This window comes from Protomyctophum bolini (genome assembly GCF_963924005.1).
Source record: "Protomyctophum bolini genome assembly, chromosome: 16".
Taxonomy (NCBI): Eukaryota; Metazoa; Chordata; class Actinopteri; order Myctophiformes; family Myctophidae; genus Protomyctophum; species Protomyctophum bolini.
This window is the reverse complement of record NC_137877.1, coordinates 25,744,461-25,816,549: the sequence shown is the minus strand read 5'-3', so window position 1 is coordinate 25,816,549 and position 72,089 is coordinate 25,744,461. Positions and strand designations below refer to the sequence as shown.

The 72,089-nt window shown below is 41.3% G+C and overlaps 2 protein-coding genes across 3 annotated transcripts; one reads left to right on the top strand and one right to left on the bottom strand.

The window, feature by feature from the left end:
• Window positions 1–33,841: 33,841 nt before the first annotated feature.
• gjc4b (gap junction protein gamma 4b) lies at window positions 33,842–43,558 on the top strand. Of its 2 annotated transcripts, none has more exons than XM_080786614.1 (3): window positions 33,842–34,007; window positions 39,412–40,591; window positions 41,508–43,558. In XM_080786614.1, the coding sequence occupies exons 2-3, from the start codon at window positions 39,448–39,450 to the stop codon at window positions 41,519–41,521; spliced, it is 1,158 nt and encodes a 385-aa protein (XP_080642740.1). In that variant the 5' UTR covers window positions 33,842–34,007; window positions 39,412–39,447; the 3' UTR covers window positions 41,522–43,558. The 2 variants fall into 2 exon arrangements, with proteins under 2 accessions (XP_080642740.1, XP_080642741.1); XM_080786615.1 differs by having other exon boundaries at window positions 39,409–40,591.
• A 1,104-nt stretch (window positions 43,559–44,662) lies between these two features.
• On the bottom strand, window positions 44,663–59,578 carry LOC308330885 (lactase/phlorizin hydrolase-like; the record flags this gene model as incomplete). Its single annotated transcript, XM_080785959.1, has 16 exons — window positions 44,663–44,671; window positions 47,259–47,370; window positions 47,541–47,559; window positions 47,834–48,070; window positions 48,359–48,582; window positions 48,884–49,015; window positions 49,145–49,251; window positions 50,253–50,455; window positions 51,234–51,432; window positions 51,542–51,832; window positions 51,991–52,259; window positions 52,351–53,892; window positions 53,997–54,642; window positions 54,728–55,406; window positions 57,849–57,933; window positions 58,957–59,578. 16 exons carry the CDS (start codon window positions 59,576–59,578, stop codon window positions 44,663–44,665), a joined length of 5,376 nt encoding a protein of 1,791 aa, XP_080642085.1.
• Between the last annotated feature and the right edge of the window lie 12,511 nt (window positions 59,579–72,089).

The following is a 72,089-nucleotide window of genomic DNA, read 5'->3' as shown; positions in this document are numbered from 1 at the left end:
TTCCTAAGCCAATGGTTTCCGTATAAGGAGACTTCGCAACTCTCCTGTCGGATCAAATAAATGCAAGGCTTCATGGGGTGTGTAATTGATAGAAAATAATATTTTTGGGGAGTGAACTACTACATTTTTAACCACAAAAGCTTTGTTCATTTTTAAATGAATGTTTGTCAGGTCATTACACAACTCTAATGCCCTGCTGGTACAGAACGTTGTTGGCTTGGTACCTGCTCTCATAAACAGCAGATGTCACTGACTGAACAGGCCTGAGTCCGTATTATTATTGTCTATTAAGTTCAGTGCTGTGAAAAGGAATTTTAATAAAGTCTAAAAGGTGACTATTGGCTTGAATAAAGCATATACTAGTGTACATGGGAGGTTTCATTTAGCGTAATTCAATCAGACATCTGCAAAGGACAGCACATTTAATCATTTGAAATTATACGTGCATTGAATATTCCAATTAGACTTTAGCACATACTGTAAGCCATTCTCCTAGTTTAATTCTACAGAAGTTTACTACAATCTAGTGCATTAGTAAAGGAAAGGCTCGGTCGGCACAAAGGAGTATGTTTGTTTTCTTTACTGTCTGTTTGAAGTGGACCACCCTGACCCGCAATCCAGCCTGCAGTGTTTGCTTTTGCTTTTGTCTGTCCGATGGCTGGGGATTAGCTTGTAGATATACCACAGGCCAGGGATCTACAAGGCAGTTCCTTGGGTGTCCAGTTTGATGAGCAAACAGTAGCCAAAGTACGCAGCACACTTCTGGTTCTCAGTAGGCCTATCTGTGCGGCCACAGACAAAAGTCTAATTGTCTGTAATTGTCTCCACGGACACACGTCCGTCCGTCCGTCTGCGTACAGCTAATCTCTGGCACCGTTGGCCCGGCCGATGCCAACAACGAAACTCTGCCCCGATTTTTCCACATCGGCCTGTTATAGCGCCACCAAGAGGCATTTCTGTACATTACTCATCCACATTTCATCCATACATCTCGCAAATTGATATACACTATCTCCATAGTCATGTGACCTGTCCGTGACCTGTCCGCTTCCCCATATTCCACCCCCATTGACTAAGATCGCCTTCCAAAGTTTGCAGGATTGGTCCGTTTTGAACAAAATGCCTCATGAACACAGCATGCAATTTCCGTGAAATTATGCACGCACATTCCCACTAGGCAGAGGAACAAATGCCACTTAAAGAAAATCTAAACTTAAACGCCCCGAGGGGCACTTTTTCTAGTTTAAACTTGGTTTTGTCTGTGTGATGCTTGTCATCTGTCAGTTGAAAATCTGTTATTCTCTGTTGTTTACAGTCAAAGACCTTAAGACCGGTCTGTCTTTTTTTATTTTATATATATATATATATTTTTTTTTATCCCACGATTTTGTAACCCATTTTTCACCCCTGTGTCAATCATCTAATGTGATCCTGGGCTCTACACACCCTCCGCCAACCTGGGGAGAGCAACGGACTTAACTCATGCTTCCTTCATGCTTTAGTGTCCAAGTTGCTCCTTTACACCTGACAGGGGGGAGTTTCCCTGGTTGGACGTAGCACGTGGAAGGAACACGTTATTCCAACCAGTTCCTTTCCCCTCCATCAGGCGCCCCGGCTGGCCAGGGGGAGGCAGTTTAGAGACCAGGATTACTGCATGTTTTTGTGAGGGGACACGGGGAGAACATGCAAACTCCACACAGAAAGGCCCTTTCGCCAACCCCACCTTCGGGTATGGGCACTGATGACGCGGAGGAGGAAACACGCCGCCAGCACCCACAGCGCCCAGAGCGGGAATCGAACCCAGGACCTTCTAGCAGTAGACCTGTCTGTCTTTATAACCGTAGCGTAGGCGATGTCTGTATATGTCCCCACAATAATAGACAAATTACATTGAACCAAAGCTCAGCTAATGCGGCTATGCCAGTCACACATCATTGGTGCTCTGTTCACAAACTGACACATTAACTTTCTGTACATATCTACAGACTGCTAGCAGGGATGCCAAATCGTTATTGTCTCCACCAGGCCGAAGACATGGAATGAGTATTTGCACTCCGTCAGTGTGTCCGTCTGTCCGTCCGTCCTTCGGTCTGTAAACAGCTAGCTAATCTCTGCCACCATTTGCTTGATCGCAGCCAAACTGTGCGCACACACTCCCTGGATGCCACACCTGAACCAATTTTCTCACGCCACCATTAGGCCGATTTTTACGAATCACATTTTTAGACAACTTCACAGAACTACAGGTATACATTTTTCTTACAACTGATTTCTTTTTCCTTTTTTTTTCACAACCTCAGCTGTATACTTTCACAGGATATATAAATGATACACTCATACACACAAACAACTTCACATACATTTACAAGTATTCACAAACAAAAAAACAAAACAGAACGACAAGGGAATAAAATACAGGTATATAGCGAGACAAAAACGACAGAGCGACGGCAACAATGGGAGGTAAACAATACTGGGAACAGACATTCTGGAGATGGAGGAAGGCGTATGAGTACACCAGAAGGTCTGAAGAGAAGTGTATTTGGTTACTCAAGATTCCGAAAGCCTCATCAGTAGAGGTAGTACAGGACTCCACCTTTTACTAAATATGTTTGGTTGAAGCCTCAGGGCATAAGTAATTTGTTCCATCTGGTAGATGTCCCATATTTTTTCCACCCACATATTATATGTTGGTGGGGCTGGTTTTAGCCATTTAATTGTAATACATTTGATGGCCGCTGTAAGCAGCACATACGAATCACATTTTTTGACAGACAACTACAAATTTGTCCAAAAAACTGAAGGACGGATGGACGGGCACACCGCACACGGACAGACGGACGGAGTGCAAAACATACTCTACCCATGCCTTTGGCGTGGTGGAGACAATTATTTGTGAACTTAAATGTCAACTTAAATTTGTAATTGTGACAGTCCTATTGTGCAGTACATTTACACATTCACACGCTGACAATGGAGGAAACCTGCATAAACTGCTCATCAGGAGCTGTTATCTTGCTCAAGGACACTTCGACACTATGCCAGGAGAAGCTAGGGGATCAAACGTTCCACCGTTTTACGTATATGCGTATTTGAGTCTTGCAAGAGCAAATGCCAGATTCTTGGTGCCAGAGAGGTGACCGTCCGACATACTAAAGTTACACAATATTCTTTTAAAGTTTCCGGAAACAAAGGACAGTCTATAAAAAAGTACACAATTAACCAATGTCTGTGTAAATGGACAAAACGTAACATTATCTTAAATTAAGTAAATGTTAGCTCAGGTTGAAAGAAAAGATAGCAGCTTAGTAACTCCCTTGTACAATACATTAACATAGGCTTGTCTTTTACACACACTGTTGCTGTCTTTAACAGGAAAGACAGAAATAGCTTATAGGTTAACATTATGAAATCCACTTTTCCAAGAATGACAACATTCCTGACAAAACATTCATAGTTAACCTTTGGCATTAGATTATTTGAGTCAACAATCCAACCAAAAATAACAAATTAAGGGTCATCAAACACATTACTCCACAGCTAAATACCACATCATGTGCTACAATGCAAGAGTGTTTTGGGATAGATTACAGAAAGACAGTTGGCCAGCGGGGAGGCCAGAGTTTCCTGTCTCAGATACCAGAAACCAAGACACCATGCAACTGTGTCTTAAGTCAACCCATGACCTGAACACTGTCTCAACCACTTGGCAGTCACGACCAAACTGTCAGAGCAGTGCTCAGTGAAGCAGATAAATCCTCAGCATTGCCTCACATTGTTGTTTTCAAGTGTGTGTGTGTGTGTGTGTGTGTGTGTGTGTGTGTGTGTGTGTGTGTGTGTGTGTGTGGTGTGTGTGTGGGGGGGGGGTATATCTATTCTATGTCCGAGCAGCGTATATCTATTCCACGTCCGAGCATAGACATGGTAACGCCCCCCCTGCCTCTGATTGGCCTACCGACACTGCCCTTCTGGCCCGTCTAGCCCCCATGGTCTCACCAGACTGTCCTCCGATATGCGAGGTTACTCCGTGGTGGGAAATAATACAAGTACAAGAGAATGGCAGCTTTTTGACATGTGTGACAGTAACTTGTAACTTAAATTTTTGTAGAAGAGGCAAACTAAACTAACGTTTTCTTTGATTGAATGTACTGTGGTTGGATTTGGCTGTGTTCTAAATTAAAGTGTTAGTGTTAAACTAAATACTATTATACTAAAAAAGACAAAGATCGGGGGAAAAGATAACTTTTTACAGTACAATAATGTTTCAAGTTTACACATATACAAATAAACAGGCCAACGGCATAAACAATTAGTTTTCCCTGTCTTCTACATAAAGGTTACTGTCGCGTGTGCCAAGCTGTCATTCTCTTGTATTATATCGTACTTGTATTATAATCATATAATTTACTCTAGACCTACATTTTCACCACTTCTTTGGTAAATGGTGCATTTATATAGCGCCTTTATCCAAGGCGCTTTACATAGTTTGTGCATTACATTCACCCATTCACACACACATTCATACACAGATGGCGGCGGAAACCATGCAAGGCACCAACCAGCACATCAGGAGAAAGGGGTTCAGTGTCTTGCTCAAGGACACTTCGACACTAACTCTGGGGGAGCCCGGGTTCGAACTGGCAACCTTGCGGTTACCATCCAGCCACTCAGCCACTCTACCCCTGAGCCTCCGCTACTGTGTGCGTGCATGTGTGTGACGTATGTGCGTGCTTGAGGCCTTGCGTGCGCACCTGTGTCTGCGTGTGTGCGTGCAATTATAAACTTAACGTGAATGACATGGGATATGGACAAGAAAGTGATAACAAATCATGTTAACAAGTTTCCAGTAATCATAATATTATGTCCGCCTCCCCTGAAGCGACCTGCTCCTGCATGTTGTAATGAGTTCTACTGTCAGATACATGCTGACTCACGTTGTATCAGTGTGTTTGGCCCAGCCCCGTTGTACAGGCACTAGGATTTTTCCGTAGTGGTGGAAGCTCTACTCACATTTGTACAGTATGTGTCAATACTGCGATGTAGAAATACTCTGTTACTCTGTAAATAAAGGTTCGGCGTTCACATTACAATTTACTTGAATAACAGTACAAATATGTATGGGCATCAAAATATACAGTACCAAAAGAAAAGTACTCATGCAGAATGATGAGATGAAGTAAAAAGGAAAAAAAGTAGGTACTTAAGTACAGTACTTGAGTACTTGGAGGTTCCCAACCACTGGTACTAGTACCACTGGTGGTGCTTGAGCCCCCCTCTGGTGGTATAGATAGAGGAGCATTGGAATGAAATATTTATATTACTACAGGTAGTTCTTCTGACCAAGCAATTGGTTGAAATAGGCTATCCATGGTGTCACGGTGTGTTTGGCCCAGCCCAGTCGGTACAGTCACTGGGGTTGAACTGGGATTAAAAGCTCTCTTCTAGCTCCTTTCCACAATAGTTATGGTGTAATATGTTATGTTAGTTACTATGTTGCCTTTTAGATTGGATCTCTGGTCAGATGTGTGGGTTTACCAAAGCAAGGTTATGATTTATCATTTATGGATTTTCTCTATAGTTGTTGTTTATTACTTTCTTTAACGTTAATTTGTTTTGTATAGAAAATCCTTTGGTTTCATATAATTTACTCTAGGCCTACATTTTCACCACTTCTTTGGGAACAGCTATAGCATATAAAACGCTTAAACCATTGTCTCTGATCAGAGCTTGTCACATCTATTGTGTCCTAAGAATTTTGCTCACGCTTGTTTTCCATTTAACCCCTTAGGCACTTTCTGATCTCTGTTTGGGGTCAGGCCTATAGCCTATACTCTCAACACCTATGATTTGTTTTACCACCCAAATTAGTCCCCATCTTCCCACGGCTATATAATATTAACTCATTAACTCAAATTGTAGCCATAATGTTAAAGCATACATCTCAACCTTTGTTGGTGACACACCAACACCGACATACCAGTTTCCATTGTTTGAATTCTGAAATTGTTTTGCATGGACAAGTTTGGCAAGCTAAGTATACAAGCTATTTTCTAATGTATTTGTTGTTAGATAATTTCCTGACAGCCAGTGTCAGTGAGTGAGAAAAGTTGAGAAGATATCACCTGTGAAGCTGTTCTGATACTGTATCACCTTTTACAGCAAGACTTGCCCCAACCAATTTAATGAACTACAGCAACAGTCTGCGACTGCGATGTCTGAGACAGTGGGCCTCCCTTGAGCTAAGGGTCAAACATGCCTACCGTCTTACTTTTCTGTGTATTTAAATGGAATACATGCCAAAAAAGTAATACATGTCAAACTAAAATGCAAGACGCTAGTTAAGCAGTAAGTTAACATCAGTCTAAACATATTAATTAACTAGAACTGCACTCTGTCGAGTGCCTACTTGCTTGTTGCACATCAATCAGTGCCAAGAAAATGAATGGCACTGATTTTGAGTCCAGAGAGAGAGAGAGAGAGAGAGAGAGAGGCAGGCAGGCAGGCAGGCAGGCAATGTTACAGAGTAATACATGCACATGAATAATCTGTGGACACAGCCTAAACTAACCACAGTAGGGTTAGTTTAGGCTAAATTATCTCAGTATCAGAGTGTCACGGTACATACCATGACACAGAAGGAATGTGGACCTGCCGACCATGTCGACTCGTTTAAAATGATGGCATTGAAAATCAGGACTATAGCTGAGTGAGTACCCACACCAAGTGGTGTGATGGCCATACTGTCGACTCAGTGCAGACTGAGTCAGTCGCATACCGATACAGTATAGGAATCAATTATAATCTATTTGGAAATTCCACAGTTTCCACATGAAGTCGAAATGGTGAGGGAAAGGGTGCCCTGTGGGTTAGCATGTGGTTCCTGCCCGAGCAGAAAAAATATGCCTAGAGCATGATGGCCTAGAGCCCTAGACAAAAGTGCCCCTCAGGGCACAGGTCTCTATCTGGTAAGGTGAGGTTATTGTGGCCTCCTGGTGGCGCTATAATAGGCCAATGTGAAAATGGTGCCATTTCTTCTTACACCTTTGATGGCAAGTGGAGGATTTGAGGCATTTTGTTCCAATGGCCTCTAGGGAGTGTGCATGCAACCTTTCACACAGATCGGTGCAGTTACAGGTACAAATGTGTAAATCTGCCTCATGGTGGCGCTATAACAGGCCGCTCTGGAAATATTGGGGCAGAGGTTCGTCGTTAGCTGTTAACGGACAGACGGACACGCGGACGGAGTGCAAAACATACTCTCCCCCCGTGCCTTCGGCCTGGTGGAGACAACAATAGGGCTGAGGGAACATGGGGTTGAAGGAAGATAGGGTTGTTGGAAGTGGAACACAGGGCTGAGGGGACACAGACAGCCTTTTGTTCTATCTTGCTTTTATGTGGCGTCTCAGGTTTATTTGGAAGGAGTGAAGCAAAATGCAGATGATTATATCTTCATGAAGCTGACATTTAATTTAAAATACTTTTTAGGCCTCAAGTGCTATAATCAGGCTTGTGTCCGCACTGTCTTTGGGAGCATTATAGGACCCCTTCTTCTATCTTAAAGAAGAAATCCAGACCAAAACACATCCTGGCCCATGGGTTCTGTATGATCACTGATCAGCAGCTCGAGGGTGACAAACGGTGCATGCGTGAATAACAGCACATGCATTCGTTTAGAATGAAGACAACCAGCTTTCTACCATTCTAGCTGCATTTTACTGTCGGAGGGTGGGGAAAATGGACATCAGGGGGCATCTATGAAACAATTGAAGGCCAACATGTACCGGTATGTTGGAAGGATAGGCTCATACAGGGCATGTGTTTTGGTCTGGATTTCTCCTTTAAATTGTTGTGGCACAATGGCACACCCTATTCAAAGTTTGTGAATTCATTTGAAAGCTTCTCTATTGGTCATTGCATGAGGAGCCAGAGCCATTTGGTTTAACTTCAAGGTTCCCATTACATAAGATTCCCAAAAACTCAAACCACAGTGAGTGAGTACAGTCCAAAACCAAGTCCCTATGACCGAAAAGGGTAGATTTAGTCAAGGTTTACCACACTGCCAGTTAAACATATTTTTAAACATCTAAAGTAAAGTCTAAAATCACATGCTTGCTTTTTTTTGCCAGCTGCTTGAAAAGCGGCTGGACAACATGTCCACTTATAGTATTTCCCCCGGACTGGATACAATATTTTTTGACCAATTTTTGTTTCATTCACGCAGAATGTAAACAAATTATAAAGCATCAGGGTAATTTACTTCAGCAGTACTTCCACTAAAATCTTGCTACTTCCGCCAAAATCCTGCTACTTTAACGACTCAACTAGCTAGGTCTTGCCCAGCGTGTACCTCTACTAGCGACCGTAGTATAGCGACCTAGTGGAACCTTTTTCATAATAGGCTGAGTCTAAGCCAATAGGAGATTTACCTATAAAACCCATAGTCTGAACGGCATAAAACCTAATTCGGAATGCACTCTGACGCCATAATTGGCAGAGGCTGTGGCATACAAACTAATAGATGTTCATAGACGAGAGCTTGCTGGAGCTGGCATTTATGACAGAGTCATTCTTGTTTCCTCATAGAACAGGAGGGAGCCATTGAAAGACTCTCACAGTAGAGGTGAACGTTTCGCCCACACAGAGGGGTAGCTGTGTGGCTGAGAAAGGCACAGGTTTCTTTAACACACAGTCACCCTTTGCTTGGAATGTGAACTCTGTTTCTGCTACGGTCCCTCCTCCACTTCACTGGGCCCATTCACAACAGTCAATAGCATGGAATAGGGTCCATTTGGGTCAATTTTGACACTCAGGATTTGTGTATACATAGCCTGGCTCCAGCCCTGAATTGCTAGCCACGCCCGTCGCCCATTACAAAAAATATGTTCTGGCGATTCAAGTGAAACCAAATGAAATTTCAGTGTCAAGCTAGTGTATACACAGTACACACCCTTGAAATACTTCTAGCCACTCCCAGTGCTCCATGCCCATGCAAACATGGGGTAAGTGTGTCTTATGTGACAATATACCACTAGTCCATCTATACGTTCATGATAACGTTGTAATGTTACATTACAACTGGCCTTTTTCTGCAATAACAAATATTTCTCAATTAACTTGTACCATTTTCATTTCACCAGGTGTTGCCTCATCTCTCAAATGATGTGAAGAGTTTTAAGACAAGTTACAATACAATTAAGCTACCAATTGTATACGATGTTGTGAAAGACTACTAGGATTATAGAGGCATGGCACAGGATTTGCACAAGTTTTCAATAGACAAATGTATTTTTGTTTGTCATTTGGTTTGAGGATTTGATGTGGCTAGTGGGTTTAGTGGAGTGAGGTGTGTTGTTGACAGCCCTGTGGCCCGGGCAGTAAGTATCATGAAACACGGATACATGTTGAACACTGTCCGAAATCTTCAATTACCACTAAGAACTCAAGATCTAGACAAAATATAACATTTCAGAATGGAACTGTGAACCATGCACAATTGCACATTACAAAATACACATCACTAAAGGTGTGTCCTCTAATAGATTAAAACATTCACTATACGGGAAATCTAGACACTGCTACTGCGGTTGCTTAACTCAACTCATTTTACATGGGATTTACAGGGGATTTCTGGCTGTGTTGCACCAGAGCTGCTCCCTTTTGTCTCATGCTAAGGCCTTCAGATCACTCCTATATCAGGTTCAGCAAACAACGGTAAAACAGGTTTGGCCCTTACTGTAGCAAGATGATGCATTAAACTTCATGTCTCAGGTGTCGGGAAAGTAACTCACACTTTTACACAACTACTCAAAACAGCTAGGCGAGACTTTGTGTGAGGGGTGAAGTCTCGTTCTAGGTAAGGTGCTTATTTCCCCCTGGGAACAATTCAGGACAGGTGGAATGAGATTGAGAAGGTGTAATCCACCCTGAGCATCAACATTTCCTCAACATTCCTCAACTGAACTTCATTGTGTTATACAGTAGGTGGCTTCGTGCAAATCTGATGCCTCAGTCTCAGTGTACGCAACTACGCATGTGCATCAATTTGAAAATAGCCTTATTATTACAAATAATATTAGGCCAATGTCCCACTTACAGTAAATGCAACAAAATTAAATGTTTTTTTTTAAGCATTTATTTGATCAGGTTTTGCAAGTGACATTTTCCTTCAAGAGCATATTTTTTGCTTCTATGACACATTACTCTACTATTTGCACGTGAATGCACCATTCTGCTAAACGTTGTAAAATACTGCTCTTTTCAGTATGGGTTCTCTCATGGATCATGCTGGTTTCCATCTCAGTCCCTTTTACCACACTGTGACAGAAGTGGAAAAATCTCTCTAATGACTATGTGCCTTTGACCTTACGCTATATCTCTCCTACCACTGGTATGATGACACGAAGACAAAGGCCTCCATTGTTACAGAATCATTCCCCCCTCCAGCTGTCAAAATCACTTTCTCTCGTTTCTCAGGCTGCCCTTTAAAACACTTCACCCACCTCCCCTTATTACCCCTTTAACCGAAACTGTATCCTAAAGTTTCAGCATATTTTGAAAAGATGACAAAATTATAAGGGTGGGTACCGTGGGGCAGTAGTCAAAGACATAATGTTCCGTAATGATGGTGACATTGAAAGAAGACAATATTTGCATGGTGGCATTGGGTTGAGTTTAGTCATTCTTTCTCAAAAGGTAGGCCATGGCATGCACGTAATATCTGAGCAGTATTACTGCCTGAGGAGATGGAGAAACAACTAGAAAGAAACGGCCCACACAACAAAGAACTATGGGATTCAGTCAATAACATATCGGGTTCCTTGTGGCTCATTGAGCGTGGCTCATTCCCTTCATAAATACACATATTGGCCACATCCTGCAGGATTCTGAATTGCTTTAACCACTTAAACCCATATGTATTTTTTTGTATTTAAAAAACATTGTCTTTTTTTACATACTTTATTTCGATGTTCTGTCAAATACAAGACACAACACAACAGTACAAGACATCAAATGACAGAAAAGTAAGCTTAACACTACATACTGCACAAGAGACACACACGCACACAAAAAACAAAACAAAAACAAGGGGATGTATGGTTGGGATCGATGACCATCAGAGAGCAGGGATAACTTTGAGTCTAATAGTGAAAGATGCACGGTTGCACCATAGCAGCCAGATATTGACATACAGTATACTCAACTATTGTCAAGTACTGCAAGGAATGGCATCCACATTTTTGGGAACTTAGCTTGTGTATTCTGTCCGTCATGACGAGTTTGTTCCAGTTTAGCAATGGAGAGCATCTCGTTGAGCCATCTTTTGAAACATGGAGAAGTTGGAGACTTCCAGTTTATCAGTATACAGTACATGTTTTCTGCAGCAACCGTACCTGCCTTAAGGATCTGTCTTTGGTGGGAAGGAAGGGCCCTTGTCTCAACAGAACATTGCTAAACAGTAATCTGGCTGAATATCCTTTGGGTGTTATGATTATTATCATTCTTATTATTCTTATTAATATCTGTCTACCGAGCAATCTTCGTTCCTACTCTCACCTATGGTCATGACCAAAAGAATAAGGTTGCGAAATTAGTTTTCTTTGACAGATGGCTAAGTTCAGTCACACGAGAGCGATTCGGAGTAGAGTGGCTGCATCTTCGCCTGGAAAGGAGCCATTTTAGGTGGTTCAGGCATGGTTAGGATGCCTCTCGGGCAGTGGCGTGCACAGACATTTAGAGGGGCAGGTGCTCAAGTGAAAATGGAGGTTGTATGTATATTATCTGGTTGTCTTGTTGCACTATGAGCTGACCACCATGTTTCTCCAGTCAAAGGGTGTTTTGGTGACACCAAGGTACATTTAACAAGTTAGCAGTTTCATCTCCATTAAGCCATGGTTTCTACAAAGCAAAGGAATAGAACAATGTTAACATCTGACATTTAGACCATAAATGGACAATATAAGTAAATCAAATATAACTCAGATCAACATATGGCAACAGAATTAAACAGGTACAAATTACCACTGGGCATTTAGACACAAGAACATTGTAGTACTGTAGTACTCAACATATTATGGCTAAGTAATCAACATATTGAACCAAAGCACAATACAATCAAGACAGAACAAAGTACGCATGGATGGAGTTGTAGAGTAGACTCAGTGAGAGCTGCATGCGGCCTGAGTGAGGGCTGGAAACGTGAGTGAGGACTGTCTTCTTCATGGGGTTTTATGGCGGTTGGCAAGAGTGAGGATGTGGATAGTGTGGACTGTGGAGTGAGTGACTGGTTATGCAGTATGAGTCATTACACAAAACCGTTACAATTTGCAGTCCCTCTGACCTTTTCAGGTGTAATTTATCGATTCAGTCACCTCAATCGTTTGCAGTGTCGTCGAGATACAACATAATACAACATTTACAACATAATACAACATTTCAAAGCAATAAACAAAAACAGAACAGAACAGCAACATTTCCTCATTGCGTGATGTTTAAAAACAGTTACAGACACTTGGGGGTAAGTCTGCAATCAAAGATTTAAATTGACCGTATGTAATGGGAGAACAGATCTTTAATTTAAGCTGTAGGTCATTCCACGTGGTTGGGGCACTAAAACAAAAGGCTGTTTTCCCCAACTCCCCAACATTTGGGACCTTTAGTGTGAGCCAGTGACTGGAGCGTGTCCTAGTATATGTTACAGGATTCCAATCCACCAGCAGAGCTTTAATATACAACGGTAAACAGATACCAATACCAATGTTTATTTCGCCTGTCGGCCAAGGAGGGCCAACCCACTCATATAGGTCATATAGGATGCAGTGATGAGTTCTGTAAAGTTCACCAGATATAAATCGCAAAGCAGAATGATGAACTTCATCCAAGGGCTTGAGGACAGAAGGAGCAGCTTTTCCATAGATGACATATAGTCCAACACAGAAAGACTGCCTCAATAACCCTTTTCCTACATGGAGTTGGGAAACTAGCTCTGTTCCGGTGAAAAGATTTGAAAATTTGCCTTAGTTATACAGACAAGATTGTCTATATGGTATTTAAATGTAAATTTGCCATCAAGCCATATTCCAAGGTACTTGTATTCAGCAACCCTTTCTATGTTAGATCCATTCGAGGTAGTAATATAAAACTTATTAAAATCAATTCCCCTGGACCTAGAGAACAGCAGGAATTTAGTTTTTCCAGCATTTAGAACAGTATATTAAATTAATGCTGCAAGTTGTCTAATTGCAAGCTGGACAGAATCAGCAATGCAATAAATAATGGTGTCATCTGCACCAGGATCGATTCTTGTGGGACATTTACAATTAAGGTAGTGGCTGTGATTGTGCTCTAAAACCAGACTGAAGTGGGGTTAATACAGAGTGAGTTAATAGGAAGATTTTGAGCTGATTATTTACCAATGACTCCAGTGTTTTCGCCAGACAGGACAGTCAGTGAATGGAAGAGTCACTCAAAGTTGCCTGCAGGTCACACATTGGTGACTCATCAACCATTTGGTTGCAATTCTGATGTCTCAATGTATTCAGCTGGAGACTGTTGACGTGTGGTGTATAGCCTATGTGTATTTCATAGCCACCTATTCACTTCGTGTCATGGTTAGAGGCATTACAATCGGAAATTGTTGCACACAATACCGATGTCTTTGTCTCTCAATTAAAGGCCTTAATTGGATGCGGTGTACACCACTGCACAAAGAATAGTAGCCTAACCTTGCCATTTCTCCCTGCTGCTCTCTGTCTATCTCTCCTACATGCACACATGCACACCACAGACACACAAAAAGACAGGGGTATCCATATCCCGCACCCCAAAACAAAAACAAATTGTTGTGAAATCACTTGAAGCTGCTATTACATAACCCAGGGTAAATTCCGTGACAGGGTGTACTAAAATCCAGATTGCAAAATGGAGGTATAAAGCCAGACGGAACATTCCAGAAAGGCATCGTTACTTTATAGCAGTGATTCTCAAACTTTTTAATTTCAAAGACCCTCATAACACAGAGAATGTAAAGTTGGAGCCGGGTCCATTTGGTTCCATCTGTACACTGGAGTTACAGAGCTGTATGTGGGTCCATTTGGCACCACCTCAAAGAACCGCTGAGGGTCCCTGGACCCCACTTTGAGAAATGAGAACCACTGCTTTCTATGATGTATCCCAGATATCTGTTCACTGTTGGATCAATGCACTGTATCACTGTTTATAGCTGTTGTCAGTTCCCGACTAGCCTCTGAGTTCCCGACTATGAAGACTTGGGATGGCCACCACAGATCACAAGGGACACGTGAGGTCTTGTCTGTTAGATTAGCTGTAGTAGATGTTAGAGAAGCACTTTACATTTTTTACATCCAATGAAGGATATTCTCATGTACAGCAAGTAACGTTTTTTCAGATGACAGTTCTGAGTGAGATGTTTGTTATACATGTCATGCCCATGGCTAGTACATCCATGACCCTTGTTCACCATTTAAGATCTCTCTCCTCCAACATGGGATGATCGATGGGAGCACTTGGAAACATGTTTGGCAAACTGTTAAGTGTGAGAGTGAGAATAGTTGCGAGGCTGTCTCTTTAAATAGGAGATGAATGGAGTCACTATGAGTCACATAATTATAGAGGCAGTTCATTCTAGAATAGAGTTCTTTTTTCCTGCATATGTCCTGGATTATGCTTCTTTATTCCCATCTTTGGTTCACTTGGAAGAATGAAGGTTCTTGAAAGTTCCAATTCTCTTCTCCAAGAATTGATTATAAAATACTACTGTTGGTTAATAAAGCATATGGTTTAGGGACAAAATCTATTTCTGATCTTGTGATATCCTCATGAACCATCAACCTCTCAGGTTGTCTCAAGTCTGCTTCGTTTGTTTTATTGCAACTCTCTTGATGCCGTTTATACTTGTGTACAATGTTTTATGTAAAGCACATTGAATTGCATTGTTGTTTAAATGTGCTATTATACAAATAAAGGGACAAACTGAAGGGGGGAGGAGGCTGTGAGTGTGACCGTGACAACTTGCCTTGTCTTCTCAATTGTGATTTCCATTGGAGAGACATGACTTTTAATCAGAGGTTACCGGTTTGCCTGCTGGCGAAGTGTCTGTGAGCAAGACACCCCTAACTTCCATTTATACAGTGACACTTTCAACCTAGTGTCAATATTTTGGGCATGTTCATTATAGGCAAAATATTTAAAACATTTTAAGAGACTTGCAAATTGCAAGCTTACATTGTGTGGCATGTGAGCTTATAGACATAAGTTATTATTATTAGGTTTATAAGTTATTATAACATTTATTATGAAAACAATTATATTGATTGGTTATGCTTTTATTTTTTATTTATTTACTTACTGCAGAAAGAGGCCTGATATACAGCAAATTACTCTATTTGCCCATAGAGAATATGTGAATTTAAGGGCTGATGATTTTGGGGGGAAGGGAAACAGCTGTTTCTGTTAATCTCGCATCATCGCTGAATCAAACGTGAAACTGCATTTTTTTCTTTAGTCTCTTAAGTCTGTAAGATTTTGCTATAATCAACGTTAAAAGCTTTTCTATTGTATCTCTATTGTTATTGTATTGTATATATTTGTATTTGTATGTTATCACCACAACCAAAACAATATTTTCGGGTACAATGCATGCCAACGGTGTCATGGTGCAGTATCTTTAATTTCTTGCGCAAGCAGAGCGCGCAAGTACTAGTTTCGCCCAGGATGATAGTAAAACCCTCAAAATAAATGATGATAAAAATAAAAAATAAATTATAATAATTTTGTCCATTCTGAAAAATACATGTAACAGGGTATCTGCACTGCAGGCTTAGGCAAGTCGGATTTAACTTAAATACCTGCCACCGAAGCCCATTATAAATAAAATAATTTTTTTAATTTGTAATTATATTGTGCATGTAATGTGCATATCATCACCTGAACACCAGATTAGAGGAATTTTCGAAATCTGGATGAAATAAAAAAAAAAAAAAAAGAAAGAAAAAATATTATATATATTTAAAAAAAAGGCTTCATCAGGCGCCAGTGGCAACGAGGGCGTCACGGGAAAGTCGTCCAAGTGCGTCATGTGGCATTGAAGGAGTTTTTAAAGACAGACCGATTAATCAGACCTATTAATTAGTCGTTCTGATTGATTAATCGAACCGATGCCGATTAATCTAAAAACAACTACCGATGTGTTTGCCGATTAATCTCCCATGTCTACCATGAACCACTAGTAGTCCATGGACCATTTGTTGAGAAACGATGGGATAGACATGGGATGCATAGCAAATTACCAAGTGTTACCAACAGTGGTCCCCAAGTTGATTATTATAGTCAGGCTGGTGGTCCCTGGTTCACAATCAGTTGAAAACCCCTGAGCTCACATACAGGGTCCACTGTGTTCATGTCTCCTCATGTGAGGTGCACGGCTTCCTGTTTGGACAGTTGGAGCTCTTGAGGAACTGGCTCCACAGCTGTGTCATCCTTCACTTTCCTTCCATTCGCCAAAACAAGCCTCCATGAGTAAACAGACAGATGTGATGTAGGAAGAACAACAACTCATTTTCAGCAGTTGTTCTCGCGTCAACAGACAGAGGTGATAATATTAATAATTAATAATACATTTTATTTATAACGCACTTTACATTTGAAACAAATCTCAAAGTGCTACAAAGAAATAAGAAAAATAAGAATAAAAACAATTGAAGCATTCGGTGATCACCTAAACATGTGATGTAGGAAGAACAACTCATTTTCAGCAGTTCTCGTGTCATTCGTTCTACACTGCATATTAACATAATCCACAAGGCTGATTTATTCAATTCAATTCAATTTAATTAAAGTGTCAAATCACAACAAGTTGTCTCAAGACACTACATGTAAAGCGGAGACCCGACAGAGATTCCACCCTGAGCAAGCAATTTTGCGACAATGCATCAAGCTAATCACATCATTATTATCAATAATTATTCATATTAACGAATCTTTCAAATGATCTTCTGAACATCAAACATTATTGAGCATTAGAAGGATGGATAATGGTTTTGTTTGTTGGCACTCTATGTATGCATGTTTAGTCTTGTCTGCTGTTGCATTATTGTAAATTCCTATATTATCTGCTAAATTGGATCATTCGATCTGGAGTGTGTGACAGACACATTGAATTTATACTATTGCAGTTAGGTTTTGGAATAGTGCTGGATTGGAATTATGGGAGGTGGGAATATTGAGAGGTCGGAATAATGACATGGCACCTGTACCGATTTACAAGCTCTCAATGTATTGTGATGCGCCACAGAGAGACACCAAATTTCTCTTTTGTGTCTGAATCTGAAAAGGCTTGGTAACCCCTGATATTGTACGTCTCCACTGGACTTAACATTAATTTAGTTGAAGTGCAAGGTGTTGCCTGAACCCAAGTGCAAGAAGAAGGCTGCAAGCTGTATTGTATTTATGTGTATGTTTATTGACCGATTACAAGGAAGTAGAATAACAAACATTAAAGCCAACAGTTCTTCTAAACTTGCCTTGAAAACTGGCCTCCTCACAAACCACAGGGAAAACAACTACAACCAAACTAAAGAGACTATGGCTGAACTTAAGAATACTGACAGCTGACAGTATCTGACAGCTTGAGTAAACTAAGATGACTGAATGATAACTCAAAGACTTTGACTGGCGTGAACCCTTGGCAAGTGCAACATAAACAGAAAGGATTGGCCAATATGGAAGCACTGTGGGTGCCTTGGAAAAATACCATGGGGCCAGCCGGGCCCCATGGTATCAGAAAGTCGGACTGCACCTTGTCATGAAGAAAAGAGACTATCTCCCATTGACTCCAGCCGCAGTTGTGTGTAATGTCATGTCAAAACAATTCCAGCTGACCAGCAGTAGGCTACCTCTGAGAACACCTTCGTGGGCAATCCTGGCAAATCGGGTTAATGCAAAATTGCCTTTTCATGCCTTGTGATAGACAATAAATCTGCTTTGCACACCAACTGTCTGTGCTGAGAGTTTGGTGTCCTATCGGGTCCAAAGATATGCACCCAGATAAGAGAACATGCTCCAGGTCCAGGTAAACAAGGAACCCTTGTATACAGCATTCACACAGGACATTCCATTGACCCCACTGGCGCCCCACCAAGATGTATGGCTTTCGACAGATGCTCATGCAGCCACGTACATTTTAAAAGTTGTCCAGATGGTTTTGATTGTCTTGGTCCAAGGCCTTTTTACTGTGAGATCCTGTTGAACCTTGTGTATTCACAAGGCAGATCACGTTGTTATGGTAAACGTTAGATGTTAGTTCTGAAACATTGTCCACAAAAGGTGGAGGTAATACGTCAGTCCTCAATGGGGCGACATAGAGCTAATCAGAGCATTTCTATGACCACAGTAGTAAACAAACCATTTCAAGCCATTTCATTCGTTGCATTTTAAATTGTATTCCTGTCAGAATGAAGACGTGATTACTCATAAATATGAAATACATACAACCATGTTCAGCTATGAGCTTTGTCAAAATGGTCAGCTAGGTTGTTTTGAGCAGAAGTGAACCCAATCATTCTCATTCACACTGTTTCTCACACTGTTGCGGCTCAAATGAGATGCGAATGCGTGTGTATTCGCATCTCATTTGCGAATAAGCGGTTGAAACAAGGCATAACAAAGTACACCGGCAAATTATAGGGGGCTAGGGGCCATTAACGTGGCTTTTAGTCTTGTTCATCAATAGACACCCTACCCTAACCTGACAGTGACACTACCGCACGTGGAAGTCACGGGTGAGTCTTAGGCTATGGGACTGTTCTCTTTCCTGGCTCACATGAAACGCAGACCAGCCTCTCCTCTGTAGCTTAAGTATTAAGAACGCTTTACCTATACTCACCAATACAAAGGCGGCTTGTGTAATTAGAAAGCCTACTTTCCTTAGTGGATGCCAGAGCCATAGAGTAAGACAGAGTTACGCAAACTTTACGTTTACTTCATGCAGGGGCCAGTCCAATGGTGGCTCTTCTACATAGACTTATATCGTTTTTTCCCTATTTGAAGGCTTCAAATAGGGACAACCGGAAGTTTTCGGAATGCATTGAAGTCTATGGGCTTGCGCGAGTACACAGTTTTCTGCCCCCTCAATATCTCAACTATTCTATTAGATGGCTCTGGTGCCCTCTGAGACCCCCACCACACGAATAAATGTACTTTTTGGCAGAAATGGATTTTTTTTCCACGGAAAAAAAATAAAATACTTTTAGTTACTCCACTGCGCCCTCTACCGATATTGCCAAGAGAAAACCTTCATAGGGAAGATTTTTCCTCCGGTGAAAACAAATCCTTTTCTGGCCAAAACTTTTATACGTGTGGTGGGGGTCTCAGAGTGGGGTTGTCTGTCAAATATGGAAGCAATATTCCAATCTGTGCTGTGATGTCCCGTGTCGGAATGGCGGGATCCTTGAAAAAAAATGTAAGTACCGCCATTCCAACAGTTAGAAATCAATGTCGAAATGGGAGGCTGATCCCCTCAGGGTTAGTCCACTAAGGAAAGTAGGCCTTCTAATTACACAAGCCGCCTTTGTATTGGTGAGTACTGTATAGGTAAACGTTCTTAATATTTTCTTTACAGAGGAGAGGTTGGTCTGCGTTTCATGCGAGTCAGGAAAGAGAACAGTCCCATAGCCTATAAATCCAACGCCAGTAAAGTGCATTAAGCTATGGACCAGAGATAGTGTCTGTGATAACCTTGCATGTGCTGGAGGGATCACAAGAGGAAAAAACACATGCAGAGACCTGAAGAGTGCATGGTGCATTGTGGTAACATGCACTGACTAGCCCCAGCGTATCTTAATTGGTGATGAAACGCAGAGCAGCCCTTTATACTTTGCAGAATGACAGTGCCATGCACTGAAGATAGCCGATCTACAAGCTCACAACGCGTCACATCGCGAGCACTGAGGTCTCTTATACAGATCTATATAAAAAATATATCCAAAAACATCATTATTTCTTTGCATGGCACATTTATGTTTTGTGAGCACTAGGACGTTCACCATAATGCTTAGGAATTTAAAGTGATTCAACTGTTAAATCATAAATCCCTCTGAATTCCCTGTCATAAAAGTGCATAACATGTGTAATTTAAATTTAACAGACAGAATGAACAGTGAGCTTTTTTCATAGGTGGTTAAAATCCAGGAAAGTAAACAAACCCTCTCACATCCTGTGAGAGAGTTATCTAATAGTCCAATAAACAGGCTGTACACTTAAAATCATGGATTCACACGATCTGGCATTTATTGATTGCCCATAATTATCCCAAATTGAATGGTCATGTGATATATGAACAGCAAAGACACATATGAAAGCAGATACGACCTGTTACATCACGAATCAGATTCGATCATATCAGTCCGTTGATCGGGGGCCCCTCGAAGCACAGGCCCGAGGTTTGTCGGTCCTGGAGAATTCTGACGTGTCACTCCCTTTTCCTGACACTATATCGAAATCTTTCTTGTCACTCTGTGACCTTGCTTTGGGCACAGCTCGGCTGCACACTCTTAAAGTCATAGTAACTGCTTAAAGCGTCTACTTTCCCCCATCAGTATGTTCTTTTAGAACTGGCAAACCTTTTTCAAAATAATATAATCGCCTTTCCGATAAGTCCGCATTTTTGTCATTCTGGGTAAGTGTATCTGCAAAATGGCTAACTTTTAATTGTAATATCATACAGTGCCATATGTCATTGTTCCGACAACCCATTATTCCGACTGGCCCCATTACTAAACCTATCCCTAACCCTAAACCCTAACCACACGCGGAAGCTATTTAGTTTAGTCTGAGGATGTTGGAATTACGGGCATACCGTCCCCATATCATACACATCTTATCTTCAAATGTGACCTGCCTCAAATACCTCAAAATACCATGGACATGTTGTTCATCTCTAACCTTTCAGCTGTAGGCCTATAAATAAACGAGACAGAAAATCACATTCATCCTGATACGTTTCTGTACTTCCGTAATTGGGGCAAGTCTAGACCTAGTTGAGATGGAGCTGATGGAATGTGCTGTGGTCTGCGTCTGCAGGCATGGTGATAGCAGCAGCCAAATACCAAGGTCTGTTTTCTGCAGGTTGATTGTTGTCGATAGGCTTAACTGATCGTTTGGTTAATTTTAACTGTTTTGGTCAACTCCAGAGTCCAGACATGTTTGTGACGTTGTTTTTGTTTTGCCTATAAATTGGCAGACTTCACACTCAGGCAAGCCTTTTGCTTAACCCAGTATAAAAACTTTTGTTCAGTCTAATAGGCTTCAAAAGACGGAATTTCCGTCCTGGGCAGTAAGCTAAACGAAACCCGTCTTTTTCATCAGTGATAGTTTATACACCATCCACAATTAAATCTTTAAAACGTGGTGGCTGGTGGCAATTATGCTTTTGAAGCAGCTGGAGCAGCCAACATTGACATATTGTCGTTGTCCAGTGACAATGATCTTATGTTGAGACAGAAGGTCTTGGCCCAGCCAATCAGCATACACAGCACTGTCCATCTGTTACTGTGCAGTTTCTGTTGTCAGGGCATAAAACTTTACTATGAGTTGAGTCTAAAAGAGCAGAGTCAGACAGACCTGCGTATTCGCCTGTCAACCTTAGAAAATAGGCTGAAAACAAGGTCAGACATGCCATAAATAAAGTATCTATAAACATCTCACATTCCTGCCCAAACTCAAAGTCATGCTCTTCTTGTTTGGCATGGAACTCGATATAAGAATACCTTTTTAGTATAAGTAATAAGATATTTGTATGGTTTCATTACAAAACTAATGTTGACAAAAAATATGTAAAATTCATTATGGAATGTTATCATGTTATTGACAAAAGACCAATTGCTTTAAAAAGATTTTTGTATTTTTTTCCAGTTTTTCATGTGTTAAAGAGGTGACAGTACTTCATTAGACCCCCTTCTATGGTCGTTATGTGCAATGATGTCTTCCCTTTGTATCTAGTGTTTCTTTCTGGAGGCTGAAACCTTGACAGGCAAACGTTCCAATGAGAAAGACAGTGATATGGTGACATCACAATATCATCCCCTCCACTAACCCCTCCCCCTTTATCAAAAAACAACAGCTGTGCTTCAGTTCAGGTGGATCACCACCCACCAGGCATACTTAATGAACTGTGGGCGTGTCCACATAAAAATGACATTTTAACAAATACTGTACACTTTGTTGACAAAATTCTTCATCCTCATATAATAATAATACCTGATGATCATGTTTTAGGGTGGCCAAGAAATCACGGCACTCTTTAAACTAGAGGTTTTGGAAGCTGCCTTCTTCAGTTCAGCACTGTACAGATGACTTGACAGTGAAGGCAATTGACTCACACAGTCTCATAGTCACCCCAGTCTCATTAAACATACACCTGTGCCTTCTTATGCTTAATGTATTGACACATTTGACCAAATTGAAGCCATGACGCTATACAATACCACTGGATGCTTTGATGAAATTAGCCGATCTACTAGCTCACAACGTGACGAATTGTGAGCTTGTAGATCAGCTATTTGTCTGGAATGATAGCCCAGAATATTAAATAAAATATTTTTCTTTTTTTGTTGTTGTTGTTAATTCTAATAACCTTGTTCAAAACCAACAACCCAGTCTTGTGTAGTCAGTAGAGAAGTACAGGGAGGTATGATGACTTGATAACATATAATCATGACTTTGAGTCTTATCTGGTTTCATTCATTCCATGTTAGCCGTGGCTTCAAATCAGCACATGCAGATCCCTACTGTATGCTCAAACGCCACACTATAACCCACTGCATCCTCCAGCAGATGGAAACAATATTCCCGTATACAGATGCTGTGGTTTGGATGGGTCATCTTACCAGATATACAAGAAAATGGGAGTCATACTGTTTAGTCATAGGCCAGGCAGCTAGTGGTCACACTGCCACGCTGGTGCAAATTCATCAAAGTAAATGTATGGCTAATCTTGCAACCCTCAAATCAACTTTCACCTGAACTGTAATTTTATGGTGTACCAAGAAGCTTCTGGAGGCCACAAACCTCTCGTTTGATGGGGTGGAGGGGTTGTGTTTTAGTGACATCACTGTTTAGACATGAGAGAGCTGATCCAGATGGAGTAACTCTACACACACGTGTCGCACACATAACACACACACGCACACATACACACACACACACACAGGTGCTCGCTCACACACACACACACACACACACACACACACACACACACACACACACACACACACACACACACACACACAGTCACATACTTCCCTTAACTACACTTACAGTGTTTTGAAACTAAATACTTCTTTGCCAAGCCCTCAATTACCACATGGACTTGTCTAAATATCAGGGTGAAAGGTCAGCGCATGCACTTTCACTGTTGAGCCCAGTCACTGCATCGTTATATTGACACCGGGTCATTGGTTTGACTTTGAGGAAAGAGCGACAGATCTGTTGTTTCCCCTAGAGTTAACACAGCTGAGATCTCGGCCAGCAGGTTGACCTTGTCATAGGCTCTCGGCCCTGAAGTCATAGATGCTCGCGTATACCACTACAAGGCTGTTGATTCAGTCCGTGGCACTGAGTGCATTCATTATGCAAGTTTGTTCTGTTGATAGCTGGCATGTTTTAGCCATGCAGAGACCTTCTGTGACTTTGATTTCCTTATATCAAATCGCTAAGAGTACAGGAGGGTGTATTTCACATGTTGACCGTGATCAATCATAATATATATTTCCTACTTTCAGCGCCAACTATTGTGCATGCCTTGCCCTTGAGAAAAGCCCAGAATCGCAAACCAGCCTGTGGTGCTCCACAGTATAGGCATACTGTACCTGTGCCCTGGACAAACTCAAACAATGTCCACACTGGTGTTGTTTATAAAAATGTCCTATCAGCTTTTTCCAATACAGGCTTTTCACTCGGGCTCAGGCTGAATGATAACCTATCTCTTAAATTTCACTGTACATGGTCACAAATCAGCCTTTCCTCTGCCCCCTTTCTTGGGGAGTGGCGAGTATTTCATTTTTCCCATCATCCCACATAGCAGTACTTGCTGAATCAATGGTGATCCACGCACTTTTAGTCTGTCCATAATTCGTCACTACCCAACCTCAGTCAACATGGCTGCCAAGTCTGTGACGCATTTATGGCTCTGCTGGGCACAGTCATGCTGACATCATCGGAGCAGTGTGTTAATGACAAAAAGATGGAGGAGTCTGCTAAACTGTGAAGTAAAGGCATTTATGCTCACATTCAAGGCAATTACTTGACCAGAATTACTTCTTACAGTGAGTGCAACAAGCCAATGTCTTAGCCGCCCAAATGAACCTTTCTGGAGAGAACATTCCACAGAAATGGCAGATCTACAAGCTCACAATGTGTGCATAGAGAACTCTATAAGATAGGCTAGGGCTGAGGCGCTGAGCCCCACTAGCCAGCGATGAACCATTAGTTTATGTATTTCTTAATATAGTAACAAACACATTTATTTACAGTAGCTCACCAAGTTTACAGTAGCATTGTAAGTACATTTACAATTATATAATTTTGCTTTTAATTTGGGGTGCCCTGATTTACAATTTCAATTCAACATGTTGTCTGTATATCTCCTATTGTGAATTTACTTCATTTAAATATTCTTTTCCTGTTATCTTCAGCAGTCCAGCATAATGTCATTCATGTTGTAGTGTTAACTTATTCCCCCTGTTGGGAAACCCAGCTGGGCATGACTTTAAACATTGACTTGCATACTAGGGAAACCCAGCTGGGCATGACTTTAAACATTGACTTGCATACTACAAAGGAATTTCTAAATTGTTAATCTATTTTGACAACATCCTAATATAAATGCACAACGTCTCTGTGTGTCCGTATACGTGTGTGCGTACGTCTGTAATCCACATAACTCAAGAACCGTTTACCCCACCGACTTAAAATTTGACACCACCACAGGGAGTGCAGTGCCCGGTGTCTGTCGGATCGCCGGTTGTCCAGAACCAGCACAAAAGCCTCTGCTCAGGCTCTGGACAGGGCTCAACCTGATCACCCCTAGATCTCCATACAGTATATGGAGCTGGCCTGTTCTGAAATTTGTTGAAAAATCTTGAAAGTTTTTTTTATCATTTAGATTTTCTTTTAAACAAAATCTTCTCTTCTGGGGGGGTCCCTTCCCTCATGGTTGGCACTAAACAGTTTGAGATCTACTGATATCGAAGGCATTTGTAGAATCAGCCTAGGAGGTCTTAATGGGTACTCACTCTATTGTTTATCCTTGCAATGCTTGCAGATGGATTGTGTTGTTTCCATTGAACATGTTTTGAGATGATTTAACATGATATTTGTGTAACCAAAATTTGTCAGATTAGATGACATTGTTTTTGTAATCCACCGGATTATGTTGTCAAAAATTGTCATGTAATTTCAGTAACTGAAATTAGTCATTTAACCCACAGTAATGGAGAAGGAAAGAGTTTGAAACCTCAATTCCAGATGCAAGCAGCTGTTACTTTGAACTACACATGGACAGTGTGAAGAGATATAGCATACATATGGTCAGGCAAATTGCAGAACAGAACATGTACTCCCACTTTGGTGTCACAGGAATTAAATGGTTCACTGGGACCATATCTTTTAGTTGTTTATGTCAGTGATATGAGCTAGAAACTGCTTTCAGGGAATAACAGAATGAGAAGGTGAATACTTCAAGTTTAGAGTAATTAAAAGGTGAATAGGCCTATTTTGTTGTTAATTTATAACATTGACTGCCAGAAAGTTGTCCAACTTCCGCAATAACATTTCTTCAATTTATTCAACCTGATATTTAATTATTTGCTTACTATAAATTGATTTAAGAGAGTCTGCTAAATGCCTAAAATGTAAATGTTGAACATTCTGTTCTTCCACGTCTTGACAATTCCTTATATAGCTTACTTAACTTAACTTAAATCATGTACTAATTGAGTTTAACATAGATTATCATCTTCTCAAACTTTTTTCTAAGTTTAAAGGGGGATGGAAGTGCTATGGCATAATGACGTTTCCACCATGAACAAGGGGTGTGTAATCACTGGGGGCAGGGGGCAGCAAGCACCAAGCATCCTTAATAACCACAGGTTTCCTGTGCCTCGAAGTGTCCTCTTTCTTTTTCTTTGTACATAGCTCTGCGACTGCGTATGTGCACATATTTGCTTTTGCACTCTGAAGAATTAAACATTGGAGCACTATCTTTTGTCCTTACTCTATCTGTTGCCCTTTACTCAGTATGTACAGTAGATAACTTTGAAGGTGTCAATGTAGTACTGTACCAAAGTCACGAAGGAAAACAAATTCCTCTACTTTTAGTGTTCTTCACATTAGATTGTTCTTCTTCTTTAGATCTTATAATAATCATAATAATCACACACACACACACACACACACACACACACACACACACACACACACACACACACACACACACACACACACACACACACACACACACACACAATGTATATAGCACAACATTGTTCTACACAAAATTGCTTTACATAATAAAAGCAACGTTATTAGGGGGGAAATACTTGGTTACTTGGAGGTTACAAACTATTTTTATTAGGTAGGGAATGTGTAAAGAGCTGAAACATCAGTGAAGGTTCTTCAGAGTATAATGCTGCAAACGGAGACAAATGATCTACAAGTGATCTATTCATTAAAAAGTCACAAAGCCAAAAGTGGCTTAATTACTTTAGATGCAAATAGATCCCAACTAAAACTAATCAATTCCTGTAATGCATATTGAAGAACAGAGCTCATTGATCATATCTTAACAAAGTCAATCAATGTATCAATATTATGTTTATCTAGCTGGCATGTAAATAAACAACTTGAATAAAAGTTGATAAAGAACTTAATTAATCACCTAAAAACACTCCATTAAATTCCCATCAATGAACGTATCCTACCAACCCCTGTGTGTCTGTCAGACACACAGAAACTGTTGTTGAGGAGGGAAACCTGTATGTATGTGATAATTACCATTGCTACGCGCTCAACCCCCGATACCCTCACCCCCACCATCTGTTCCAGGGGTAAGGCTGTCTGTTGCCATGGTTACTCTGTGCCCCTCCTCCCTAAAAGCACTGGGGGTTCTTTTGTGTGTCCCACGTGCAGTGTTTGAAACTGTAACCCGAACCATACCACCAAAGGCTGACTGGTGTTTTATTCCCTGGGGGGGGGGGGGGGGGGGGGGGTGGTATGACACAAGGACCTGGACTTGGTTGCCCAATAGCATCTAGACCCGATATAAAGCGCTCCCTACCAGGCGGCCACAATGCTATTCAAGGATGATTGCAAAATGAGATTGCCCTGTATACCCAATTGTGCATCAACAGCACAAAGGCGCATGTGCACAAACCCCACTACTGAGAATCGGTCCCCCTCCCCCATGCTAAATAAGGTGACCTAGCAAATTAAGCCTCCCCACCCCCCTTTAAGCCCGGTCTACACAGTCAGTCAGAGCAGGGGTACTGTTGGCGGGAAGGAAAGTGGCGCATTTGTTAAGCTGCATTTTAGCTTGTCAGCTGTTGTGGGAAGCCGTTAACATAAGTAAACTATAATACGGAGTCCAGGAAGGAAAGGGGAAAATATGGTGCATGACAGGAGGTGCAAGATTCTGAATGTCATTAGCCTGTATTACCAAAAAAAAACGTTGTTGAAGGAACTTTATCATTATCATTATTATTACCCTTATTATTATACCCAGGGTAGGTGTTCTGAGATCTGAGTTCTCTTTTTCAGCAACATCCTGCTTCGCACAAACTAAAACCTGGTAGCTGCCCAGTGCAACCTCGTAGCAGCTCCACTGAGCAGTTGGGGGTTCAATGCCTTGCTCAAGGGCACTTCAGCGGTCTTGAATATCTATAGTGACAGTTCTCACAGACATAACAAACATTTGGTCTGATGTCTGATGTGCAGAATACCGGCATTTGAGAAAGCAAGCAAACTATGAGTCTGCTTCAGATCCACTAATGAACTCACACAGATCTGGAAACATATGGGCTTTATAGACGAATCCACGGAGGATTCCCTGACAGCCCTGGGCACAGCCATAACTGAGGTGTACCATTAAGCGCAGCTTTACACCTCAGCCTTGATTAGCTACACCTGGCACTGCTTCATGGATTCGTATAGGGCCATGTGTTTTTCTTTATTAACTAAGATGATAGCACGGCTTGGGTGCGGCAAGTCCTTATAGTCAGATTCCTTCACATCTATTAGAATTGGACATTTAAGTGATTCTGAACTCTGCCATGAACTCTGAGGCACTGTTCATGATACACTACGAAAAATACACAGATGGAAAACATTAGCTTTGCTGGCAGCAAACTCAACTTTCCCGTAGTACTGTGAATGAAAACGTAACAGGGTGGGCTAAATTTACTGCTGAACTTAATTACTCTGAAATGTCCTCGGGTGTGATTGCCAAAAAGTTTACAGGTGCAACTAATATTTGCTACCTAACATAATGAAAGTATGGGTGCACGGTTATGAAATTATGACAGATATCCGATCTCCGATTGTTTGCAGATTCATATCTGCCGATACCGATTCTGACCAATTCTGATATTGTACAGAGGACCACAATGGAAACAAGCCTATAGGCCCTAGGGGCTTAATTGGCCCAAAGCCTGTTCTATCTATCAATAAATATACTCTATTTCCAAGTGTCATCAATATCAGAGAAAATAATCTGGATTATTTTGAGACCGATCCGATACTGATATGGTATTTTTTTGGCCGATTCTGATACTCTGCCGATTATATCATGCATCTTAAACTAAATGAAAGACATTCTAAGAGAATTTCATGAGTTGCATTAATCTGGATTTATCATGTCCACAGTTAGTTCTGATGAACTATAAAACGATTACATCTTGAGAATATAAAGAGAACATAAGGAGTTAGTGGTTGTAGAGTGATATTCTGGCTGTTTATAGAAGAACAATTGACAACCAATTTGCAAGACAGATTACACCCTGGCCAACTGCTTTGAATTGACTAGTAATTTTTCGAAAGTAATTTTGGTCTGCTGCCAGGTGAAGGTGAACCGTGTACAAAATGCCATCCAATATAATTATTGTAGGCCCTGCACATACCCCGGTGTGTTGGCAAGGAGACTACCCCAGGATAGATTGGAACCAGCAAGAATACGTGCCAAGCATCCACTTTCCTAATTTGTAATGCAAGAGCTAAATATGAGCTCGGTGGGCCACATGAATGTGCAGTGCACACGTATGTGCACACACATTGTATCAAAACAAGTTAATTATTTGTTCTGTTATCATACATGTGCAAAGATTGTAGTCTAGATTTGTCTGGCCACCATTGGTCCTTTTATTCATAACATTCTTATTCATTACAAAACTTCCACAAAGAAAAAAGCCATGACCAAAGCTGCCTGAAGAGGAAATGAGATGTTTCTCCTTGCACAAGCATTCAGGAACAAACCAGTTGTAGGATAACTCTCTTTGTGTGACAGTTGGACAAACATCACGAGGGGATGATTCACTGTGGGTCAGGTTCTATGCCACATTATACAGGCAACTCCTGAGCAAAGCCCTTTCACCTTATTGAAAACAAAAGAAAAAATTAAACATGTATGGTATTTATAGAAGTTTCATTAAATGTTTTATATTAGGAGCAAATAAATGAGGTGCATAAGCATTATCAACTTCCTTAGACCGAAAATGATGAACAATATCAGTAGTAGATCCGGCTTAGGGTTCATTGTGACTTAGCAGTCCTCAAATCAACAGTCTAAATAGACTTTTTCCAAGGAATTATTCTGTCCGTATTCTACAACCTTGACCTCTTGTCTTTTATTATCGATTATAACTTTCTTATAGTTTTTTTTATATTAAAAACTGGTTTGGATTGGATTTGTTGTATCTCTGGAATCTACAGCTTTCCAGTCAGAATCCTCAGCCACCAGGGAAAGATGTAACAAATGTGAACGAGAAGTCATTGATTGATTGATTGAAGGATTTCTTAACAGTTTTGGAGAATTACAGTACATTTCAAGCACAACTCAATACAAGACTGTTAACTGTGGACGCCACCATAAAGCATTTCACTTGTTTACAATAGGGTCCACCATGTTCATTTCATCATAACATTTAGAGTCATACAAATATAGCCAAAAACAGGAAATCATCAGGAGGTAAAAAGGGGGAAAAAACATATACAGTGAGGGGGAAAAGGCGGATTCAGATTTTATGGGGGCCAGTTTCGAATTGCAGCCGTCCGTAGTTGCCCTTTGAGAGCGGTTTTGAAGGAGTCAATGGATTTGCATGTCTTAATGACTGTTGGTAGCATAGGAGCAAAATTAATTTAGTCCCTGGTTTGTGACGAATCTGGGTTGCACATGGTTTGTTGAACTCCCTCTGGTGTTGTGGGTGTGGACTTCGTTGACATTATGGAAGTATTTAGACACTTAGACAGGTACATGGGTATCTTGGTGGTGTATGGAATCTTGTGGACCAGACCCATTGCAAGATGCTGTACTCTGTCGTCAACCCTAAACCATTCCAGCCTGTCAAAGTGGGCAGGGGTGAGGTGTGTTCGGGGAGTGAGGAGTAAATATGTGATCCAAATTGAATGTATTCAGTTTTCCCAGGTGTAAAGATAGTTTGTTATCAGCGAGCCAGGTGCAGATTCTACCGAATTCAGAGCTAAGGGCCTTTTCAACCTGCAGTTTGTTTCTGTCTGAGACCAGCAGTGCTGAGTCATCTGCGAACAGGAACAAGTTGCAGTCACAAGCTGATGTCATGTTGTTTATATACAGGAACAGTAAGGGCCCTAGTATGCTTCCTTGTGGAACACCACAGCTCACTGGGAGGGGGACAGTGTTCTGTTCACCTCCACCATCTGTTCTCTCCCCTCCAGGTAGGATTGCATCCAGCTCACTGATGTGCTATCAAAACCAATTGCATTTAGCTTGTTAACCAGTATGGAATGGTTCACGGTATCAAAACCCTTTTGGAGGTCCAGCATGACCATGCCGCAGTATTTGCCAGCATCCACCTCGTGTTTGATGTGGTCGCTCAAATAGAGGAGGCATGTGTCAGTGGAGTGGGATGTTCTGAAGCAAGATTGGAATTCATACATCGCTCACATTAGCCCCATAATCCATATGGAACCTCTCCCTCCCTCTGCTATGTAGCTCCAAGGGAGAGGTTCCATATGGGGCTCACATGGTCATTTTTGGCACGGTTCTATTCTCTTTCATGTGAGGAATTTCAGGTCAACAGAGATATCATAAGTTGAGATCATGCAGAATTGACTGAGGCCTAACAGACGTATTTTGAAGTTCAGAACCTCCAGATCTAGCCTGTCTCTGCAGAGAACGTTTGGAGTGTGCTGTGGTTAACCAGGGCATCCCATTTTAAACCATGAATGAAAGCACACTTGTGGCTCACAATGGAGGTTCCCTCATCTCCAAGAAGAGGGGGAAGGGCATCACATTCCTCCACTGATCTCCTGTTTACAACCAATATTAAACTATTAGTGCAGCTTGTATAGGCTGTCAGAAACCTTGGCTAGATAATCAAAGAGGACGAAGCTAAATGTGGTCATCTAACCCTAAGCCATTTCACAAGCCATGTGTTAAATTGTGAGATTTGCTTGCTAGCATTTCAGTGTAGGGTAAAGATAAGAGATATAGACAACATTCATATGGAAAGAAGGAAATTACTCCAGACATATACAGTATACAATTACATAATGTACACATACAGTAAATACACACTGCCACCAACCAACAAACTGCACAAATTGTTACGACAAATTATGTAAAAGTGCAAAGTTAGGTCTACTGAAATTCCAACATTTACACACTAATAGGTCCAATTTAGCATCTCCACAGAAAGCTGAGTTCAGACTATTAAGTGGGAATGATTCATTCTGGGAAGTGTGCCAATTAATTCATGACCCTACTGATGGGCCTTTGCTTCTTTAAGAAAGGACATGAATCACAGAGCAAACTTCCCAATGACCCATGCAAGTGCACATGTCCTCTGGAGCGTGGCCTGGAAATGTAGTGTGCCCTGCTCGACTGCTGTAACGATATAGGCCTACATTGAAAACAATGGATAAGCCATGGAGGACTCAAGACTGGGGAAAAGCACATAAAAAACCCTGCACACCGATGCCAAGGAGGACTCATCAGGACTTGGGAAAAGCACATAAAAAAACCTGCACACCGATGGATGCTAAGGAAAGTGTAGAAGGAGGAAGGGTCTCAAATAGCAACAACTTCCGAATGTCCGCCAGGACAGGAAGCAGGCGCCCACGGTGGCACTTATCAATGAAGGGTGTGTTGTTTGTTTCACACACTACAAAGACAAAGCACTAAAGCAGTGACAGAGGTGCTGCTGTCAGTTTAGAGACAGAAAGCACACAGACTGTTTGTGACTGTCTGTCTGTGTATCCTGATTTGTTGAAAGGGAGGGTAACTTAAGCAGGGTAAAGGACAACATTCCATATAGCCTACCTGGTTTATATAAAAACGAGTATAGTTTGTTGTCCCACACTATTTTTAATCAGTGGTGTACAAAGTACAAATAGTAATAAATTCCACTACAAGTGGAAGTTGCTCAGTCAAGTTTTTACTTTAGGTAAGGCAAGGTAATTTTATTTATAAAGCGCCTTTCAAAACAATCGTTACAAGGTGCTGTACAAAGTAAAATAATAAAAATAAAACAAGAAAAACACAGTCAACAGCAAAACAGCGATAACAATAAGAAACAATTAAGCAACAGAAAACAATACATGAAAATATATACAGGCAGAACAAGACTCAATAGAGATACTTGCTATATTAGACCAAAATATTGACGATATAGGTGTGTTTTTAGCAGATTTTTAAAAGTGTCGACTGACTCTGCTTTTTTAAGTTAAGAGGTAACTCGTTCCAGAGTGTATAGGTGAGAAGGCTCGATCACCAAATTGTTCTCATCTTGGTAGCAGGGATGATAAGAAGGCCTTTATCAGAAGACCTAAGTTGTCTTGTATATATACCCTTTAGTAATGTAATACTTACTTTATAAACGGCTATTGAAAAATGTTTCAATGCTCTTTTTAATATAAATTAGGCTACTGTAGGCTATGCATAAAGACCCTCATAACTCTCTGAAACCACATGGTCCTAATGAATTCAGCCAGTGACCTGCTTGTTTTACAACAAAGCCTATAGAAAATTTAAATGCCTATAAACTTTAGCATACAGTATAATCAATAGACAAAAGGTGTGTGTGTGTGTGTGTGTGTGTGTGTGTGTGTGTGTGTGTGCGTGTGTTCTTGATTAGCCTAAACACTATCCAATCAGGCGAGAGTGGAAGGAAGTGATTAATAAATAGATGCATGTATAATTGTATCTATTCTAAACCATAATACCGCCTTTAATCCATTGTTTATATTACTCAAGTTAAACATCCAATTTCAAATGTCTATTAAGTGTTTTACTAAAGCAACTTAATTTATTACATATCCCCTTAACGCCTCGGCTTCAGACAGTGACTTGCTATAAGCAATTTCAGCATTTGCAAAGTAAGGGTAAAATGATAGAAAAGGAACAGAAAGAGGCATGCAAAGGAGGACTGCATGAGGAAAGAGGAATGTTGATGTTGAAGTTGCTCCGCGGATTGGATCGGGGGTGGGGTGCCCGCTCGAAACGGGGAGGAGAAAAGGGGGGTGGGTTTGGGAAGGAAGAGTCTTCTTTGTCCTCACCCCCGCATTCACACACACAACCCCGACTTGGAGCAGACGAGAGGAGCCTCTCGTAAAAACTGGATGGCTTGACGAAGAGTGGAGTGTTATTTATTATTTTATTTTCAATGCGAAGAGTGAAGCAAACGAAAACTGTAATAAGACATTAAGGGGGACTTTTTGGAGCAGACAGGAACTACAAATTCCTCTTGAAGGTAATAAGACCAGCTCACAAACAAAGCCTAGTCAGCCAGCAGCATCACACACCGGACCGCATTAACTTAACGGGACATCTGCTTGCGAAACAGACAGCGGTAGCTCCGTTTCTAACTTCCATCTGTGTGTTCGAGGGTACAATTCAGAGCCACACACAGTTTGACGTAGCGGTGCCGAGTCCGACGTGGTGGTTGTTGTGTCGAGCCGAAACGCTGGTTTAAATGCTAACTTCGATGCAAGGCGCACCGCGTTACCACTATGCATGTGTGTCTGTCCGCGCGATGGCTTATTAAAACAATCATTATGCCACTTAGATCTTATTCATTGATGCGTATTACATATCATTTCTAAACGGCCACTATTCCATGTCATAGAGTATTGTAGATATGTCACCCCATGGCAATGGAGGAGAGACTTAACGCATGCTTGGGGGTTTATCTTTTTTCCCCGGGGGAAATTTGACCCAAAGTCTGTTATAAACTTAATATCACGGTGAGTCTTCGAGTAGATGCACTGCTAATTTTGAACTGCTTGTTGGTACATCAGGGCTGTTGTGTTCAGCTGAGCATGTGGATAGCGCTTTATGGCCAATTAAGCGGAACGGCTGATTTGATTTCTTGATGGCGCTTTTCCATCGCATGGTACCGACTCTGGGGGACTCTGCTCTCCTCAGCCCTTTTATTTGGGTTTCCTTCGGGCAAAAGTATAGTCAATAGTCATACCTAGTAGTATACCTAGTTACCCCCCCCCCATTATGAGTTGATTATTGGGATGTTTTTGCCCTAGAAACCAGGTTTGTTTTTCTTCTAGTCTACCTTTCAGTCTTAAGCCCATTTTCTTTGTCCACACATTTAAACCGTTTATATCTTAAATGATAATAGAACGTCTGTTTGAGTAGGCCTATTTCCCCCCTTTTTCTTTTACATAACTACATGCCAGAGGAATGTAGAAAGTGTTGCATAAATCGCTCCCAAGTAGAATGATATTGAGGCCTCCCTGATGGCCTAGGATGGAGCAGACGAGCAGTGGTGGTAGACTAACTAGTCTCCCAGATGTGAGGGCCACAAAGCTCCTCTGTTCTGGGGTGTTGTGAGTGTGACTGGCTGCCAGACTTTTCCAAGTTCAGCTTTACTTATTTCTGGGACGTGGGGTTCAGGGTTGTATTTGAAGTGCCTCTGATAAAAGAGAGGCCAAAGCCCATTGAAGATAGGACATCAAAACACTCAAAGCAAACTAGTCATATCAGTTTCTTTGTATGTTTAGGTCTCATTCCAAATTACAGTTGTTTTGTTTTTCTATGCCTATTAATTTAAGAGAACTATGTAAATACAAATTTTACACAATTGTACACACACACAAAGTGATAAGAAGCTTGTCTGTGGACTACTTTTATTGGTGTTAGCCTATCAATGGGTCTTTGCTTGGGGCAATGCCTGACCGCTAGGCTGCATTAATGTCTGAGGGGGCTGTTGGATTATTATTCCTCCCCCACACTTCCTGCAGCTGAAAGGAGAGTGATATTTATTTAACGGTACATTTGAGGCATTTGACCCATTTTAAGATTTACTGGGCATTCTATCAACCATGGTTTTGGCAAAATGTGTAGCATGGTGTAGTACTGTGACTGATTTATTAAAACAAACAAAAAAAGAAGAGGTTAAGTAGTTGGTGAACATGCAGCCAGATGTGTGCAACTCACAGGTACCCTTTGGCCCCTTTTCCACCTAAATAACGTTGGTTCTAGAACTGGTTCCATTCTAGGTTCTTGGAACCGTGGCGCTTTCGCAGAACCGGTGGCCATTTTTTGGTTCCAGTTCCGAACCAACTTTTAGGGTTGTGAACCAATTCATTTTCAGTGGAAACACTCTGAACTGGTTTGATATTGGGCTGGAAAAAATAAACAAACTGGTTCAACCTCGGTGGGGCCTTTTGGCGGAAGAACTGAAGCAGATATCTTATCCTAAAACCTCTGAGAACTGTTGCTGCTGGCTTTAAGGTGTTGAGCAGCGAAGCAGCATCACTACAGAGGCACAGGGCAGAAAGTTTCTTTAGTTTTTTGTCCTACAAAAATGACACGCAGGTGGTTCCCGTGTCAGCCTGCCAGAGAACATCAAATCACAATCATTGTCTGTTGTTTAGGAGGGAACGTGAATGCAGGCCAGTATAACAGTGGGGTTCAGGGACCCTAAGGAGTCTTTGAGGGGAGGGATCCAGGGCGTCCCCACAGCTAAATGATTGATAGGTAAATGCCAGCTAAATGGACCATTACATGGCTGTAACTTGAGTTGTAATGGACCTCCTGCCTTTGGTTAACACTTATTTTTACAGTGTAATTGGGGTTGTCTCATAGATTAAATTATTTTATTATTGAAATGAGGGGCATATAAAACCGTGGGTCCTTGAAATTCAAATGGCTGAAAACCACTGCAGTATACTATTCCTTACATACTGTCACAGAATATTTAACAGAATCCTGTGTAAACTGCAGATGGCCTTGAGGACAATATATTGTATAGGTCTATTTATTGCTTACATTCAGAGTTTTGTTTTGTACTTTGTTTCACTATGATGATGATGATGGTGTTGTTGGCATGAAGTCTAACCGGTGGCCATTCACAGACTTAAAATCAATAAGCCATTATACAAATCTGAGAGTAGCTAGCCACTTAAGAAAGTGATATTTCTCTGCAAGTCTGCCCTAATAAGCAAGCCATTCAGGCACTTAGTGCCTAGAACTTAATTGCTGCAGTACTATGGTTGAAGGGCTTTTCATTGTGACATTTTACCTAAGGACATGTGAAGTGGTGTAATGGTTACACATAATTTACATTAATCAGATTCACAGATGTCGTCAGTGCATTAGTTCAATATATCCCTTTACCTTACTAGACCTGTAAAATAAGGAAGGGACGGTGCACTGCTCTCACCTTTTCCATTACGGTTTTGAACTTGTCTTTAGTTAATTATTCTCTTGTGAGTGTTGTGTGAATGTTGTGTTATTGAGAATGTGGGCTTAGTTCTGACTGTGGAAACCACCTTTTTCTTCCTTCGCTTGAAATGTGAAATCACTGGCATCTTGCTTGTTTTCTTATCTTAGACTTCCAATGCGAAAGTTCTTTGCTATACACAGAAAAGTCCCCCCAAGTGGCTAATGTACATTGATGTCGTTGGTAACAATAATTTGAGTTTGTTTTCTATGTGTGGACAAAGTGAGGGCTATGAACAGCAATCTAAAAAACATTTTCTAGCCCAAGTTACAAGCCACCAATTTTTGCTTTATTACTGTAGGGCTGCAACTATTATTCTATCCAGTTTGATCAATCAAATAACTGAGAAGCACGTTTTCTAAATTATTTATATATTATTATTATTATTTATATATCAACGCATCGAGGTGTATCATTTTGAATTGCTTTTTAAAATCAACTAAAGTTACTAAACTAATTAGTCTGATTAACCACTGGACTTAGTAATATGTGATGCAATTTTTCCGTTGTCCCACTCAATCAGTTGTGGAAGCATAGCTCTACACATACTACTTTGATATTAGCAAGAGTAGACTTTAAACACAGATGGTGTGAAACCGCAATGGCCACCTACAATGCCTGTAAAACCTTCCCATTTGTCAAGTCCTCCATACACCCGATGACTTGACAATGACTAATTTTATTGCACATCACTTGTGTATTATGTGGTTAACCACAACCAAACAAGAATCCTTACTACGTAGGTTTGGACAAAAACAGAACATTGAATTAGATAACTAATTTGGAACATTGATTTAGAGAATGTTCAGAAAAAGTGTATGGAAAAAGTCGTCTTGACTATGCCATTCAGCACAGCTGTCATTCAGCACATTGGGTGATTAGTCTGGGTATTTAATGGCTAGGATTTGTGTGTTCTGGTTAGCAATATTTTTATCCCCCGATTTTGCAACCCATTTTTTACACTGACCTCATGCTTCCTTCTATGCATGAGGAGTCCAATCTGCTTCTTTTCATCTGACAGGGGGGAGTTTCCCCGGCTGGACATAGTGCGTGGAAGGAACACGTTATTCCAACCAGTTCCTTTCCCCTCCATTAGGTAGTTTAGAGACCAGGATTACTGCATGTTTTTTGTGAGGGTACCTACCTACCCTGGGGGACATGGAGAGAAAATGCAAACTCCACACAGAAAGGCCCTTTCGCCAACCCCACCTAGGGTATGGGCACTGATGATGCAGAGGAGAGAACATGCCCAACAGCGTCCCCAGTGGGAATCTAACCCAGGACCTTCTGGTTTGCAATATTAGTAGGCTACTTCTTGCAAAATCTTTGCATGGTTCTAGAGGACATTCCCTGATAATTTACAAGTTAGACTCTAGGCGGTTAAATATTTTCTTGGAGGGATAAGCCAAAAACCTCTGGTCATGCTTTTGTGAGAACACGCCATGATTTTACAGCTGTTCGATGACATTCCTCACGTGGTTGTATGCTCTAGCTTTGGCAGCTATTCAAATTCCGCCAGTGGTCCTTCGACCCCCCCCCCCCCCCCCATGCCACCTAGCTATCCAATATAGCAGATGTTAAACAGCTGTAGAGAATCCTATGTAGGAACATGTCGCCACCTTGTGGATTTAATTGGCAATTACAATGAAATTCCACTCCACTAACAATTTTTAAATCAAAGTGGACTTGCATCATGTTCCACTGATTGATATTTTGTTCCTGGTCTTAGAATATATATTTTTTATTGAATTCTGTGTTTACTAATCTATTTTTTGTTTTGTCAAAGCACCTTTTGGGGTATTCTTTATCCTTTATTGACAGTGATAGTGGATGTATTTTTAGGTATTCTGGTTTTAATTCACATAACTAATCAACTATGCATCTTTACAATACCTTTTTTACATCTCTGCAGAAAATATTGTTTTCATCAATAATATGACAAATATGACATCTTGGTCATGTGAAAATAAAATATAACCTTTGCACATTTTCTGGAGCTGCAGCTGGCAGAATTCCTTTTATTGCGAACGCAGTGAGCACTTACTATGAGACCTAGCAGATCATGTCTGTGCGTGCGTGTGTCCCCCCTTTGTGCCCATATATGGAGCTACGTCCAAATATGGAGATCATGTCTGTCTGTCTGTCCCGCTTTTGTGCCCATATATGGAGCCGAGTGATTTGTGTCACCATGACTCAGCCATAACCATATAATACGTCCAAAACCCAAATATGTACGAGCTGCGTTCGCTTCCCGCGTTTGCGCGTCTTACTGGTTTATTTTTGTATGTTAATGTTTATTCCTGCTACACCGACAAGGTTGGATATGTATAACAACTTTTTTAATTATCTTAACCACAATGTGTAGCCTTATCCTGACTGCTTATCACAACTTCTTCTTCTCTTTTTCTCCAAGCAGATCTGAGAGGTCTCGCCCTGTCAACCCACAGCCACAATGAGTTGGAGCTTCTTGACACGCCTGCTGGACGAGATTTCCAACCACTCTACCTTTGTGGGCAAAGTCTGGCTCACTCTCCTCATCGTCTTCCGCATCGTGCTGACCGCTGTCGGCGGAGAATCCATCTACTACGATGAACAGAGTAAATTTGTCTGCAATACAAACCAGCCCGGTTGTGAGAACGTCTGCTATGACGCCTTTGCCCCCCTCTCGCACATCCGCTTCTGGGTGTTCCAGGTGATCATGATAACCACGCCCACCATCATGTACCTGGGCTTCGCCATGCACAGGATTGCGCGCATGGACGACGACGAGTACCGGCCGCGCAAGCGGATGCCCATGGTGAGCCGTGGCACTAACCGTGACTACGAGGAGGCGGAGGACAATGGCGAAGAGGATCCCATGATCCTGGAGGAGATCGAGCCAGAGAAGAAGGAGGCGGCACCGGAGAAGCCGTGCAAGAAGCACGACGGGCGCCGGCGCATCAAGCGCGACGGCCTCATGAAGGTATATGTGTTCCAACTGCTGTCGCGTGCCACGTTTGAGGCCCTCTTCCTGTTTGGCCAGTACATCCTGTACGGGCTAGAGGTGTCGCCGTCGTACGTGTGCACGCGCTCACCATGCCCACACACGGTGGACTGCTTCGTGTCCCGTCCCACCGAGAAAACCATCTTTCTGCTCATCATGTACGGCGTCAGCGCCCTGTGTCTGCTGTTCACCGCGCTAGAGATCCTCCACCTGGGCATCAGCGGCATCCGCGACTGCTTCTGCAAGCCGCGCCCTCGTCCCCCAACCCCGCGGCACGCGGCCCTTACCAGCCAGAGGCCGTCGGTCACGCTCACGCGGCAGCCCTCCGCTCCTCCGGGTTACCACACGGCCCTAAAGAAGGACCCGTCAGGGAAAATTGCCTTCCAGGACAACCTTGCCGATTCCGGCCGCGAGTCGTTTGGGGACGAGCCCTCGTCTCGAGAGCTGGAGAGGCGAAGGCACATGAAGCTGGCCCTGCAGCACCTGGACCTGGCCTACCAGAACGAGGAGAGCAGTCCGTCTCGTAGCAGCAGTCCCGAGTCCAACGGCACCGCAGTGGAGCAGAACCGACTGAACTTCGCACAGGAGAAGCAGAGCGGGACATGTGAGAAAGGTAAAGAGCTCGACTTCAGCACCGATATGAGTTTCTTTACATTTTAACTTTACGTTTTACACTTTTTAATGAGATTGATCAATTTATTCAAATAAAGGATTTTGTAAGAATTGCCAGGCACGTTTATAGAATCCTGGCTCCAGCTTTAAAGAGTTTCTCAGTATATTACTTTATTTATAGATAGAATCTTTAAATTGAGTATGATGTTTAATTTATTACTAGACTGCCCTCATATCTAGAGTTCGGGCCGCTCAGAGCCATTGGAGCCGCTAGCTCTCACACCTATGCCGCACCGCCATTCCGACCGCTTATGCCCATATATCCGCTTATGCCCATAGATGTAAGCACAAGTGATGAGACTTGCTGGGCATTTCTGCCTGATATCTCTGTATCTGTCAGTCCTTGGGTCCAGGTTCCTTTAAGCCCATATATGGAGTTCCATGATGTCATCAATATTATATATGGGAATACCCCTTTTGTGTCCATATTCTGACTGATTTGTTGAGGTTAGACAACACCATAGCTGCATTGGGAACTCCTTTATAGCTGAGTCATGGTGACATGAGTGTGACATCAGAGGTCAGCCTGCCGGTGGGTCGGTCCTCCCGTAAGACAATTTTAACTTGGGATTACAACATATATTCAAAACCTTAAAGAAACAAAGTCAAATCACATTTGATATGGCCCTGCTAAAGTTTTACTTGTGTAACACATGTCACCGTGCTTGTAATTATGATTTTATATTTTGATAAGCATGTTTTATTAGTTGGTTCATATATTCAAATAGAGTCCACAATTAGTATATAACGCTACATTTAATTTTGTTCTTGGCCATGTTGAGCGGAGCCCCACTTGGATTTGCCATGGCTTTGATCCCGGTACATTTTGATTAATTTGTGTCTTCGTGTTTCCCCAGGTCTCAGAGCATAGCTCCTCATCAACAACACAGCCATGGACACTATGGGTGAAACGTTACTTCAGGGTTCAGTGAGCAGACAAAAGGGAATCTCACATGGATGTATGGACGTGTGTCTGTATGCTCACGGGATTCACTTGAGGACGACAAATCCAGTCAAAGCTTTTCAGTATTAAGGCCAGCAATTCTTGAGGATGAGTCGAACTTTGGCCACTTGAAGATTCAAAGTGCTCACAAACTTTTGCTGTACAATAAGACCTATCACTTATGCTCCTCTCTCAGGGCAGCTATGCTGTTTCCCCCCCACTCCTGATCTTTTTTTTTAAAGCATAGGATTATTAGCGGTTTGATTTATCGGAGTTGCTGTGGTCCTCATTTTGAAGTCCAGAGAGGGTTCATCTCAACTTTGCCTTAGACCTAAACTGTTTACATTTTCAGCCATTCCATTGTGGTAAGGGCAGGCTAAGTGTAGTGCATGGGCAAAAAAAAACATCAAACTGTAAGTTGTAAGAAGTGAATGAGTTAGTGCTTGTATATGAACTGGTTGGCTAAAGGACAGTGTGCCACTCATAGGAACAAAAGGGTACTGGAGTCATTAAAATATGCACACAGATTTTGGGAGATGTTACATTTCATATAAAACTTTTGCAGGTGTATCCCTTGACATTTTCAAACAGTTTGGATAATGCTATTTAACTTGTGATTACTTACTGTATGCAAGTTGTACATTTGAGGCATAACTCCCCTTTTTTTATATATATTTTTGAGGGGCACTACCTACATCCAGCTTTTGGTTACCGTCCACAAACTTCGTCTTAAACAAACATTAAATTCCCATTGACAATGAATTGAGAATTTTACGTCATAGTGTCTGAGCAAATGGGCATAGTGTCTATTTTACGGCATGATGATGTACGTATGTTTTTTACATTTCTAGTTAGCACTGCACCAGTCAATGTTCTCCAAGTATAGCAACTGGAAGTCATGTGGTGCCTTTGTCCAAAGGAACAAGAACCTGGGTAATGCTTGAATAAGTGTATATTGTGACCTTGTATTGTTTAAAATATGCATTTGATACTGTTCTTTTGTCCATCTTTGTATGTTGTATGATTTATTTTGTTATCATTCATGCCAGCCAGCATTACTGTTTCGTATGAAAAGAATGAAGTTCACTGCTGTCTTAGTTCTCTGATGCTTAATTTCATTGTTGCGTAGTGTAGGGTTCATGATCATTTGAAGACGAGATTAGAACACTTTAATCACAGTGCAACCATTAACCACTTAAACCTTATGCATCATTGACCAGGGTCCCCTACGGGTCTATATTTGGTCCCCTTCTGTTTTACCCTACACACAATCTCTTGGGCCAAAATAGCCAATCTACACAATGTAAAATGTAATTATTTATTTTATGTTTTTTCCAGTAAGAATTGAGGCTCTAATACCTGCATGTATAGTGTAGTAAGCCGATAGGCCTATTAGCTATGATTCATTTTATTATATATTAACTTTAATAGACTTATTGCTTACTCCACTATACATGCAGGTATTCAAGCCTCAATTCTTATTGGAAAAAAAACATCAAATAAATAATTAAGACCAGTGTTGGGCAAGTTAAGCTACATGTAGTTAGTCCAAAAGAAAATTGCATTAAATGCTCAGTGTCTTAAATACATTTTCATCACATTTTAACCAGAGGCTTACGGTACACAAAACATTCCTTTATCACTAAGAGTGCTTGCTTCCAATGAGAAGTTTGCAATAATAATGCCATGTTCAGGTTTCATGTATTTTATTTGTGGATGTTGACCTGTTCATAGTGTCCTGCTCAATGAAGGTTGCAATCGTGCTATGCTGATTTGCCTTGAATGCTCTAGTGTCATAATTTGTACTCTAAATCATCACCCAAAATGCTATTGGTGCATTGCAGGTACCTACTCAAGTGTCATCTCAAGTTATTTTTGGAAAAAAGAATGCATTTTGTACCTTTTATACTTTTTGTATCTATAGTATTTTTGTGGGTAGTTTTTAAATAAACCATTTTTCACTGACTGCTGGAATTGGTCATTTTGTCTCCATTACTCTATGGTTATGGGGAGCAAGGTCTTTGCCACCTATGGATGGACTGAAGTAAGGTGCAGCCAGTGAAAGAGTAGAGATGAACTCTGGCCTCAACATCGTAGAAGGAGACCAGACCCTCTGCCTAGTCCACAACACTCCCACTTTCTGGACCTTTCTTACAGGGAGGACAGCAGGGCTAGCAGCAACCCAGTAGCCTACTCCTTTCCATTCTCCATATACAAGTCCAGTAGCCAGGTTTCCTAACATTTGTAGTCTGGCATAAATACAAATACATCACTGATCTCACTCTGGCGTCTTTCTCTGTCACGTCTTGGTGTACTGTAGTGTATACTCGTGTCAGTTTCCACTTTCCACACAAAAGAGAGAAACATATGTAAGTAGGCTATACACTACCAAAAGGAAGATACAGCAAATACACAGTTATACATAATTTTCCTTCATACCCGTATGCCACCTATGATGAGGTATAAAATACAGCAGCCTTGTGTTCATAAAACAGATTGGGTATTGGGTAAGACTGACGTTATGTATCTTTCAGGACGTTTCACTGCTTTGTCTCAACCATTACTGTAAGGCTCTGGTTCTCAGCCACCGCGGTGGATATTTTGACAGCCTAACGTTTTTTTGTTTTTGTTTTAATGTTGCCACTACAGTTGGAGCAGCCATAATAAACTATACAGGTTCATCCAGATGTTCTGGGCATCTTTGTAATGTTAGTGTAAAAAGCAGGTAAAGGAGTAATGTTTGAGCAGACTAACATCAGTCACTCTACCATTCAATGTAGTAGAAGATGTGCGGGTTTACCCCGCAGATACGTCAGCTCCGCCTACAGGAAATACGTAAACTGCGACCATGAGACCCGTTTCTGAATTCTATAGAAATTCTGGTTTCTGAGTCAGTGTTTTCTCCAGGTGCCGAGCCACAGTTAATTGTCCTCACAGTCAGAGCAGTGAAGGCCTGCATACTACTACTACTACTACTAGGCTACTAGCTTTTCTAAACACCTAAAGTCCCCCCCCCCCCCCCCCCCCCCCGGCGCGGTACTTGGCCTGCAGACCCTCATGAGGTTGACTTCACTGGACCTGAGGGGACACAGGGCTCAAGAAGATCGGAGAGGTAGGGGGAGCACTGGACCAGGGGTCTAGGGGGGAGTCAGGTTGTTGTGTGCTTTGTCTAGCTGCTATCCCTCTGTCTGAATCTTTCTTTCTTGCTGAGCTCTATGGAGCGTTCCATCGACCTCCTGAATCTTCAGTTTTACCATAGCAACTACAACATATAGAGTACTATAGACCCTAGCAACCATGCACAGATTGTACCCTAGACTCGAGGCTAGCAAATAGCAATCACCTAGGTGGCTAGGCCCATTAAGTTATTAGATATTGTCTGAATCAGTTTGGTTAGCGTTTGTTTACGTGCTAGAAGAGTGACTTTGATACACTATACAATGTAAGTCAATAATATATTAAAGTCTAACTCATGTTAATTAGGTGATGTAAAACAAAACGGTGCAAACACAAACATTAAACGCCATTAACAATAAAGAGACAATATGACGTAAATGACACATTATGACGTAAACATGTAAGCAAACATTAAACCTGTGTATAGGAGGGGCTAGCGCCCTTTCAAAAATGAGGACAAAAGAACGCAAATTGTGATTGGCCGGAATGAGATGATGTATGATATTAAGAGCGCCCCTCACTTCACAATGGATTTTTAATCAGATGAGTCCATAGAGTGTATAATAACTCTATGGATGAGTCACTTCAAGGATTTTCTACCAAGTAGAAACAGACAGCATCCTGTTCAGTACCATGTCTCCACCTAGTGGAAATTGGTTGCAATTACAATGTCAACAAGTGACCCAGCTTTTAAACCCTGTAGGGTAGGCCTATAATCGTTTACCATATTGTTTACCAACGTTTCGGCAGATGCAACTTTTACCATATTCATGTTGCAACAGATCCTAAGGGACAAATGTGTCACTACCGAAACTTTTACCTTCGAATAAAGATACTTATTTTCCTTTTTTCCCCCAATTCCCCCCTGTATAGACCATTTTTAAGAATTTTCATTTGCTGCTGTCTTTCGTTTTAGGGATTTTAGCTGTTTTTGACAGGGGGTGGGGGCATTCGAGCATGGGGCTAAAAATGTATTTCTTTACAAAATGTTATAGCGATTTCTTTTTTTATTCTTTAATATAGTCCTACTAGACCCCAAGAAATTACATCTGGCCACAAAAGATCACGGGATCTACTGAATGTGTCAAACTGACATATTGAGCCTATGCCACACAGTGTGGCTTCCCCCCAGTAGGCTACCTTCACATTCAGTAGATCCTGTGATCTTTTGTGGCCAGATGTAATAGTATTTATTTACTAATAGTAATAGTTTATTTACTAATAGTAATAATTGACAGTAATAATTTAATTGATAGTAATAATTTATTTACTAATAGTAATAGTATTTATTTAGTATTCATTTACTACTTCCAATAAAGTAGTATCGGCACTTTGGCTACGAGTGTGTGTGGCCATGGCCACCTTTTGTCTTTTCAAGACTTCACATTGAGATTGTTCTACCGTGGACCGGCACCACTACTAAGACTGGTGTGCGTTTAGCATCCTCCTGCACAATATAAGAATGCTTGTCATGCCAATAATTCTTAAAAAAAAGAGAAAATATTATAATATTAATAATAATAGACAATAAAGACAGGGCCAAGTAATAAGATAAATCAAATTTGATTGGCCCATAAAACCTTAATTTTATTCACTTAAAAATACACGATTTTTTGTCTATAGGTCCAAATTTTGATCAAAGATCCTGGGAGGAGATAGATTTGAACTGTTTTTCATATAATTCAAAATGGTGGGTGATCTAAAGATCAGAGGTCAAAAGTCAGAACACGAAAGTTGTTCAGCATGAGAAGACGCATAACGCATATGTGTATTGAAGTTTTATTGCTGACTGATGGTCAAACGAGTGAAATTGAGTGATATAGCGTATTAGCGTCACCCTTTGGTCAATGGCCGCGGGCTTGGCGTTTGGCATACTCCTTTACCATATCGCCAAGTTTTTCTATGTGTAGATTTGTAGAAAATAACCATTGGCATAGCATAAACCACAAACAAATTGGAGCATTGGAGCCAAAATACAATTTCTGCTCATTTTGTTTGTTTATTTTAATTCATGGTACAGAGGTGTGGCCATGGCACACCAGGTAAGGCGTGATGGTCATCTTTATATGGGTTTGGATGCTTGAAAGAAACACAGTTTCAACTGCTTGCTTTGCCGATGTTTAATAAATTGATTGACTTACAACTGCATGCTCTGGAATTGATTATGCACACGTCTGACTAAAATCAACCCAGTTGCCCCTTGCAGTAGGAGCTACAGATGAAGTCACTACACACAGCTTTGACATTTGAATCTTGGCTAAGAACTCAGTAATTCACACACCAAAAAGGCAAGGGAGAATACAAAAACTTCATGGCTTAATTCGTCGAAGCTCCAGCTCTATTACCCAGGGTGCCGTCAGGAATTAGTGTTTACACTTTACAATTTATTTTCCATGTGCAATGCCTCTACAAAGGAGGGATTCTTGGATTTATTTTTCAACTTCAGGAAACAATAGGTCGCAGATATAGTTGTTATAGTGGCTGTAACGAGCAAAGCAAACACTGCGTAAAGTCCAGTCTCAGCATCATTAGGAGAGATTTCCATACCCAGGAAGTGAATTATGTTGTCCCCGTCCATGGCAGGTGGTGTATTTGGTGCACTTGTTACAGGTTGTGTAGTTGGTGCACTTGTTACAGGTTGTGTAGTTGGTGCACTTGTTACAGGGGGTGTGGTTGGTGCACTTGTTACAGGGTGTGTAGTTGGTGCACTTGTTACAGGGTGTGTAGTTGGTGCACTTGTTACAGGGTGTGTAGTTGGTGCACTTGTTACAGGTTGTGTAGTTGGTGCACTTGTTACAGGTTGTGTAGTTGGTGCACTTGTTACAGGGGGTGTGGTTGGTGCACTTGTTCCTAGTATAAGGGAACAAAAAATATCATTTTCCAAACATATTTTTCAAATCTTCTTAATACTTCCAAAAACATGTGGAACACTGTAATAACTGACAAGCTATTGTTTTGACCCATGAATATGTATATACAGTTATGTATATGATGTTCTAAATGATGTGATGATATAAAATAATCATTTGGAGAAAATGTCCTTTCCATCCTCTATTAGTTTACCTTCAGGTTCAGGGTTCAGACATTCATGGGGTCCTAAAGCTGGATCTGGGAATCCATTGCAGGAGATGATGGTTGCATACCGGGCAACAGAGTCCTTGGCTACACGCGGAAGGTTAGGGTCTGTGTGGTTGACATAGAAAAGGCCAAATCGCTCCGAAAATCCGGTGGCCCACTCTAGATTGTCCATAAGGGACCAAGCCGTGTATCCACAAACATTGACCCCATCTATTAAGTAAGCTGCAACGAGAAAACAAGCATCGTCATTTACCTGCAGAAGAAAGTGATATAACAGTTGAAATCTGTACTGTGTTTCAAGCTCAATTTCAATTTGTGAAGATTTTAAATCTTTTTCTAATAAGAAAAGATAGAATTGACATGCATAACCCAATGTCCAATGCACTGGGTACTGGACCTCATAGAGTAGAGCTGAAAGATTCACACACCAAATAGCTACAGTCTATCTGTTTTAAGTTTATTTTGAGCTATGGTTGCAGCAGTTGTAAAGTGTAAAGTTGTATACTTTACCTTTAAGGGCCTGGTTGATGTATTGTTCATAGAAGTGACTCCTGTGGACATCGTTTAGATCTGTGGGCCCACGCTCTGAGACGCCATTCTCTGTGATAATAATGGGTGGGTTGCCATACTCCTCCTTGATGAAGTTGAGAATCCTCCGGAATCCAAACGGTGACACCTTCAGCCACGAAGAGCCTGAGTCCAGCCAGGTCCGATCAGCAACTGTTCCTGCACCCCTGGTTTATAATACAGTCATCAAGTAAATTATCTAGTTTAATGTGTTTAAGGTGTTGTAAAACCTCAGTCTACACATTAAATAATAAAATGGCATTTATGGCACCAATTAATTTAGCTTTTTATTAGGCGAGGTTCTCTATACTATACCACCAGCGTGTTTAGAGCTGGCCCAGTCTAACTGCGAAGAGAGGGCGAAAAATGGGGCCGGGGATGCGCTAACCCCCCACGCCTGTACTATACTATATTATTCTATGTTATGCATGATAGGTACTGTTTATTTTCTGATAAGTAGTTTGTTACCTATCTGCGTCATAGTGCTGCAGGTTTCCATAGTCAACAGGGAACGCCAGGACTGTGGTGTAGTGATTGAAGCCAAAGTAATCATGGGTCCCTTTAATCCTAAGGATCTCTTCACGGGTGAACTCAGGAAGCCTGCAGGAGTCATTGATCAAAGTACTTTGATTAGATTCAAAAGCTGAATGTCAAACCTTTCTTTCTTTCTTTCCCTTCCCTATCCCAAACTCCAGTAATAGGTTCCTTCTAGTTTCAGAGGACACTTACCTAGACTTTGGGAGGCCGGCAGCTAAACTTCTCTCACTGATGATTGTCTTCATCATATTGCTGTAGTCTCCATTGAATATGGGATGAGCAAACCAGCCAATGTAGAACTGCACCAAAAGATAGAGACATCAACCATGCAGTTACAGTTGACTTGCCTGTCCATTTCATGTTTAATGTTTAGCTGGTTCCAACAACATGACAGTAACACCTTAGAGGTACTTATTTCATTGGTAGAATAGTAAAACTGAGTTTGCACACTGGATTATGCTCCAGAGTTAATCTAATAGATGTATGTTTTTTCCATTTTAGTTTTGATTGGTGTACATACTTCATCTTTCAATCATGCACATCTTTCAGTGTGTATATTGTAAACTTCTTTGCAGGTATTTATTTGTAGCCAAATAAAAAAGCACATTTACTTAAGTACCGTACTTGCAGTAAGTACAATTTCCAATACTTTTACTTCTACTCCACAACTCAAAGGCAAATAGTACTTTTATTCCACAACATTTATTTGAAAAATGTAGTCAGTGCCTGTATGCATCTTTTATTTATATATATATATTTTGGCCTTTCTTTGATAGTATAGACTACAGTAAACTGAAAGGAAATGCAAGGGGGAGAGAGATGGGGAGTGGCACGCAGAAAAGTTCGTCGGGATCGAGAGTCGAACCCGCGGCACGCTGTCAGGCTGGATTAGCAGCCTAGGAGTCCGGACCGCTAGGTCGGCCCGGGCCAATTGTATGCAGAATTTGTTCTCCCCATTTGACTCATCTCTTGGAGCAGTGAGCCGCAGCCGTGCCGCGTTCAGGAAACATATTTTAGCTGATCTAACCCCCCAATCCAACCCTTGCTGAGTGCCAAGGCAATGATGCAACACATTGTAAGCTTGCAGATTGGCTATTTGTACATTTGAAATTGTTTAATGGGACATTCTGCATGATGAGTAGTGAGTACTTTTACTTTTGGTACTTTAATTGCATTTTGATACCAATACGTTTGTACTTTTGGACTTTTATACTTTATTTAAAATTATGTGAGTATTTTTTCCACCACTGGTGATTTGTAAACTTCTTTGCAGGTATTTATTTGTTGTCAAATACTGTACCTGCACTACACGTCTGGCGGCATCAATGTCCTCCTGCTTGTATGGATTTCTGGGCTCAGACCAGTCCGAGTTGATGGTAATGGAGATGAGTCCACCCTGCTTTGGACGGTACTTCTCATTGTAGAGGTGCCAGGCCTCCGCATGGGCTTTGATCAGATTGTGACCCACGATGTAGGGCAGAGTGCCTGGTCTGAAACTGATCCCTGGACATTGATACATTAGGGGTCATGCATCAAAATATATGTCCATGTTAATGATATTTATTGGCATAATGTATACCAGGGGTATTCAACTAGATTAAGGCCAGGGGCCACAACTGTAGAATGATTGTGTGGGGGCACAGCGGACATTTTGTGGGTTCTCAAAATGCCTATGTATATATAATACATGTCTGCACAGTAATGAGCAGGATAATATGTATACTGTATATGCAGCCGCAGGTATGTGCTACCTTAGAATAGATGTAGACCTATTTGACAGTGCATAAACATAATTGCCTTGACATTAACGATTGTCTAATTTCTCCCCAAATCCCTTGAATATGATTGAATATGATTAAGGATTAGGCCTACTGTCATTATGGTATTCTAACACACATATCGCACACACCATACCTGTAACTTAACCTGTAACTTATAGCCCTAAAAAAAGAAAGAATAATAAAAGTGAAATGTCTTCCAAGGGCCACAAGGGGGCGCTCCATTTGGGCCACCAGTTGAATACATTTAATTCAGCTGGTTTTGGAGGCGACATTCTATGTGACTCCTCACAGTGTGGATACAGATAATAAATAGCCAGAATGAAGTTAAAGTAAAAAAAAAATGAAATTGCAATATTAAAATAGCAATAGACAATTAGTTATATATTTTATTTAGTAGACTGTCCTGCCATTAACTTAATCAATCAGCCTGCGAAAGGAAAGCTGGTACTCAGCACCAAACGGTAACAGTAGTACTGTTATCATTATATTACATACTTTACCTGGGGCAGCTGCACCATAGCCATGGCCCACATTAGCAACATTGTAGGGCTCGTTGATGGTGATCCACAATTTCACTTTGTCGCCAAGGCGGCTAAATATCAGATCGGCATAGTCCCTGAATCGGTCAATGGTGGTGATATTTTCCCAACCACCAACATCCTGTAGAGCTTGTGGAAGGTCCCAGTGGTAGAGGGTAATCTGAGGGGGCAGGGGGGCATAAAGAAAATGGAGAAAAGTAATTAAAGCCATATGATGTACACCACGTGATCAATCTGTATTTTTTTTATATGTCAGCAGTTAAACCTACTTGAGGTTTGATATTGGCAGCAAGCAGTGCGTCCACCAGTCTGTGGTAGTAGTTGAGTCCAGCCTCATTGATGTGTTTGGTGGTTCCATCGGGAAGCACCCTGGGCCAGGATATGGAGAAACGATAGTAGGTCACCTTCAGCTTCTCCAGCATTGCAACGTCTTCGTCAACCTTGTTGTAACTGTCACAGGCAATGTCTCCAGTGTCGTCATTGAACACTCGAAGGGGAGTATGGGCAAACTTGTCCCAGATACTGAGACCTTTCCCATGTGCTCTCCACCCCCCCTCAATCTGAAAGTTATGAAATTATAATTATAATAATATGTTAATCATTTTGGATCTTTGGATTTCGTTTTTGTTTTATTAAACTAGGAGATGAACACTTAAATCATAAGGTCACCCCAAAAAGGAGGGAATACACCTGACAAGTAATGCCAATATGTAGTCACCTGGTAAGATGCTGTTGCTGTACTCCAGATGAAATCCTTGCGGAAGTATCCATACAGTGGCTTTTCATCAGCGGGTCTTGGGAAGCCATTGTCCTTCATGACTTGGTAGTAGTAGTGAGCTGAGTATTTTGGTGTCCTTGGATGGTTTGGGTTTGTGAAGTCCACGTGATGAAGTCCAAAGCCTACTGAGTATCCATTTAGCCACTCAAATGAATCCATGAGAGATACAGCTGTGTATCCTCTCAACTTCACGCCATCCAGGTTATACGCTATGCAACACAAGCAATTATAAGCAATATTCAAATTATTTTAATAACATTAAATCATTTTATCATTAAAAGTGTGTGACTGGTTAATGACCTTTTAGAGCCTCATCAATGTATGTCTTGTAGTAAAATACTCTTCCGGAGTCATCCCATGTGGTCGTTCTTTCTGTAGCAACCCCATTCTTGGTGATGTAAATCTCTGGATCTCCATACTCTTCCTTGATCCAGTTGAGGAGCCTTCTCAAACCCCATGCTACAGCTCGCTGGTTACTGATGGCAGTGGTCGGTGAGTGACTTTCCTCTGTTTCTGATATGTCCCGGTCATAGTCATAAGACTGAGGAGAAAGCCTGGTGGTTGCATGCCCCACTATCTTTGTAGTGTAATGGTTTATACAAAATATGTCTGAAGTCCCCCTGATGTAGGCCTTCTCCGCTTCAGTGAAGGTTGGTAGTCTGGATTGTGAAAGACCTTGGAGTTCACTCTTGTTTCCAACTTGCCACTTCATTGCATCCGGATAGTCACCATTTTTAAAAATAGGATGTGCAAACCAGCCAAGCTGGAACTGCAAAGCACGATCAGCCGCGACTATTTCTCGATGGATGTTGACATCTTTGGGTTCAATCCAGTCAGCGTTGAGAGCAATGGACACCAAACCAAGCTGTGTTGTGCGATACTTCTCATCATATGTGTGGTAGGCCTTAGCATGTGCCTTTAGCAGGTTGTGAGCTACTCTGTACGGTGCGTCGCCTGGCTTCTTCACGTTTGGTGGGATCTGTCCAAGTCCATACCCTGACCATGTGATTGTATGAGGTTGGTTGAAGGTTATCCAAAACTTTACTCTGTCTCCAAAGGTGGCAAAACAGAAGTTACAGTAGTCATTGAAGATGTCAATCATATCAACATTGTCCCAGCCATTAAGGTTTTGCAAAGCCTGAGGAAGGTCCCAGTGGTAGAGCGTCACCATAGGTGTGATGTTATAAGCTAGGAGACCATCAATAAGTCTGTTATAATAGTCAACACCTTTTTGGTTCAGGGAAGTAAGTTGACCATTAGGAAAGATCCTGGACCATGAAAGAGAAAATCCGTAGGATTTCACCTTCAAAGACCGAAGCATGTACAGGTCTTCTTCCAGTCTGTGATAACTGTCACAGGCTACATCTCCATTAACAATACTGCCAGGTTTGTGGGTGAATGTGTCCCATACGCTGGGTCCCTTCCCATCAGCATCCCAGCCACCTTCAATCTGATAAGCTGAGGATGATACTCCCCAAAGGAAACTTGGAGAAAAGGTACCATAATGGTAGAGTTTCCTCGCAAAGTTCGACTGGTGCGAGAACTTCTCCCAGACAACCATGGATTTCGATGGAACTTCAGATGGTGGTAGACTTAGCTTGTGCCCATTTAATTTAAACTCGGATCCTTTGATGCCATCATTGATTTTTGAACTGAACCCATTATGCCTGATAACTTGAGAGTAGAAATAGGCAGACTGCTTTGGTGTTCTAGGCCTGTCGGGATCTTCAAAGTTGACATGATGTAGACCAAACCTTTCACGGTAACCTTGTAGCCCCTCAAACCCATCCATGAGTGACTGCACTGTAAAACGTTGAACATCCACTCTGTCCCAGTGTATTGCTAAATATTAAAACAGAAATAGAAACATTAAAATCGAATATTACATTTCTCAATTTCTTCACTGAATAGGAGTGTGATTTGTTTGTAGCAACAGTGTAAGTCACCTTTCAGTGCCTCATTCATATAGCTTTTGATGTACTGAGTTCGACTGGCATCATTCAGCGTGTCTCCACTATACTCAGTGGGCATTCCATTCCCAGTTATGTAAACAGGCACCTTAGTAACATTCAGGTACTCAGTTGAAATGTAGTTGAGAAGTCTTCTAAGACCCCAAGGTGCTGAATAGATCCAGTCTGACGCTGAGGAAGACCAGGAAGGGTCCACATGTGCCTGGTAGTCACCAACCCCCTGAGGTCCAGGAGTGCAGCCTCCATCACTGGAGTTGACCAAACGGGATGTATAGTGGTTTAATCCAAAGAAGTCAGCCGTTCCTTTTATCCTCTGGCTCTCTTCTGCATTGAAGACTGGAAGTCTGGCAGGCTCAGAGACAGGACAATCCATTATTTTCTGTTCAATCTGATCCTTGAGTACTGGTGGATAGTCTCCATCTACAAAAATGGGATGGGCAAACCAGCCCAACATAAATTGTAGATAGCGATCTGCCGCATTTACATCTTCAGTGGTAGCATTTGCAGGTTCAGCCCAGTCTGAATTTAGAGCAATGCCAACTTTCCCTCCTTGCTTCTTCCTGTACATGTCATTGTAGGCATGCCAGGCTTCAGCATGAGACTTGAGCATGTTGTGAGTGACCTATAGCCAAACATAATGGTTACAACAAACAACACAATAAACAAGGCTTCCAGTTTTAGCACAGCTTAAATATTAGCACTCTTACCTGATAGGAGGCAACCACGTAGTCCTGTGTTCCAGGAGGATGCTCACCTGTGCCATAACCAGCATGGCTCACTACCCAGGGACTACTGAAAGTGTTCCAGGTCTTGACCCTATCCCCAAACCTAGAGAAGCAGAAGTCTGCATAGTCCTTGAAGGCTTCAATAATGGACGCATTAGTCCATCCACCATAGTCCTGCAGTGCCTGAGGGAGATCCCAGTGGTGCAGTGTGACAACTGGTTCTATACCAGACTCAATGAGAGCATTGATCAATTTGTCATAGTAAATAACTCCTTTCTCAGAATGGCTACCCCGGTGACCAGAGGGGAAAATACGAGCCCAGGAAATGGAAAACTGGTAGGTGTTCACAAGGAGCCCTCGAAGGAGGTAGACATCATAATCTACCTTATGGTAACTGTCACAAGCCAGATCCGCTGTCTGATTGTCAAAAACATTGTTTTCATGGCCAAAACGGTCCCAAATGGTCTCTCCCTTCCCATCTTCTGACCAGCCACCTTCAACTTTGAAGGACTCACTGGAGGTGGCCCATTGGAAGTCAGTGGGAAAGGATTCATTCAGAAAAACGTCTCTTTTTGATGTGAGTTGGGCTCCAAACCTATCCCACACACTCTGGTAACTGTTATTAATGTCTGCCACTGTACTGCCACTGTAGTCTGGTACCCTGCAGGTGGATGCAACATTATGTGAATTGTGAAACATTAATGCTCTTAATAGACTTGTATATTTTAGAAGTTCTGGATCGTGCATGTTATCTCAGTGAATTTACCTGGTTGGAATGTCATCATTTTCCACCTTACCAAAAATGTCCAACATGTCACACCCCAAAATGTTTAGGTCATCCTTAATTAGAGCTGTAATAAATTCACAACAGAGTTGAGATATTAATAACATAGTTAAGCTCTGAGCTGAATTCATAAATGTTGAGCAGGCCATCAGTTTAATTCATAACAGAAATGACCTATCAAATTATAGAGTTGAGTTATGAGCTTTATGTCATTGAATTCATCATAATTGAGCCGATCTTTCAGGTGAATTTAGAACAGAATAAAGCTAAGAGATTATGCCACTGATAATGCAAACAGGTTTCCATCTGATCCTTCATAGGAACATTTAAACAAGGAATTTTACATATATTTCCAACAATAACAGCACTTTGAGATTTGTTTCAAATATGTACAGTATTACTGTGTTGTAAAAGTTAATATCAATTAACTAGCTTAAATGGTGGATCATTTTTAAGCAGATGACGGTTGGTTTAACATTTAAGATACCTTGCAAAACCATGCCAAGTGGCTGGAATTCATTGGAGGAGCAACCTTGAATGTTTATCTTGTATAGCAGGATAGAGGTCTCTCCGCTGGATCTCTAGAACATACAGTGTCAAGTCATTGGATGATTCTTTGGATGATTGGATGATTCTTTTTCTCAATTTAAGTATAAAAGTGTAAGTGCATTTTACAGAAAATAGTTTTGATATGTATGCATTTATACTGTATATAATTATTATATATCAGAATATTTGCCAGTTCATTAGTTCAGCAGAATAGCAGCAATTCTTTTTAATGATTACTGCACCTGCAGGTTTCTCAGTTCCTCTTCAAACCTCGAGGGCGAAGTACAATCACAATCAATTTGCACAGACAAGAAATCCACCTACGGTATTAAGAAGGGAAAAAAAGTCTTTATGCATAATGAATGAAACACAATTAATTCAGTGCAGAAATCTAAACAAGTGATTTCATTGTGTATTAATTTCTGAATAAATATTAGCAGTTTGTTTTTATTTACATGGGTGAGAATATTATTGAAAAGAGAGAACAGACCGGGAGAAACCCCCCGCTATTAATTTCAATGGAAGTTGCTCAGTGGTGTTTTGAAGCTCCCGCAAGACTGCCATAAGTACCATTATACAACAGGTCGTTTCGAGGAAGCAATCTAATTGGTTGAAACAGCCTTCTAGCCGTGGTTCAAACAAGCACCACTCCACACCTAATCACCAGTAAGACGCGCAAACGCGGGAAGTGAACGCGGATCGTACATATTTAAGTTAAGTTATTTTTAAGTTAAGTTTTTAACTCAGCCATAACCATATAAGGAGTCCCCAAAGCACCTCCATATATGGGCACAAGTTGGACCACGCCATCACACTCATGTCACCATGACTCAGCCATAACCATATAAGGAGTCCCCAAAGCAGCTCCATATATGGGCACAAAAGCGTGACACATGGACAGACAGACAGACAGACAGACATGATCTGCTAGGTCTCATAGTAAGTGAAAGTAAGATTCGCAAAAACAAAGAATTCAGCTGCTCTGTTTTCCCAGAGCGCAGCAAACTTGGTGGCTAGGCTAGCTATAGTTTCTTCGGACATTTGTGGTTGTAATGTAATCTGTCATTAAAAAAATATGTTTTTTCAGCGATTTTCTTAGTTTTAAGGGTAACTTCAGTGATGAATCACTGTCTTGGTAATAATCACGTTAAACCACACCCTCTCGTGTAATATTGCTTAATTATAACTCAATGACTCAAGCGAGCGGAAGTTGAGAGTGGTCTCAAATTTGAGGTCAGGGTTGACTGACGCACGTTATGCACATGACGTCACTGAATGTCCATCCACCTCATGAACATGCTGCAGTTCCAGTATGCAGTAGGTAGTGGCAGCTTCAACGTTGGACAGCCGTTCTGGGGGTTTGAGATTAACCCATGCATATTCTCAATCTCTCAGTATTAAATGAACAGTCCAGATTAGCTATGTAGAAATGTTTGTAAAAACCACTCAAGCCTGAATCTGTATACTTTTACGTACGTATGTTGTCATGCAGGAAAATAGACGCTCATGACGTATAAGGATGCAAAGCGTCCTGTGAAGCGTTTTGTGAGAATGTTTGCCTATAATATGACATATTATAATACAGGGAGGCCATGTTTAAAGTATTTAATGGACTTCAATGTAAAATACATCATGGTTCTGTAAGTGATATTTAAGGAAGCAGGCCGACAGTAAGCCAAGTCCCTTCTGTAATATTCAAACTGAGAAATGAGCACCCATTCCCTGCACTGATCCCCACTGAACACTCTTTTCATTTGTACCCCAGTATACAGCATGCAGCTTACCATGGAGAGTCGTTTGATATGGGAAAGAATAGTAACATCTCTAGCTCTTAAACCGATTGACAGACGTCTTCCTGTGAAGAGATAAAAGCCATGAAGAGCACGCTTATCTGTCTGTGTGTGTGTGTGTGTGTGTGTGTGTTGCCATTCCATATGTTGATCCTTAAAAAAAAAAGAAAATGACCTACCTGGCCCCTCATCAAACCCTGTACACTCAAGACACTGCCCGTCACCCGCGCTGCCACCCTTAGATCTCCATATATGGAGCTGACCTGTTCTGACATTCCATATGTTGATCTGACCTTATCAAACCCTGCAGTACACTCAAGACACGCTCCATATATGGCCAGTACGGAATTCATTCCATATGTTGATCTAACCCCCCATGCCAAATTGCAAAGCAAGGTTCAGAGACGTCACTGAGCATTTTGTTGTCCTACGCATATGTTTGTACTTCCCATGCCCCCACCCGTCCCCCCGACGAGAGCGAGACGAGAGTTACTGCTGTGCGTTTCCTCATGCAGATTGGCTACTTTTGCCGTTTGCAAGGATGCACACATGGGGCGTGGAGCCGCGGAGAACATTATTATTATGAGGATTGGATTGGCATGGCACTTTTGCCCTATGCACAGTGCATAGGGTCTTGTGCGTATGCGTAGCGATGGCGCTGGCAAGGTTGCTGTATCAACAAACAACATACATGGTTGAGGGATTATAGTGTTGCCAAAACTGTGTGCTACAAAGTTACTGGCATAGCTACACCAACATCTAAACAGCTTAACATATCAACAACACAAAGGCCAAACATGTTTTGGACAATTTGCCTTTAGTTTTTTTTGTGAAATATAGCTCTATCACTGATCCTCACCACAGTGCTAATGCAAACAATATAAATAATTTACAGTTTCAACATAATGTTTAATTGCTAACATTTAAACCAAGAGCTAATTCAATAACTCAAGAGCTCATTCAATAATGTTAAATAATGCAGGAAAATAGGCATCTGCGGTGTACTACATTATGAATCCAGAGTGGAACTTATAATAAGCCCCCACCAAATCATATATTTCTCATTCACTCGTCAGCACTTACTGTACCTTTGTCAGGAAACAAGCGATGGTAGAGCTGGTAGATGTTTCTATTGGCCTGGAGGATATGCTGCAGTGAAAGGGCAATATCTGTAGGCAGCTCATCACTCCAAAGTTCATCCAGGTGGCTTAGTGTCACCCAGGACTGGGCCAGTTCTCCAAACTCTTGAAAGGCAAACTCTGCATACTGCTCAAACACCCTGATGAGCTCAGGGCTTTCCCAGTCCCCATACCTTGACCTGAGGGTTTCCGGTACTGTAGAATCATGAAGGACAACCAATGGCTGGAGGCCCACCTCCAGCAGCTGTTTCATCAGGGTCCAGCAGTGGGTCACTGCAGCATGCTGAGGCTGGCTGGGCAGGCCTGTGGGCAGGAGCTGAGACCAGGGCAGGAGCACCTTGAAGTGGGTTACTCCCCTGCTCTTGAGATGCTCAAAGTAGGCTCTGGATCTCGCTGGTACGGACTCGGTACAGTCAAAGGCAAAGTTTGTCCCATTGTCTGAGTTTCTCCCCGACTGTGTCATTAACGGTCCTCCAAGGAGCATAAAATCCTCTTGTCCCTTCACATCATGACTCTGACAACCATAGAGAGACAAAAGGCAGAGAGAAAGAATCCACAATGGGCCCTTCATCCTGCCTTCTCTAGATGAACTGATATTGCCCACCCACAGACAATCTCTTTAAAGCAATAATGTTTTACTATTTGAACTATTGCAACATTATAGGTTTTATACCTATATCATTATATGATTATCATGATAGATATCAGATTGAGTTGCTGTAAATTGCAGTGTTTATTGCCACTTTGATGATCAGTATAGTCAGAAGGACTCTGTACTCACATGTCAGCTGATAATGGCATCCTATTAAATTGAAACATTTTGCTTATCTTCGCATTTTACTCTTGTACTGGAAACCTATGCACCCATGCACACTATCTCTGGCACTAATATTTGCTTATGGACGTATCATAAGCAAATATCATTTTCTATTTAACCAAGTATCCTATATATCGGCTACTTGTCTGACATTTGATAACAATAAAAACGCATTTCTAACAAAAACATGATGCGAAGCCTGCGTAGCTAGTTCAGGCAGACAACTCGTGAGTGCGCCTACCTGATCAGGTGACTAGTCTCATGCACTCTTTACCTGATCAGAGCGGCTATTTAAACTTCTCTGCCTACCTGCTCTTTCCTGGCTTCTCTCCCGCTGTGTGGTCGTGCGCCGCTGCTGTCTCCCTGCCTCGCTCGCTGCTAACCTGCTGCTCATGAAGTTTTTGCAAATCCCACCGCTTCCCCAGCATCCACATGTAGGCTCTGTTTCTAGATCCCCCTGCATGGGGTCTTATTTATTCCCTGTAATTCTATTTGGCTTATAACTAATGAATAGGGATCAACCTTCAGTGTGACCCTTCTCATTTTTATCAGAACCTTTCAAGGCTGCAGCCACTATCGCCACAAAGCACCATAAACTATAACAGTGGTGACCCTGCTAGTATGCAGTACTCATGCTTATGAAAGTCAGGGTCTGAGTGTGAGAGTTCAAGATGACGGAATTAGGGCCAATGCTATGGAATTTAAGGCCAATGCTATGGAATTAGGGCCAATGCTATGGAATTAGGGCCAATGCTATGGAATTAGGGCCAATGCTATGGAATTATGGCCAATGCTATGGAAGTTAAGGCCAATGCTACGGAATTTGGGCCAATGCTATGGAAGTTAAGGCCAATGCTATGGAATTAGGGCCAATGCTATGGAATTATGGCCAATGCTATGGAATTTAAGGCCAATGCTATGGAATTAGAGCCATGTATGTACTTTACTTGGGTATTTCCAATTTCCATTTGTTTTACTTCTACTCCACTACATCTCAGAGGCAATATTGTACTTTACTCCACTACACTCCACTTACTTTGTAGATTTTGATTATTATTATTAAAAGTCAGGTCAAGTCATTTATAAAGCCCATTAAAGGGGCAAGGTGGCACGGTCTGTAGCACTGTCACCTCACAGCTAGAAGGTCCTTGGTTCGATTCCCACTGGGGATGCTGTGGTCGGCGGGCGCGTTCTCTCCTCTGTGTCATCAGTGCCCACCCTAGTTGGGGTTGGTGAAAGGGCCTTTCTGTGTGGAGTTTGCATGTTCCCCCCGTGTCCCCTACGATAGCCTACGATAGCATACGGTACCCTCACAAAAAACATGCAGTAATCCTGCTCTCTAAACTGCCTCCGCCTGTCCAGCTTCTGATGGAGGGGAAGGAACTGGTTGGAATAGCGTGTTCCTTCCTCACACTACGTCCAACCAGGGAAACTCCCCCCTGTCAGGTGAAAAGAAGCGGCTTGGATGCTTTTGCATATAAGGAAGCATGAGGTCAGTCCGTTGCTCTTCCCAGGTTGGCGAAGGGAGTGTAGAGCCTAAGATTTCATTACATTATTCACTGGGTGAAAAATGGGTTCCAATTAAGAGAAATTTTAAAAAGCACCTTAAAAAAAAGCCAATGACCGACCAAATTTCTGTACAGCATGAAAAGAATCATGCATTACCCACTTCAGCCATTTGAAAAGAGACAATCTACAAGCTCACAATGCGCTGCAATGCGACAGCCTCTGTGTTCCCTGTATGTAATCATAAGATATTGAACCTGGCAGTTAACTGGGGGCAAAATATATTGATTTAAATGGAATAATACAGTGGTTCTCAACCAGTGGTCCGGGGACTGTGATCCTTGAGGCTGTGCAGCTGGTCCCCAGCTAAATGATGGAGAGTTGGTAACCTAATGAACCCTTATTTGATCTTTAACTCTCGAGAGTGTAAAGTGAAACAAAATTAATTTGACTCTCTCAAGAATTACATTATTGTTAAACATCTGCATTACTTAATTCACAAGATGTCTCAAAATTAGAGAATGTAGAAGAATTGTTATTTTCATCAACATTTGCCTGTTATCTCTCCTATAGTACCAGCATCAATACAGCATGGAATTGTGGACAAAACCTTATCCAATGACAACAAAATATTAAGTTTTGGGTCTGAGAGGCTGAATCTCACCAAATGGTGGTCTGTCCTCAAATGCTGAATAAATAATGGACCTTGATATGAAATTTAATTAAAAAAAAAAATACAAATATAATGTACTGTACGAATGCAGTCAAGGCTTCTGGTGAAATTGTGATCCGAAATTCATGAATAAAGAGTAAGGTCTTACTACCAGCGTAACTTAACCTTTCTTTTAATCCAGATTGAAGGGAGCTGGAGGGATAATGGCAAGGGACAAGTTTACACATACTCCTCTGAGAGTTAGCAACAATGACAATGCCGATATCGCTTGTGACAGCTACAATAAGATTGAAAAAGATGTGGAGGTCCTGAAGAATCTGAATGTGACCCACTATCGTTTCTCCATATCCTGGACCAGAGTGCTTCCCGATGGAACCATCAAACACGTCAATGAAGCTGGACTCAACTACTACCACAGACTGCTGGATGCATTGGAAGCTGCCAATATTGAACCTCAGGTAACCAGTGTTGCAATGATTTCATTACATCATATTTGGACTGTGGGTCATAAATTAATCTTAGTACTGTTAAAGTGTTTCATAAAAATGCTAAAAAAAAATTGGGTGTACGGTAGAATCATTCAAATTGTCTCTCTTGTATGCTTGGTCACAATACACAGCCGTCCCAAACAGAAATTACATCATGCTCAACACATAGGATACAAACATGCATGTTTCCTTTTTCTCTCAACATTCCAGAATACCTCAGAGGAACATTGTTCCGTTAGTGCTGGGCCAACTAAAATGGTTCCAGTCCTCCGGTTTGATTCCAGCTGGAGCGATGTCTTGCCCGCTCTCTAGCTCAGCTTTCCTTTCTCTAAAGAATGCAGCAAATCCATTGCTCCAGAATAGGGACACTTACAGTATGTGGTCATTTCAGCTATACAGAATAAAATTCTCAACAGTGTCTCACACAACCAAACAAGATCTGCAAGGTTGAAAGTTACTAAATCACAAATTCAGACATTTGGTGAAGACTGAGGGATCTAATATCGGACCCTGCCAACACTAGTAGGGTTGGTTAATATCATTTAATCGTTGAAAGGAAAATAAATGATTGAAATGTTTCCCATTGTGTAGGTGACCCTCTATCACTGGGACCTTCCTCTGACTCTTCAGAACGTAGGTGGTTGGGAGAATGACACAATTGTCGATCGATTCAGAGATTACGCTGGCGTTCTGTACAGCCGACTTGGAGACAGAGTGAAGTTCTGGATCACGCTTAATGAACCCTACATCGTGGCTAATGTTGGTTACGGATATGGTTCCTTTGCTCCAGGTACAAAGAATCAAGATCTGGGAGTGCTTCAACTAAGAACAGATTCTTAGTTTAAGCACTTCCAGCTCTTAACCAGAAGTTTTCAAGTTTATCCTGGCCCGGATATCTGGGCAGCTGGGTTGGTGGTCCAGTCTGGCAGCATGTTGCGGGTTCGAGTCCCGATCCTGGCAACCTTTGCTGCGTGTCTTCCCCCCATCTCTCTCCCAATTTCCTGTCAAACTACTGTAATCTATCAATACAGGCAAAAAGCAAAGAAAATCATAAATAAATGCTATTATCACTTGGAACTAGTATGACTGCAACCAACAATTTTGTCATCAATTTACCTGGATTATTTGTTCTTTTGTCATGTCAGAAAACTTGATGATGTCCTCAAATGTCTTGTTTGGTTCAGAACCTAAATGTATTCTGATTACTGTCATAGAATATTCACATTTAAGAAGCTGAAATCAGATATTCCATATGATTGATTTTTTCAATAGAAATTATTTAATAGTTGACAACTGATCGACTAATTGATTAATCGTTGCAGCTCTAATAGTTAAGATTTGTGAACATGGACCACTTTCTAAAGCTTAATTTATACTTGACAGAGTCTCTTGCCAAAACAGTGACACCGCCATATAATTGAAGGATTACTTAGATTGAATGATGAGTCGTTATGAAAACAAAAAAAACGGAAAGACGCATCCTTAAAGTCGCTTAACCACTTTCATCCAGCTGTTCCAATTTTGGGCATGACATTAAAGGAGAAATATTCCCCAATTATGGCTATGTTTGCACGTTGTGACAAATTATAAAATGGGGTCTTAAGTTATTAAAGTCATGTTTGATAACATTTTACACCCAAGACACCTTATAATAACCATAAACATCTCCCATGTTGTAGGCATTGTGGGTAAGCAGTACATTGTGGGTCACAACCTGATCAAGGCGCATGCTGAGGCCTGGCACCTCTACAACGATAAGTACCGTGCAAAGCAAGGCGGCCTCATCTCCATTACTATTACCTCTGACTGGGCAGAGCCACGGAATCCACATAAACAAGAGGATGTGGACGCAGCCAGGCGTGTTTTACAGGTACATATTGTTTTATCTGCGCACAGGCCCAGCAAAGGCTATATTCAGACTGGCAGAAAAAAAGCTTTTGTGAATAACATTTGAAACTGACAGTGTCCTTGTGGTTAGAGTGTCCGCCCTGAAACTGCGAGGTTGGGGTTCGATCCCCGGCTGAGTCATTCCAAAGACTCTAAAAATGGACCCAATGCCTCCCTGCTTGGCACTCAGCATCAAAGGGTTGGATTGGGGGGTCAAATCTACTAATCAAATGATTCCTGAGCTCCGGCCTGCGGTAACGTGTGTGACATATCGTATGACTTTGAACCTCATTCTCATTCTCTGATTGTGTCTTACTCAGGACACTCGGACACTGAAGCCTGAATGATTCTTTGTCAATGACATTCAAGTACTTTTCGGTAACTTTCTAGAAATCAGTGTTGTGTTTATGTGCAAAAAAGAAAGATACCAAAAACAGGAATTTGTCCCAGATCTGGTCATTTTAATTTCATCAGTGTTCTATATCTCCGCAGCGGTGATGAAATATACATTTATTGTGTAGTTTTACATTGGCTGGTTTGCCCATCCAATCTTCAATGGAGATTATAATGATGTAATGAAGACCATCATTCGAGGGAGTCTTGACGTTGGTCTTCCTACTTCGAGGTAAGATTTTGAGGTTTTACGGCATCTTATGCATAAAAAAAAAGTATCAAATAAAAGGCATAGGTTTAAATTACCCAGGCTTCCTGAGTTTACCCCTGGGGAAATCAAGAGGATTAAAGGAACTCATGATTATTTTGGCTTCAACAATTACACCACTGTCCTGGCTTACCCTTATGACTTTGGAGATCGACAGGATTATGACGGTGACAGGTAAGCAGAGTTGGAAAGAGAACTAAAATAAGCTATTCTACCTAGAGTCCGACATTTTACCAGAATTCCACTGAGAGACCACTGTGAGACCACTGATTACTGTCATCAACATTTTCTAATCAATTAACACTTTAGCCCTATTCAAAAAGTTTATAAAAAGAGTTTATACAAGCTCACAGCTTGCGCAGTGATTCTAAAAGTGGATTCTGGGGCCTCCGAGAGATCATTGAGAGGGTTGCAGTTAAATGATTGATAGAATGTAGGAACCAGATGGAGTTTTGGAACTGACTGTCACCATTTCACAATTCCATCCAGTTCAGTGAGGCGCTCCAAAGTGGTGACCATCTTTAGGTTCAAAGCTAGCTGAAAAAAGAAAACTAAAGTCTAACTCTTCAATAGTAAATTGTATCCTGTTTGGCCGAATCCATCTGGAGCCTAACCACTTACACCCTACATACTTTGTTGACTAGAGTCCTCCAAATGTCTATTAGGCCCCTCCTGTTGTCGCTCTACACAAAATATACATGGAGAAAATAGCCAATCTACAAGCTCACAACAAGCTACAATGTGTCACAATGTCAATGGGAGCTTGTAGATCTGCTATCTTCACTGAATATTCACCCCAGACCCTAGGGTTCAAGTGAGACTAATGTTGTTTGCAACTAAAATTACACAAACTTTGAATACATATAGCAATGTGAGTGACGTCACATAGGTAGATGCCAGAATGAAATTAACATCTTTACCATACAGTAGATGCATCTGGAAATGATGATGGATGAGAGGTCTAGCTGTCCAGCATTATAGGCACTAAATACAGTGTGGGCTGATCTCCCATCTAATCTAATCCACATGGCAAGAGTTCTTAAAAGTTCTATACCTTTTGAGTTAATAAAAGATCACACAGTGGAAGGAAATAAAATGGTGGCAAACTTTAAATACCGGTATCCACGGCACCATTTTAGAGGATATACGGCCTGGTCGTTGATGGACAACTTTGAGTGGGCCGCCGGCTTTGCAGAGAGATTTGGTCTTTTCTATGTGAACCGCTCTGACCCAGCCCTGCCTCGCATTGCCAAGGGCTCGGCTTCTCGCTATATGGCTATCATCAACTGTAACGGATTTCCAGACCCCGCCCTTGGTCCCCATGAGTGCTTGAACCCTGAACCTGAAGGTAGAACTTGTACGCTCGCTGAAGTCTCTCACAAGGTTTTTGCCAGCAGTGATAAGACAGAACCCACAGTGGATACACTCACCGCAGTCTTTAAACCTATGAATTAATGAAAAGATAGGAATTGTAGGTTTCTGCCCAACAGCAACAACATACACTATATAGGCATATGATATTTTGGAATAGGACCTATGCACACAGCATCTTACAAAGGCATTATGATTATTGTATAATATTGTTGGTTTTATCCTATTTTTCTATTTCTATTTCTTTCTTTCTTTCTTCTTTCTTTTTGTCTTGTTGCCACAACATCGAGGAACCAAAAAAAAACGAACAGACACGTAACAAAATTGTAATCTTGAAAAGAAACAGGAGAGGCAGGAGGGGGTGACGTGCAGTATAAAGGGGTCAGATATGAACCGAGGTACTGGAAACAGCATTCAGACCATAAAAAAATCTTTAAAAGTAACATTTGAAAGCATCTTTGGTTTCCAATAGAGGTTATGCACGTGCCATCATCATAATGCCCAGATGTTATGCGGGAACACCTACTGAGTGGCAAAAAACTACTTTCTGGCCTTGACAGCCCATTCATTCAAACAGAAAAATCTGATTGCATTAAAAGACGTTAAACTCATTTAGCCATGCACTCTCTTTGCCACTCCATTTTCCACTCCCTTTTCTGCATGTGAATTAATAAGAATAATTAATGATTCTTTTTTTTCTGTCACCATTTCACTACAGCTACAAGTGCCCCACATGTGACCCTGGAGACCGCTGTGCCTACTACTCTACCCCAGGACAGGGTGAGCTTTGTGGTCTTGGAACTTTTAGCAGCTGATGCTGAGGTAGCTCTTTATGTCGTCTTTGTATTACTACTTTTAAGTTCCACTGGGATCATGTTTGTTGTGTATCGACTCTTCAAAGCTAAAAGTAAAATTAAGAAAACCGCTGTAGAATCTCTTAGAATGGAGAAAATGTGAGCTTAATCTGCAAACAACCTTTGATTGCAAGCCACACTACTATTTTGTGTGGAAATGGTATATCATAACACTTTCATGGTGTGCCAATGACTACACAGATAGTATATAGTGCACATTATATAATGTACTGTAGCTTGCACAAACATGCTGCCATCTTGGAAAGAGCAAATGGTGCAGGCTATTTCTTTTTGTTACTAAATGTAACAGCTACGAACAGACTGCCTATCCTATCTTAGCTATTATAATACTTGTAGTCATGGTGATTTTTAAAACAGCCACTGTCTGATCTGATATTTACTGCCAATATCAGACATCGTTTTGTCAATTAAAGTTCTGCTGCACTACTGTGCATTTTTAAAATATCTCTACTCGTGTATTCTTATCTCTTTATGAACAAAATCTCTATATTGTAAGTCACTAGTAACTGCAGCTCAAGTGATGGTGCCAGTGCTGAACTTGTCATATTGTGACCAGTTGGTGGCGCCATGGCATAAGTTTTTCCCCTCCCAGACCTGTATAAAAATAATTTCAAATATGATTGGAAATAAGAGCAAGACCAGGATTGTTTCTGAACAATTAACATTGAACAATAAATAAGAGATTTGATTGTATTCTTAAATGTATTCTCTGTTTTATTATTTATGTCATTGTCATTTTGTGTAAGGGGATAACAGCCTATATAGTCTGAATACTGCCCCCCTCCCCCCCTTTAATCCTCCAATTAATTTGAAACCTTCTATGTATGATGGTTGCAAGCAATTAAATAAATCAAATCAAGTTTATATGTCACACTGAATTGTGGACCTGTATATCATATTATTACTTTTATACTTTTTTTTAAATAACTACTGTGTAATGTTTCTCTTCTAAATCTGTGTAGTTCACCAACCTGACAGACCTTCCGAGTAGCCGATGTGTAAACATAACAGGTGTAATAGTTATTCTAATTCTGGTTCTGATTGAGTCTTTAATTACATTTAGTAATTAAGTACTGTATTTCCAAATTTCAGTAGGCTACATTTACTTCTACTTCTACTTACTTCTATTCATTTATTTGACATGGCTTTACTTACTATAGTTACTTTGTAGATTTTGATTATTATTACAAAACATACATTAACAACTTCAGGAGTTCAGCAATCCAGTCAAACCCTAGTCAAACTTCAAATTGTGCTACTGTTATCTATATTATAGATTCTATACTATTGACTGCAGCTTCTTCCAGCGGTTAAATGTCCCTTTAAGTAAATTAACTTAGTTACTTGCTACCACTGCTTGATCTGCCAGGAGGTTCTTTCCAGCAACTCCAACTCTGGAGGAGATGTATTGTGTGCTTAGAAAGCAACAGTTATAACTCTGGAGGAGATGTATTGTGTGCTTTGACAGCAACAGATAGGCTACAACTCTGGAGGAGATGTATTGTGTGCTTAGAAAGCAACAGTTATAACTCTGGAGGATATGTATTGTGTGCTTTGACAGCAACAGGTACAACTCTGGAGGAGATGTATTGTGTGCTTTGACAGCAACAGGTACAACTCTGGAGGAGATGTATTGTGTGCTTTGACAGCAACAAATGCACTATTCAAACTGTTCTGTTGTACTGTTCTGCATTCTACACCATACTGTCCATGCCTAACAGAAACAAGCTTTTTAGTAGGCCTACTGCCTGTATTGCATCTAAGATCATCGGACTTCCTACACCCACACTTTCTGAAATGAACAATAAGGCCGTCACACAGCTAGCACTTTTAATATCAAATGACGCTGATCGCCCTGTATCGCTTCTTTAACCTCATGCCATCTGGACAAAGATACAGAACCTTGCCATGGTAAAAGTGAGCTTGTTGATCGGCTATTTTTTAAAAGGTTTTGACACATTTTGAAAGAATTTGAAAAAGAATAGGCCATTCATAATGAGTAGGCTACTTTTCAATGCCTATACTTTTACTACTCTTACTACAAAAAAAGAATCTGAGTACTTCTTCCACCACTGGCGTTGAAGGGGTTACATGGTGGACCCCTGCTGGGAGTTCTGCCCCTGGTCTCCAGGACAACCCACCTTCTCAACAGGATGTACGCACTAGCACACTCCAGGTGGCTCTCCTGCAGTGGTGGAAAGTAACTAAGCACATTTAAGTACTGTACTTAAGTACAATTTTGAGGTATTTGTACTTTACTTGAGTATGTCAAATCAACAGGACTTTTGTCACTATTATTACCCAGAGTAGACTCTTCTCTTCTTCAACAAATTAAACTCAGTAAAATGGTGTCAAAACCTAACCCTATTCCTATATGCCTAACCCTGAACTTATTTCTAACCTTATTCTCAGTAAAAAAAAAAAAATACAAGAACACATGAACTGCCCCCGCAAGCGGTCGGCGTGAGGTTGGCGAAAGAAAATGAGGGCAAGCGTGTTTTAATGTACATGACTGGTGATTAACCTTAACCCATTAGCCTAACTAATCCTCTATCTGACCCGATGTCTTTCTAGAAAGTAAGAAGCTGATGAATTCCTCAAGTTTTCTGTCCTATTAGCGAGTGTGTGGCACTACTTCACTACAGCAGAAACTAGGGCTATGAATCCTCTGCCGTGCCTCTGGCCGCATCTTTGCTCTGGCTTGGCCGGAGAGCCGTATAGGAGCACAATTCTCATGTTTATATAGGAAGGAATCCGGATGGTGGCAATCTTTGTCGCAGCACCAGTGACTCCTACAGTATACAAATGGGCAGAAAATGGTACATGGACTGCATTTACTGTAGGGCCTTTCTAGTTTTTCCAACCCTTCAAAACGCTTTACAACGTACTTCACATTCACATACAGAAACACACATTCATACACCGATGCGATGGCGAAGCAGAGGAAACTTTGACATGCAGCCAAGAGGAGCCGGGGATTGAACCTGGAAGGAACCTTCGGGTTCCAAGATGGCCGCTCTACTCCTGAGCCACTGCCGTCCAGTGTATATGAGAAAAAGAAGCAACTAGGCCACATGGGCACTTTAAACCAGTAGTGTGTTCTCCAGTTATACGCTGTACGTACTAGTATGACATTTAGGAGAAAAAAAGAAAAACGTATAGGCCTATACCATCTACCAACCATTTCATCCATTGACCACTCACAGACATACATGCAGTATGTCATGCAGGAAATAATGATGTCCTCTGAAAAAACGTAGAACACACCGCTATTTTAAATTGGGTATTTGGTATTTACATTGGGTATTTGAAACTGGCAATGTCGCATTGAGAAAAGCCTCTAAAGCCTCCGATACACTACATTTTGGAAAGATTTTTAAAAGACAAATTAGACTAGAATGTAGTCCTTGTAGTCCTTGCAGTCCTTTCCAAAATCTTGCAGTGCTTAAATGGAACAGAGCCTTAATTAGTATCATCGGTAAGGGTTAGGTGGCAGGAAGTCATTCTGTGTGCATAGAGCCTATTCAGGAATTGGCAAAACAATGAATTTTGGAGGGGGAAAAAGGTAAATAATTCAGTCACATAAATAAAAAGGTTTCTGTCTTGGTGAGGTGAGGGCATTTATGAGGACTTCACAAAGCTAAAACACTAAAAGAGCTTGTCTCTCTTGGAGAGTTTAAATTGTGAACAGGCTTTGAGCATAACAGCACTTGGAGCTGTCTCTGCATTCCTTGGCAAAGTATGGCTTGGAAAAGATATTTCTAATCTCAAGGGGACCTCTGAGTTAAATAAGGGTTTGATAAATGATACGCTACATCTTTTGTATCTGTGCATGAAATGAAGAACAATGGAAGTCTGCTTCCAATATATCAAATATCAAATGTAAGGAATAAGGTGTCTAAGTGAAAACGTAAGTTTTATTTAGACCTGTTAGACCTGTAATTGTCTGTAATCTCTCTGTCTTCTCTTTTCGCTGAAGCCAATGCATGTCCTGATTTGAACAGACCGGTTCAATTACGGTCCAGTCCATGATGACCAATCCAACTACAGGAACAACAACACAAGGTACACACAATAATGCACAAAAACACAAATGCACACTCACAGACACAACAACACAACACACACCACCACCACCATGCATGCACTTCAAAATCGTGAGTGCTAATTTAACTCTACAAATGGTACCGGTCTATTTGGTACGTTCCAAAGTTTCGGAGTTAAACCAACACCAAAGATTTGACTGTGGCCCTATCATTCAAACCATTTGCCGTGAACAAGGAGGAAGGCGCAGGCCTGGTTTGTTATTTTAATCAAAATGCATGCTGGGTGGAAGTGTCCCCTCTGTGCCATGAAGGCAGAAATGGTGATTGCAGTCTGCCACATGCAATTCCTGCTCCGGGCTCCCTTGGCCTTCAGCATTTGTGAGCAGCAGATGTAGATATAACTGCTGCTCCTTTTGTTTGGTTTGTTTAGTGTTGTAGTCGAGTTCACCTAAAGTGAGTCCGAGTCAAGACCAAGTCCGAGTCAAGACAGAGTGTGTGAGGGGGTCGAGTCCGAGTCGAGACCGAGACCGCCGGGAGTCGAGACCTAGACCAGATATTTGTATTTATTTATTAATATTATAATTTTTTTCACAGGTACAGAAAACAATCTTTATCTGAAATGCTGCTAGTTAATTTGACTGACTTTGGAAAAGCTCAAAATTAGGTATGCTACAGGCTGTCCAGTTCTATTATGCCTGGCCTACTACAATGAACTCTATTCAAAAAGTATGCATGTTATATCCAAAACTTGACCACAA

Excerpts from the sequence above, each read along its gene's own strand:
- gjc4b (XM_080786614.1), top strand. The coding sequence starts at position 39,448 with ATGAGTTGGAGCTTCTTGACACGCCTGCTGGACGAGATTTCCAACCAC.